At 43.9% G+C, this 72,089-nt stretch overlaps 1 protein-coding gene across 1 annotated transcript; it reads right to left on the minus strand.

Moving 5' to 3' along the window:
• Positions 1–743: 743 nt before the first annotated feature.
• On the minus strand, positions 744–41,614 carry LOC136777822 (uncharacterized). The gene is made up of 7 exons (XM_066734412.1): positions 36,385–41,614; positions 36,244–36,303; positions 35,928–36,052; positions 1,261–1,320; positions 1,107–1,155; positions 864–960; positions 744–795 (listed from the first exon to the last, which is right to left on the minus strand). Exons 1-7 carry the CDS (start codon positions 41,612–41,614, stop codon positions 744–746), a joined length of 5,673 nt encoding a protein of 1,890 aa, XP_066590509.1.
• Positions 41,615–72,089: the final 30,475 nt, after the last annotated feature.

The following is a 72,089-nucleotide window of genomic DNA, read 5'->3' on the forward strand; positions in this document are numbered from 1 at the left end:
TGCTTCATAACCAAAAAGGATATTAAACCATGGTCATTCAATGAATACGTAGAAACCGTTTCTCTTTCTGGTATACATCATTTTCTGTAATAAACTTGCGTAGTGACTGTAAAGTACTAAACGATGGCACTGATAGTAAGCCTAAAACCAATTAATCATTTAATAATCAAAATTCTTCAATAATAATAAATATTTGATGGAACATAAATCATCTCATTTACTTACCTGCATTTGACTTTGTACCACCTTCATTTCCTTTATTTCTTAGTGGCCTAACGTCCTTGAGATTAAAGATCTTTAATACTTGGGTATGTATTTGTTTCGTTTGTGAACATCTACTATTGTAAAATCCAAGCACTGGTCAACTTGGTTTCTACGTAAAGAGGGTTATTTGGAATGTTTCACATCTTTCAATCAAGCATTACTATAATTTAATTTGATATATTTGTTTGTATATATATCATATAACCTATCGGACAATTGAAACCCACATCAGTGTAAAGAAAAGAAACAGTTAAATATGCATTTTGTTAATGATTTCAATACTGGGAAGTTTAACATATGATTTTCAAATACCTTAATAATTTCTTGCAATTAATATGCTCCTGATAATCACTGATGCATATAAATGTTGAAAGTATACTTCTCTTTGGCATAGAATTGAAAATATGTAAATATTAATCTTACTTCATCCAGTAAGCTCTATCCTCAGCAACGATACAATAGTCACATTATATTTCTCTCTACACAGCTCGATCCTTAGCAGTCACAATAAACACATCACTATAATTTAATCTGAAATAAAATCCCACAAAGTACCACAAAATATATTACAATTTATATTATAAAATTCATTGTTATACTTATCTAATGTGTTGATTCCTTTAAGTAATTTTAAAAATCCTTTTAATGAGTATGATGAGTACGAGTATAACCTCATCGGTTTCAAATAAGAATAGCCTAATCATTTTCTTTCATTTATTTATTATAAAATTGGGTTCATTTTAAGGTTAATACTGTCAATCAAACTTGCAGCTTAACCTGATTTACCATATTAAACGAAATAAATCATATATCGCTGAGACACACACACACACACTATTTACGATTGTGTGCAACTATGTTTACGTTTACGTCTACTGACGTCACTAGCATCTACGTTAAGCAACCAACTTCAGCCCGAGACATACATTCTGGCTGGAAAAGAAGAAGAAGAAGATTATGGAGAAAAATCTGATTTTCGATATATATATAGCTAACATAGTATGAGTTCTCTGGATTGCATGAACCGATTTTCATGTTTATGGTCTCAAATGAAAGCTTGTTCAAAACCAGTTTAGGAAAAGCTTTAGTAAAATCATGACAATGGATTATTCACGGAGATAAATCGGTTTGAAAATTGGGACGGCCAAACTTGCTGTATAAGTTAACGGTAGTGCTCGGCGGTATAGACATGTCATTATCTACTTTTAAATGTACTTGCCGTCGAGACACTACCGTGTCTCTTGATAGGACTAGGGTGGCTCACATGGGGTCATTGAGTACTTATATAGGACTAGCGTGGGTCACAAGGCGTCATTGTGTACTTATATAGGACTAGGGTGGTCACATGGTGTCATTGAGTACTTATATAAGACTAGCGTGGGTCACATGGGGTCATTGAGTACTTATATAGGACTAGGGTGGGTCACATGGAGTTATTGAGTACTTATATATGTCTAGGGTGGGTGACATTAGGTCATTGAGTACTTATATAGGACTAGGGTGGGTCACATGGGGTTATAGAGTACTTATATAGGACTAGGGTGGGTCACATGGGGTCATTGAGTACTTATATAGGACTAGCGTGTGTCACATGGGGTCATTGTGTACATATTTAGGACTAGGGTGGGTCACATGGGGTCATTGACTACATATATAGGACTAGGGTGTGTCACATGGGGTCATAGAGCACTAATATATGACTAGGGTGGGTCACCTGGGGTCATTGAGTTCTTATATAGAACTAGGGTGGGTCACATGGGGTCATTGAGTACTTATATAGGACTAGCGCGGGTCACATGGGGTCATTGAGCACTAATATAGGACTATGGTGGGTGACCTGGAGTCATTGAGTACTAATATAGAACTAGGATGAGTCACATGGGGTCATTGAGCACTAATATAGGACTATGGTGGGTCATCTGGGGTCATTGAGTACTTATATAGTACTAGGATGGGTCACATGGGGTCATTGAGTACTTATATAGGACTAGCGTGGGTCACATGGGGTCGTTGAGTACTTATATAGGACTAGCGTGGGTGACATAGAGTTATTGAGTACTTATATAGGACTAGGGTGGGTCACATTAGGTCATTGAGTACTTATATAGGACTAGGGTGGGTCACATAGGGACATTGAGTACTAATATACGACTAGGCTGGCTGACCTGGGGTCATGGAGTACTTATATAGGACTAGGGTGGGTCACATGGGGTCATTGAGTACTTATATCGGACAAGGGTGGGTCACATGGGGTCATTGAGTACTTATATAGAACTAGGGTGGGTCACATGGGGTCATTGAGTACTTATATAGGACTAGGGTGGGTCACATGGGTTCATTGACTACATATATAGGACTAGGATGGGTCACATGGGGTCATGGAGCACTAATATATGACTAGGGTGGGTCACCTGGGGTCATTGAGTACTTATATAGAACTAGGGTGGGTCACATGGGGTCATTGATTACTCATATAGGACTAGCGTGTGTCACATGGGGTCATTGAGTACTTATATAGGACTAGGGTGGGTCACATGGGGTCATTGAGTACTTATATAGAACTAGGGTGGGTCATATGGGGTCATTGAGTACTTATATAGGACTAGCGTGGGTCACATGGGGTCATTGAGTACTTATATAGGACTAGGGTGGGTCACATGGAGTTATTGAGTACTTATATAGGACTAGGGTGGGTCACATGGGGTCATTGAGTACTTATATAGGACTAGCGTGGGTCACATGGGGTCATTGTGTACATATATAGGACTAGGGTGGGTCACATGGGGTCATTGAGTACTTATATAGGACTAGGATGGGTCACATGGGGTCATTGAGTACTTATATAGGACTAGGGTGGGTCACATGGAGTTATTGAGTACTTATATAGGACTAGGGTGGGTCACATTAGGTCATTGAGTACTTATATAGGACTAGGGTGGGTCACATGGGGTTATTGAGTACTTATATAGGACTAGGGTGGGTCACATGGGGTCATTGAATACTTATATAGGACTAGGGTGGGTCACATGGGGTCATTGAGTACTTATATAGGACAAGGCTAGGTCACATGGGGTTATTGAGTACTTATATAGGACTAGGGTGGGTCACATGGGGTCATTGAGTACTTATATAGGAAAAGGGTGGGTCACATGGGGTCATTGAGTACTTATATAGGACTAGGGTGGGTCACATGTGGTCATTGAGTACTTATATAGGACTAGCGTGGGTCACATGGGGTCATTGTGTACTTATATAGGACTAGGGTGGGTCACATGGGGTCATTGAGTACTTATATAGGACTAGCGTGGGTCACAAGGCGTCATTGTGTACTTATATAGGACTAGGGTGGTCACATGGTGTCATTGAGTACTTATATAAGACTAGCGTGGGTCACGTGGGGTCATTGAGTACTTATATAGGACTAGGGTGGGTCACATGGAGTTATTGAGTACTTATATAGGACTAGGGTGGGTGACATTAGGTCATTGAGTACTTATATATGACTAGGGTGGGTCACCAGGGGTCATTGAGTTCTTATATAGAACTAGGGTGGGTCACATGGGGTCATTGAGTACTTATATAGGACTAGCGCGGGTCACATGGGGTCATTGAGCACTAATATAGGACTATGGTGGGTGACCTGGAGTCATTGAGTATTAATATAGAACTAGGATGAGTCACATGGGGTCATTGAGCACTAATATAGGACTATGGTGGGTCATCTGGGGTCATTGAGTACTTATATAGTACTAGGATGGGTCACATGGGGTCATTGAGTACTTATATAGGACTAGCGTGGGTCACATGGGGTCGTTGAGTACTTATATAGGACTAGGGTGGGTGACATGGAGTTATTGAGTACTTATATAGGACTAGGGTGGGTCACATTAGGTCATTGAGTACTTATATAGGACTAGGGTGGGTCACATAGGGACATTGAGTACTAATATAGGACTAGGCTGGCTGACCTGGGGTCATTGAGTACTTATATAGGACTAGGGTGGGTCACATGGGGTCATTGAGTACTTATATCGGACAAGGGTGGGTCACATGGGGTCATTGTGTACATATATAGGACTAGGGTGGGTCACATGGGTTCATTGACTACATATATAGGACTAGGATGGGTCACATGGGGTCATGGAGCACTAATATATGACTAGGGTGGGTCACCTGGGGTCATTGAGTACTTATATAGAACTAGGGTGGGTCACATGGGGTCATTGATTACTCATATAGGACTAGCGTGTGTCACATGGGGTCATTGAGTACTTATATAGGACTAGGGTGGGTCACATGGGGTCATTGAGTACTTATATAGAACTAGGGTGGGTCACATGGGGTCATTGAGTACTTATATAGGACTAGGGTGGGTCACATGGAGTTATTGAGTACTTATATATGTCTAGGGTGGGTGACATTAGGTCATTGAGTACTTATATAGGACTAGGGTGGGTCACATGGGGTTATAGAGTACTTATATAGGACTAGGGTGGGTCACATGGGGTCATTGAGTACTTATATAGGACTAGCGTGTGTCACATGGGGTCATTGTGTACATATTTAGGACTAGGGTGGGTCACATGGGGTCATTGACTACATATATAGGACTAGGGTGTGTCACATGGGGTCATAGAGCACTAATATATGACTAGGGTGGGTCACCTGGGGTCATTGAGTTCTTATATAGAACTAGGGTGGGTCACATGGGGTCATTGAGTACTTATATAGGACTAGCGCGGGTCACATGGGTCATTGAGCACTAATATAGGACTATGGTGGGTGACCTGGAGTCATTGAGTACTAATATAGAACTAGGATGAGTCACATGGGGTCATTGAGCACTAATATAGGACTATGGTGGGTCATCTGGGGTCATTGAGTACTTATATAGTACTAGGATGGGTCACATGGGGTCATTGAGTACTTATATAGGACTAGCGTGGGTCACATGGGGTCGTTGAGTACTTATATAGGACTAGCGTGGGTGACATAGAGTTATTGAGTACTTATATAGGACTAGGGTGGGTCACATTAGGTCATTGAGTACTTATATAGGACTAGGGTGGGTCACATAGGGACATTGAGTACTAATATAGGACTAGGCTGGCTGACCTGGGGTCATGGAGTACTTATATAGGACTAGGGTGGGTCACATGGGGTCATTGAGTACTTATATCGGACAAGGGTGGGTCACATGGGGTCATTGAGTACTTATATAGAACTAGGGTGGGTCACATGGGGTCATTGAGTACTTATATAGGACTAGGGTGGGTCACATGGGTTCATTGACTACATATATAGGACTAGGATGGGTCACATGGGGTCATGGAGCACTAATATATGACTAGGGTGGGTCACCTGGGGTCATTGAGTACTTATATAGAACTAGGGTGGGTCACATGGGGTCATTGATTACTCATATAGGACTAGCGTGTGTCACATGGGGTCATTGAGTACTTATATAGGACTAGGGTGGGTCACATGGGGTCATTGAGTACTTATATAGAACTAGGGTGGGTCATATGGGGTCATTGAGTACTTATATAGGACTAGCGTGGGTCACATGGGGTCATTGAGTACTTATATAGGACTAGGGTGGGTCACATGGAGTTATTGAGTACTTATATAGGACTAGGGTGGGTCACATGGGGTCATTGAGTACTTATATAGGACTAGCGTGGGTCACATGGGGTCATTGTGTACATATATAGGACTAGGGTGGGTCACATGGGGTCATTGAGTACTTATATAGGACTAGGATGGGTCACATGGGGTCATTGAGTACTTATATAGGACTAGGGTGGGTCACATGGAGTTATTGAGTACTTATATAGGACTAGGGTGGGTCAAATTAGGTCATTGAGTACTTATATAGGACTAGGGTGGGTCACATGGGGTTATTGAGTACTTATATAGGACTAGGGTGGGTCACATGGGGTCATTGAATACTTATATAGGACTAGGGTGGGTCACATGGGGTCATTGAGTACTTATATAGGACAAGGCTAGGTCACATGGGGTTATTGAGTACTTATATAGGACTAGGGTGGGTCACATGGGGTCATTGAGTACTTATATAGGAAAAGGGTGGGTCACATGGGGTCATTGAGTACTTATATAGGACTAGGGTGGGTCACATGTGGTCATTGAGTACTTATATAGGACTAGCGTGGGTCACATGGGGTCATTGTGTACTTATATAGGACTAGGGTGGGTCACATGGGGTCATTGAGTACTTATATAGGACTAGCGTGGGTCACAAGGCGTCATTGTGTACTTATATAGGACTAGGGTGGTCACATGGTGTCATTGAGTACTTATATAAGACTAGCGTGGGTCACGTGGGGTCATTGAGTACTTATATAGGACTAGGGTGGGTCACATGGAGTTATTGAGTACTTATATAGGACTAGGGTGGGTGACATTAGGTCATTGAGTACTTATATATGACTAGGGTGGGTCACCAGGGGTCATTGAGTTCTTATATAGAACTAGGGTGGGTCACATGGGGTCATTGAGTACTTATATAGGACTAGCGCGGGTCACATGGGGTCATTGAGCACTAATATAGGACTATGGTGGGTGACCTGGAGTCATTGAGTATTAATATAGAACTAGGATGAGTCACATGGGGTCATTGAGCACTAATATAGGACTATGGTGGGTCATCTGGGGTCATTGAGTACTTATATAGTACTAGGATGGGTCACATGGGGTCATTGAGTACTTATATAGGACTAGCGTGGGTCACATGGGGTCGTTGAGTACTTATATAGGACTAGGGTGGGTGACATGGAGTTATTGAGTACTTATATAGGACTAGGGTGGGTCACATTAGGTCATTGAGTACTTATATAGGACTAGGGTGGGTCACATAGGGACATTGAGTACTAATATAGGACTAGGCTGGCTGACCTGGGGTCATTGAGTACTTATATAGGACTAGGGTGGGTCACATGGGGTCATTGAGTACTTATATCGGACAAGGGTGGGTCACATGGGGTCATTGTGTACATATATAGGACTAGGGTGGGTCACATGGGTTCATTGACTACATATATAGGACTAGGATGGGTCACATGGGGTCATGGAGCACTAATATATGACTAGGGTGGGTCACCTGGGGTCATTGAGTACTTATATAGAACTAGGGTGGGTCACATGGGGTCATTGATTACTCATATAGGACTAGCGTGTGTCACATGGGGTCATTGAGTACTTATATAGGACTAGGGTGGGTCACATGGGGTCATTGAGTACTTATATAGAACTAGGGTGGGTCACATGGGGTCATTGAGTACTTATATAGGACTAGCGTGGGTCACATGGGGTCATTGAGTACTTATATAGGACTAGGGTGGGTCACATGGAGTTATTGAGTACTTATATAGGACTAGGATGGGTCACATTAGGTCATTGAGAACTTATATAGGACTAGGGTGGGTCACATGGGGTTATTGAGTACTTATATAGGACTAGGGTTGGTCACATGGGGCCATTGAGTACTTATATAGGACTAGCGTGGGTCACAATGCGTCATTGTGTACTTATATAGGACTAGGGTGGTCACATAGTGTCATTGAGTACTTATATAAAACTAGCGTGGGTCACATGGGGTCATAGAGCACTAATATATGATTAGGGTGGGTCAGCTGGGGTCATTGAGTACTTATATAGAACTAGGGTGGGTCACATGGGGTCATTGAGTACTTATATAGGACTAGCGTGGGTCACATGGGGTCATTGAGTACTTATATAGAACTAGGGTGGGTCACATGGAGTTATTGAGTACTTATATAGGACTAGTGTGGGTCACATTAGGTCATTGAGTACTTATATAGGACTAGGGTGGGTCACATGGGGTTATTGAGTACTTATATAGGACTAGGGTGGGTCACATGGGGTCATTGAGCACTTATATAGGACTAGCGTGGGTCACATGGGGTCATTGTGTACATATATAGGACTAGGGTGGGTCACATGGGGTCATTGACTACATATATAGGACTAGGGTGGGTCACATGGGGTCATTGACTACATATATAGGACTAGGGTGGGTCGTATGGGGTCATAGAGCACTAATACATGACTAGGGTGGGTCACATTAGGTCATTGAGTACTTATATAGGACTAGCGTGGGTCACATGGGGTCATTGAGTACTTATATAGGACTAGGGTAGGTCACATGGGGTCATTGAGTACTTATATAGGACTAGGGTGGGTCACATGGAGTCATTGAGTACTTATATAGGACTAGCGTGGGTCACATGGGGTCATTGAGCACTAATATAGGACTATGGTGGGTCACCTGAGGTCATTGAGTACTTATATAGGACTAGTGTGGGTCACATGGGGTCATTGTGTACATATATAGGACTAGGGTGGGTCACATGGGTTCATTGACTACATATATAGGACTATGGTGGGTCACATGGGGTCATTGAGTACTTATATAGGACTAGGGTGGGTCACATGGAGTTATTGAGTACTTATATAGGACTAGGGTGGGTCACATTAGGTCATTGAGTACTTATATAGGACTAGGGTGGGTCACATGGTGTTATTGAGTACTTATATAGGACTAGGGTGGGTCACATGGGGTCATTGAGTACTTATATAGGACTAGCGTGGGTCACATGGGGTCATTGTGTACATATATAGGACTAGGGTGGGTCACATGGGGTCATTGACTACATATATAGGACTAGGGTGGGTCACATGGGGTCATAGAGCACTAATATATGACTAGGGTGGGTCACCTGCGGTCATTGAGTACTTATATAGAACTAGGATGGGTCACATGGGGTCATTGAGTACTCATATAGGACTAGCGTGGGTCACATGGGGTCATTGAGTACTTATATAGGACTAGGGTAGGTCACATGGGGTCATTGAGTACTTATATAGGACTAGGGTGGGTCACATGGGGTCATTGAGTACTTATATAGGACTAGCGTGGGTCACATGGGGTCACTGAGCACTAATATAGGACTATGGTGGGTCACCTGGGGTCATTGAGTACTTATATAGGACTAGCGTGGGTCACATGGGGTCATTGAGCACTAATATAGGACTATGGTGGGTCACCTGGGGTCATTGAGTACTTATATAGAACTAGGGTGGGTCACATGGGGTCATTGAGTACTTTTATAGGACTAGCGTGGGTCACATGGGGCCATTGAGCACTAATATAGGACTATGGTGGGTCATCTGGGGTCATTGAGTACTTATATAGTACTAGGATGGGTCACTTGGGGTCATTGAGTACTTATATAGGACTAGGGTGGGTCACATGGGGTCATTGAATACTTATATAGGACTAACGTGGGTCACATGGGGTCATTGAGTACTTATATAGGACTAGGGTGGGTCAAATGGAGTTATTGAGTACTTATATAGGACTAGGGTGGGTCACATGGGGTAATTGAGTACTTATATAGGACAAGGGTGGGTCACATGGGGTCGTTGAGTACTTATATAGGACTAGCGTGGGTCACATGGGGTCATTGTGTACTTAAATAGGACTAGGGTGGGTCACATGGTGTCATTGAGTACTTATATAGGACTAGGGTGGGTCACATGGAGTTATTGAGTACTTATATAGGACTAGGGTGGGTGACATTAGGTCATTGAGTACTTATATATGACTAGGGTGGGTCACCAGGGGTCATTGAGTTCTTATATAGAACTAGGGTGGGTCACATGGGGTCATTGAGTACTTATATAGGACTAGCGCGGGTCACATGGGGTCATTGAGCACTAATATAGGACTATGGTGGGTGACCTGGAGTCATTGAGTACTAATATAGAACTAGGATGAGTCACATGGGGTCATTGAGCACTAATATAGGACTATGGTGGGTCATCTGGGGTCATTGAGTACTTATATAGTACTAGGATGGGTCACATGGGGTCATTGTGTACTTAAATAGGACTAGGGTGGGTCACATGGTGTCATTGAGTACTTATATAGGACTAGGGTGGGTCACATGGGGTCATTGAGTACTTATATAGGACTAGCGTGGGTCACATGGGGTCGTTGAGTACTTATATAGGACTAGGGTGGGTGACATGGAGTTATTGAGTACTTATATAGGACTAGGGTGGGTCACATTAGGTCATTGAGTACTTATATAGGACTAGGGTGGGTCACATAGGGACATTGAGTACTAATATAGGACTAGGCTGGCTGACCTGGGGTCATTGAGTACTTATATAGGACTAGGGTGGGTCACATGGAGTTATTGAGTACTTATATAGGACTAGGATGGGTCACATTAGGTCATTGAGAACTTATATAGGACTAGGGTGGGTCACATGGGGTTATTGAGTACTTATATAGGACTAGGGTTGGTCACATGGGGCCATTGAGTACTTATATAGGACTAGCGTGGGTCACAATGCGTCATTGTGTACTTATATAGGACTAGGGTGGTCACATAGTGTCATTGAGTACTTATATAAAACTAGCGTGGGTCACATGGGGTCATAGAGCACTAATATATGATTAGGGTGGGTCAGTTGGGGTCATTGAGTACTTATATAGAACTAGGGTGGGTCACATGGGGTCATTGAGTACTTATATAGGACTAGCGTGGGTCACATGGGGTCATTGAGTACTTATATAGAACTAGGGTGGGTCACATGGAGTTATTGAGTACTTATATAGGACTAGGTTGGGTCACATTAGGTCATTGAGTACTTATATAGGACTAGGGTGGGTCACATGGGGTTATTGAGTACTTATATAGGACTAGGGTGGGTCACATGGGGTCATTGAGCACTTATATAGGACTAGCGTGGGTCACATGGGGTCATTGTGTACATATATAGGACTAGAGTGGGTCACATGGGGTCATTGACTACATATATAGGACTAGGGTGGGTCACATGGGGTCATTGACTACATATATAGGACTAGGGTGGGTCGCATGGGGTCATAGAGCACTAATACATGACTAGGGTGGGTCACATTAGGTCATTGAGTACTTATATAGGACTAGCGTGGGTCACATGGGGTCATTGAGTACTTATATAGGACTAGGGTAGGTCACATGGGGTCATTGAGTACTTATATAGGACTAGGGTGGGTCACATGGAGTCATTGAGTACTTATATAGGACTAGCGTGGGTCACATGGGGTCATTGAGCACTAATATAGGACTATGGTGGGTCACCTGAGGTCATTGAGTACTTATATAGGACTAGCGTGGGTCACATGGGGTCATTGTGTACATATATAGGACTAGGGTGGGTCACATGGGTTCATTGACTACATATATAGGACTATGGTGGGTCACATGGGGTCATTGAGTACTTATATAGGACTAGGGTGGGTCACATGGAGTTATTGAGTACTTATATAGGACTAGGGTGGGTCACATTAGGTCATTGAGTACTTATATAGGACTAGGGTGGGTCACATGGTGTTATTGAGTACTTATATAGGACTAGGGTGGGTCACATGGGGTCATTGAGTACTTATATAGGACTAGCGTGTGTCACATGGGGTCATTGTGTACATATATAGGACTAGGGTGGGTCACATGGGGTCATTGACTACATATATAGGACTAGGGTTGGTCACATGGGGTCATAGAGCACTAATATATGACTAGGGTGGGTCACCTGCGGTCATTGAGTACTTATATAGAACTAGGATGGGTCACATGGGGTCATTGAGTACTCATATAGGACTAGCGTGGGTCACATGGGGTCATTGAGTACTTATATAGGACTAGGGTAGGTCACATGGGGTCATTGAGTACTTATATAGGACTAGGGTGGGTCACATGGGGTCATTGAGTACTTATATAGGACTAGCGTGGGTCACATGGGGTCACTGAGCACTAATATAGGACTATGGTGGGTCACCTGGGGTCATTGAGTACTTATATAGGACTAGCGTGGGTCACATGGGGTCATTGAGCACTAATATAGGACTATGGTGGGTCACCTGGGGTCATTGAGTACTTATATAGAACTAGGGTGGGTCACATGGGGTCATTGAGTACTTTTATAGGACTAGCGTGGGTCACATGGGGCCATTGAGCACTAATATAGGACTATGGTGGGTCATCTGGGGTCATTGAGTACTTATATAGTACTAGGATGGGTCACTTGGGGTCATTGAGTACTTATATAGGACTAGGGTGGGTCACATGGGGTCATTGAATACTTATATAGGACTAACGTGGGTCACATGGGGTCATTGAGTACTTATATAGGACTAGGGTGGGTCAAATGGAGTTATTGAGTACTTATATAGGACTAGGGTGGGTCACATGGGGTAATTGAGTACTTATATAGGACAAGGGTGGGTCACATGGGGTCGTTGAGTACTTATATAGGACTAGCGTGGGTCACATGGGGTCATTGTGTACTTAAATAGGACTAGGGTGGGTCACATGGTGTCATTGAGTACTTATATAGGACTAGGGTGGGTCACATGTGGTCATTGAGTACTTATATAAGACTAGCGTGGGTCACATGGGGTCATTGTGTACATATATAGGATTAGGGTGGGTCACATGGGGTCATTGAGTACATATATAGGACTAGGGTTGGTCACATGGGGTCATTGAGCACTAATATAGGACTAGGGTGGGTCACCTGGGGTCATTGAGTACTTTTATAGGACTAGGGTGGCTGACCTGGGGTCATTGAGTACTTATATAGGACTAGGATGAGTCACATGGGGTCATTGAGTACTTATATAGGACTAGGGTGGGTCACATGGGGTCATTGGGTATTTATATAGGACTAGAGTGGGTCACATGGGGTCATTGAGTACTTATTTAGGACTAGCGTGGGTCACATGGGGTCATTGTGTACATATATAGGATTAGGGTGGGTCACATGGGGTCATTGAGTACATATATAGGACTAGGGTGGGACACATGGGGTCATTGAGCACTAATATAGGACTAGGGTGGGTCACCTGGGGTCATTGAGTACTTATATAGGACTAGGATGAGTCACATGGGGTCATTGAGTACTTATATAGGACTAGGGTGGGTCACATGGGGTGATTGAGTATTTATATAGGACTAGAGTGGGTCACATGGGGTCATTGAGTACTTATTTAGGACTAGCGTGGGTCACATGGGGTCATTGAGCACTAATATAGGACTAGGGTGGGTCACCTGGGGCCATCGAGTACTTATATAGGACTAGGATGGGTCACATGGGATCATTGAGTACTTATATAGGACTGGGGTGGGTCACATGGAATCATAGAGTACTTATATAGGACTAGGGTGGGTCACATGGGGTCATTGAGCACTAATATAGGACTAGGGTGGGTCACTTGGGGTCATTGAGTACTTATATAGGACTAGGGTGGGTCACATGGGGTCATTGAGCACTAATATAGGACTAGGGTGGGTCACTTGGGGTCATTGAGTACTTATATAGGACTAGGATGAGTCACATGGGGTCATTGATTACTTATATAGGACTAGGGTGGGTCACATGGGGTGATTGAGTAATTATATATTACTGGGGTGGGTCACATGGGGTCATTGTGTACATATATAGGACTAGGGTAGGTCACCTGGGGTCATTGAGTACTTATATAGGACTAAGATGAGTCACATGGAGTCATTGACTACATATATAGGACTAGGGTGGGTCACATGGGGTCATTGAATACTTATATAGGACTAGCGTGGGTCACATAGGGTCATTGAGTACTTATATAGGACTAGGGTGGGTCACAATAGGTCATTGAGTACTTATATAGGACTAGGGTCGGTCACATAAGGTCATTGAGTACTTATATAGGACTAGCGTGGGTCACATGGGGTCATTGTGTACATATATAGGATTAGGGTGGGTCACATGGGGTCATTGAGTACATATATAGGACTAGGGTGGGACACATGGGGTCATTGAGCACTAATATAGGACTAGGGTGGGTCACCTGGGGTCATTGAGTACTTATATAGGATTAGGATGAGTCACATGGGGTCATTGAGTACTTATATAGGACTAGGGTGGGTCACATGGGGTGATTGAGTATTTATATAGGACTAGAGTGGGTCACATGGGGTCATTGAGTACTTATTTAGGACTAGCGTGGGTCACATGGGGTCATTGAGCACTAATATAGGACTAGGGTGGGTCACCTGGGGCCATCGAGTACTTATATAGGACTAGGATGGGTCACATGGGATCATTGAGTACTTATATAGGACTGGGGTGGGTCACATGGAATCATAGAGTACTTATATAGGACTAGGGTGGGTCACATGGGGTCATTGAGCACTAATATAGGACTAGGGTGGGTCACTTGGGGTCATTGAGTACTTATATAGGACTAGGGTGGGTCACATGGGGTCATTGAGCACTAATATAGGACTAGGGTGGGTCACTTGGGGTCATTGAGTACTTATATAGGACTAGGATGAGTCACATGGGGTCATTGATTACTTATATAGGACTAGGGTGGGTCACATGGGGTGATTGAGTAATTATATATTACTGGGGTGGGTCACATGGGGTCATTGTGTACATATATAGGACTAGGGTGGGTCACCTGGGGTCATTGAGTACTTATATAGGACTAAGATGAGTCACATGGAGTCATTGACTACATATATAGGACTAGGGTGGGTCACATGGGGTCATTGAATACTTATATAGGACTAGCGTGGGTCACATAGGGTCATTGAGTACTTATATAGGACTAGGGTGGGTCACAATAGGTCATTGAGTACTTATATAGGACTAGGGTCGGTCACATAAGGTCATTGAGTACTTATATAGGACTAGGGTGGGTCACATGTGGTCATTGAGTACTTATATAGGACAAGGGTGGGTCACATGCGGTCATTGAGTACTTATATAGGACTAGGGTGGGTCACATGGGGTAATTGAGTACTTATATAGGACAAGGGTGGTTCACATGGGGTCATTGAGTACTTATATAGGACTAGGGTGGCTGACCTGGGGTCATTGAGTACTTAAATAGGACTAGGGTGGGTCACATGGTGTCATTGAGTACTTATATAGGACTAGGGTGGGTCACATGTGGTCATTGAGTACTTATATAAGACTAGCGTGGGTCACATGGGGTCATTGTGTACATATATAGGATTAGGGTGGGTCACATGGGGTCATTGAGTACATATATAGGACTAGGGTTGGTCACATGGGGTCATTGAGCACTAATATAGGACTAGGGTGGGTCACCTGGGGTTATTGAGTACTTTTATAGGACTAGGGTGGCTGACCTGGGGTCATTGAGTACTTATATAGGACTAGGATGAGTCACATGGGGTCATTGAGTACTTATATAGGACTAGGGTGGGTCACATGGGGTCATTGGGTATATATATAGTACTAGAGTGGGTCACATGGGGTCATTGAGTACTTATTTAGGACTAGCGTGGGTCACATGGGGTCATTGTGTACATATATAGGATTAGGGTGGGTCACATGGGGTCATTGAGTACATATATAGGACTAGGGTGGGACACATGGGGTCATTGAGCACTAATATAGGACTAGGGTGGGTCACCTGGGGTCATTGAGTACTTATATAGGACTAGGATGAGTCACATGGGGTCATTGAGTACTTATATAGGACTAGGGTGGGTCACATGGGGTGATTGAGTATTTATTTGGACAAGAGTGGGTCACATGGGGTCATTGAGTACTTATTTAGGACTAGCGTGGGTCACATGGGGTCATTGAGCACTAATATAGGACTAGGGTGGGTCACCTGGGGCCATTGAGTACTTATATAGGACTAGGATGGGTTACATGGGATCATTGAGTACTTATATAGGACTGGGGTGGGTCACATGGAATCATAGAGTACTTATATAGGACTAGGGTGGGTCACATGGGGTCATTGAGTACTTATATAGGACTAGCGTGGGTCACATGGGGTCATTGTGTACATATATAGGATTAGGGTGGGTCACATGGGGTCATTGAGTACATATATAGGACTAGGGTGAGTCACATGGGGTCATTGAGCACTAATATAGGACTAGGGTGGGTCACTTGGGGTCATTGAGTACTTATATAGGACTAGGATGAGTCACATGGGGTCATTGAGTACTTATATAGGACTAGGGTGGGTCACATGGGGTGATTGTGTATTTATATAGGACTAGAGTGGGTAACATGGGGTCGTTGAGTACTTATTTAGGACTAGCGTGGGTCACATGGGGTCATTGAGCACTAATATAGGACTAGGGTGGGTCACCTGGGGCCATTGAGTACTTATATAGGACTAGGATGGGTCACATGGGATCATTGAGTACTTATATAGGACTAGGATGGGTCACATGGGATCATTGAGTACTTATATAGGACTAGGGTGGGTCACATGGGGTCATTGAATACTTATATAGGACTAGGGTGGGTCACATGTGGTCATTGAGTACTTATATAGGACAAGGGTGGGTCACATGCGCTCATTGAGTACTTATATAGGACTAGGGTGGGTCACATGGGGTAATTGAGTACTTATATAGGACAAGGGTGGGTCACATGGGTACATTGAGTACTTATATAGGACTAGGGTGGGTCACATGTGGTCATTGAGTACTTATATAGGACAAGGGTGGGTCACATGTGGTCATTGAGTACTTATATAAGACTAGCGTGGGTCACATGGGGTCATTGTGTACATATATAGGATTAGGGTGGGTCACATGGGGTCATTGAGTACATATATAGGACTAGGGTTGGTCACATGGGGTCACTGAGCACTAATATAGGACTAGGGTGGGTCACCTGGGGTCATTGAGTACTTTTATAAGACTAGGGTGGCTGACCTGGGGTCATTGAGTACTTATATAGGACTTGGATGAGTCACATGGGGTCATTGAGTACTTATATAGGACTAGGGTGGGTCACATGTGGTCATTGAGTACTTATATAAGACTAGCGTGGGTCACATGGGGTCATTGTGTACATATATAGGATTAGGGTGGGTCACATGGGGTCATTGAGTACATATATAGGGCTAGGGTTGGTCACATGGGGTCACTGAGCACTAATATAGGACTAGGGTGGGTCACCTGGGGTCATTGAGTACTTTTATAAGGCTATGGTGGCTGACCTGGGGTCATTGAGTACTTATATAGGACTAGGATGAGTCACATGGGGTCATTGAGTACTTATATAGGACTAGGGTGGGTCACATGGGGTCATTGAGTATTTATATAGGACTAGAGTGGGTCACATGGGGTCATTGAGTACTTATTTAGGTCTAGCGTGGGTCACATGGGGTCATTGTGTACATATATAGGATTAGGGTGGGTCACATGGGGTCATTGAGTACATATATAGGACTAGGGTGGGACACATGGGGTCATTGAGCACTAATATAGGACTAGGGTGGGTCACCTGGGGTCATTGAGTACTTATATAGGACTAGGATGAGTCACATGGGGTCATTGAGTACTTATATAGGACTAGGGTGGGTCACATGGGGTGATTGAGTATTTATATAGGACTAGAGTGGGTCACATGGGGTCATTGAGTACTTATTTAGTACTAGCGTGGGTCACATGGGGTCATTGAGCACTAATATAGGACTAGGGTGGGTCACCTGGGGCCATTGAGTACTTATATAGGACTAGGATGGGTCACATGGGATCATTGAGTACTTATATAGGACTAGGGTGGGTCACATGGGGTCATTGACAACATATATAGGACTAGGGTGGGTCACATGGGGCGATAGTGCACTAATATATGACTAGGGTGGGTCAGCTGGGGTCATTGAGTACTTATATAGAACTAGGGTGTTTCACATGGGGTCATTGAGTACTTATATAGGACTAGCGTGGGTCACATGGGGTTATTGAGTACTTATATAGGACTAGGGTGGGTCACATGGAGTTATTGAGTACTTATATAGGACTAGGGTGGGTCACAATAGGTCATTGAGTACTTATATAGGACTAGGGTGGGTCACATGGAATTATTGAGTACTTATATAGGACTAGGGTCGGTCACATGCGGTCATTGAGTACTTATATAGGACTAGGGTGGGTCACATGGGGTCATTGAGTACTTATATAGGACTAGGGTGGCTGACCTTGGGTCATTGAGTACTTATATAGGACTAGGGTGGGTCACATGGTGTCATTGAGTACTTATATAGGACTAGGGTGGGTCACATGTGGTCATTGAGTACTTATATAAGACTAGCGTGGGTCACATGGGGTCAATGTGTACATATATAGGATTAGGGTGGGTCACAAGGGGTCATTGAGTACATATATAGGACTAGGGTTGGTCACATGTGGTCATTGAGCACTAATATAGGACTAGGGTGGGTCACCTGGGGTCATTGAGTACTTTTATAGGACTAGGATGAGTCACATGGGGTCATGGAGTACTTATATAGGACTAGGGTGGGTCACATGGGGTCATTGAGTACTTATATAGGACTAGGGTGGGTCACATTAGGTCATTGAGTACTTATTTGGACTAGGGTGGGTCACATGGGGTCATTGTGTACATATATAGGACTAGGGTGGGTCACATGGGTTCATTGACTACATATATAGGACTAGGGTGGGTCACATGGGGTCATAGAGCACTAATATATGACTAGGGTGGGTCACCTGCGGTCATTGAGTACATATATAGGACTAGGATGAGTCGCATGGGGTCATTGAGTACTTATATAGGACTAGGGTGGGTCACATGGGGTCATTGAGTACTTATATAGGACTAGCGTGGGTCACATGGGGTTATTGAGTACTTATATAGGACTAGGGTGGGTCACATGGAGTTATTGAGTACTTATATAGGACTAGGGTGGGTCACAATAGGTCATTGAGTACTTATATAGGACTAGGGTGGGTCACATGGAGTTATTGAGTACTTATATAGGACTAGGGTCGGTCACATGCGGTCATTGAGTACTTATATAGGACTAGGGTGGGTCACATGTGGTCATTGAGTACTTATATAAGACTAGCGTGGGTCACATGGGGTCAATGTGTACATATATAGGATTAGGGTGGGTCACATGGGGTCATTGAGTACATATATAGGACTATGGTTGGTCACATGGGGTCATTGAGCACTAATATAGGACTAGGGTGGGTCACATGGGGTAATTGAGTACTTATAAAGGACAAGGGTGGGTCACATGGGGTCATTGAGTACTTATATAGGACTAGGGTGGCTGACCTGGGGTCATTGAGTACTTATATAGGACTAGGGTGGGTCACATGGTGTCATTGAGTACTTATATAGGACTAGGGTGGGTCACATGTGGTCATTGAGTACTTATATAAGACTAGCGTGGGTCACATGGGGTCAATGTGTACATATATAGGATTAGGGTGGGTCACATGGGGTCATTGAGTACATATATAGGACTAGGGTTGGTCACATGGGGTCATTGAGCACTAATATAGGACTAGGGTGGGTCACCTGGGGTCATTGAGTACTTTTATAGGACTAGGATGAGTCACATGGGGTCATGGAGTACTTATATAGGACTAGGGTGGGTCACATGGGGTCATTGAGTACTTATATAGGACTAGGGTGGGTCACATTAGGTCATTGAGTACTTATTTGGACTAGGGTGGGTCACATAGGGTCATTGTGTACATATATAGGACTAGGGTGGGTCACATGGGTTCATTGACTACATATATAGGACTAGGGTGGGTCACATGGGGTCATAGAGCACTAATGTATGACTAGGGTGGGTCACATGGGGTCATTGAGTACTTATATAGGACTAGGGTGGGTCACATTAGGTCATTGAGTACTTATTTGGACTAGGGTGGGTCACATGGGGTCATTGAGTACATATATAGGACTAGGGTTGGTCACATGGGGTCAGTGAGCACTAATATAGGACTAGGGTGGGTCACCTGGGGTCATTGAGTACTTATATAATACTAGGATGGGTCACATGGGGTCATTGAGTACTTATATAGGACTAGGGTGGGTCACATGGGGTCATTGAATACTTATATAGGACTAGCGTGGGTCACATGGGGTCATTGAGTACTTATATAGGACTAGGGTGGGTCAAATGGAGTTGTTGAGTACTTATATAGGACTAGGGTGGGTCACATGGGGTTATTGAGTACTTTTATATGACTAGAGTGGGTCACATGGGGTCATTGAGTACATATATAGGACTAGCGTGGGTCACATGGGGTCATTGTGTACATATATAGGACTAGGGTGGGTCACATGGGTTCATTGACTACTTATATAGGACTAGGATGGGTCACATGGGATCATTGAGTACTTATATAGGACTAGGGTGGGTCACATGGAATCATAGAGTACTTATATAGGACTAGGGTGGGTCACATGGGGTCATTGAGTACTTATATAGGACTAGCGTGGGTCACATGGGGTCATTGTGTACATATATAGGATTAGGGTGGGTCACATGGGGTCATTGAGTACATATATAGGACTAGGGTGGGACACATGGGGTCATTGAGCCCTAATATAGGACTAGGGTGGGTCACCTGGGGTCATTGAGTACTTATATAGGACTAGGATGAGTCACATGGGGTCATTGAGTACTTATATAGGACTAGGGTGGGTCACATGGGGTGATTGAGTATTTATATAGGATTAGAGTGGGTCACATGGGGCCATTGAGTACTTATATAGGACTAGGATGGGTCACATGGGATCATTGAGTACTTATATAGGACTAGGGTGGGTCACATGGAATCATAGAGTACTTATATAGGACTAGGGTGGGTCACATGGGGTCATTGAGTACTTATATAGGACTAGCGTGGGTCACATGGGGTCATTGTGTACATATATAGGATTAGGGTGGGTCACATGGGGTCATTGAGTACATATATAGGACTAGGGTGGGTCACATGTGGTCATTGAGTACTTATATAAGACTAGCGTGGGTCACATGGGGTCAATGTGTACATATATAGGATTAGGGTGGGTCACATGGGGTCATTGAGTACATATATAGGACTAGGGTTGGTCACATGGGGTCATTGTGCACTAATATAGGACTAGGGTGGGTCACCTGGGGTCATTGAGTACTTTTATAGGACTAGGATGAGTCACATGGGGTCATGGAGTACTTATATAGGACTAGGGTGGGTCACATGGGGTCATTGAGTACTTATATAGGACTAGGGTGGGTCACATTAGGTCATTGAGTACTTATTTGGACTAGGGTGGGTCACATGGGGTCATTGTGTACATATATAGGACTAGGGTGGGTCACATGGGTTCATTGACTACATATATAGGACTAGGGTGGGTCACATGGGGTCATAGAGCACTAATATATGACTAGGGTGGGTCACCTGCGGTCATTGAGTACTTATATAGGACTAGGGTGGGTCACATGGGGTCATTGAGTATTTATATAGGACTAGAGTGGGTTACATGGGGCCATTGAGTACTTATATAGGACTAGGATGGGTCACATGGGATCATTGAGTACTTATATAGGACTAGGGTGGGTCACATGGAATCATAGAGTACTTATATAGGACTAGGGTGGGTCACATGGGGTCATTGAGTACTTATATAGGACTAGCGTGGGTCACATGGGGTCATTGTGTACATATATAGGACTAGGGTGGGTCACATGGGTTCATTGACTACATATATAGGACTAGGGTGGGTCACATGGGGTCATAGAGCACTAATATATGACTAGGGTGGGTCACCTGCGGTCATTGAGTACTTATATAGGACTAGGGTGGGTCACATGGGGTCATTGAGTATTTATATAGGACTAGAGTGGGTTACATGGGGCCATTGAGTACTTATATAGGACTAGGATGGGTCACATGGGATCATTGAGTACTTATATAGGACTAGGGTGGGTCACATGGAATCATAGAGTACTTATATAGGACTAGGGTGGGTCACATGGGGTCATTGAGTACTTATATAGGACTAGCGTGGGTCACATGGGGTCATTGTGTACATATATAGGATTAGGGTGGGTCACATGGGGTCATTGAGTACATATATAGGACTAGGGTGGGACACATGGGGTCATTGAGCCCTAATATAGGACTAGGGTGGGTCACCTGGGGTCATTGAGTACTTATATAGGACTAGGATGAGTCACATGGGGTCATTGAGTACTTATATAGGACTAGGGTGGGTCACATGGGGTGATTGAGTATTTATATAGGACTAGAGTGGGTCACATGGGGCCATTGAGTACTTATATAGGACTAGGATGGGTCACATGGGATCATTGAGTACTTATATAGGACTAGGGTGGGTCACATGGAATCATAGAGTACTTATATAGGACTAGGGTGGGTCACATGGGGTCATTGAGTACTTATATAGGACTAGCGTGGGTCACATGGGGTCATTGTGTACATATATAGGATTAGGGTGGGTCACATGGGGTCATTGAGTACATATATAGGACTAGGGTGGGTCACATGTGGTCATTGAGTACTTATATAAGACTAGCGTGGGTCACATGGGGTCAATGTGTACATATATAGGATTAGGGTGGGTCACATGGGGTCATTGAGTACATATATAGGACTAGGGTTGGTCACATGGGGTCATTGTGCACTAATATAGGACTAGGGTGGGTCACCTGGGGTCATTGAGTACTTTTATAGGACTAGGATGAGTCACATGGGGTCATGGAGTACTTATATAGGACTAGGGTGGGTCACATGGGGTCATTGAGTACTTATATAGGACTAGGGTGGGTCACATTAGGTCATTGAGTACTTATTTGGACTAGGGTGGGTCACATGGGGTCATTGTGTACATATATAGGACTAGGGTGGGTCACATGGGTTCATTGACTACATATATAGGACTAGGGTGGGTCACATGGGGTCATAGAGCACTAATATATGACTAGGGTGGGTCACATGGGGTCATTGAGTACATATATAGGACTAGGGTGGGTCACATGGGGTCATTGAGCACTAATATAGGACTAGGGTGGGTCACTTGGGGTCATTGAGTACTTATATAGGACTAGGATGGGTCACATGGGATCATAGAGTACTTATATAGGACTAGGGTGGGTCACATGGGGTGATTGAGTATTTATATAGGACTAGAGTGGGTCACATGGGGCCATTGAGTACTTATATAGGACTAGGATGGGTCACATGGGATCATAGAGTACTTATATAGGACTAGGGTGGGTCACATGGGGTCATTGAGTACTTATATAGGACTAGGGTGGGTCACATGGGGTGATTGAGTAATTATATAGTACTAGGGTGGGTCACATGGGGTCATTGTGCACTAATATAGGACTAGGGTGGGTCACCTGGGGTCATTGAGTACTTTTATAGGACTAGGATGAGTCACATGGGGTCATGGAGTACTTATATAGGACTAGGGTGGGTCACATGGGGTCATTGAGTACTTATATAGGACTAGGGTGGGTCACATTAGGTCATTGAGTACTTATTTGGACTAGGGTGGGTCACATGGGGTCATTGAGTACATATATAGGACTAGGATGAGTCACATGGGGTCATTGAGTACTTATATAGGACTAGGGTGGGTCACATGGGGTCATTGAGAATTTATATAGGACTAGAGTGGGTCACATGGGGACATTGAGTACTTATTTAGGTCTAGCGTGGGTCACATGGGGTCATTGTGTACATATATAGGATTAGGGTGGGTCACATGGGGTCATTGAGTACATATATAGGACTAGGGTGGGACACATGGGGTCATTGAGCACTAATATAGGACTAGGGTGGGTCACCTGGGGTCATTGAGTACTTATATAGGACTAGGATGAGTCACATGGGGTCATTGAGTACTTATATAGGACTAGGGTGGGTCACATGGGGTGATTGAGTATTTATATAGGACTAGAGTGGGTCACATGGGGCCATTGAGTACTTATATAGGACTAGGATGGGTCACATGGGATCATAGAGTACTTATATAGGACTAGGGTGGGTCACATGGAATCATAGAGTACTTATATAGGACTAGGGTGGGTCACATGGGGTCATTGAGTACTTATATAGGACTAGCGTGGGTCACATGGGGTCATTGTGTACATATATAGGATTAGGGTGGGTCACATGGGGTCATTGGGTACATATATAGGACTAGGGTGGGTCACATGGGGTCATTGAGCACTAATATAGGACTAGGGTGGGTCACTTGGGGTCATTGAGTACTTATTTAGGACTAGGATGAGTCACATGGGGTCATTGAGTACTTATATAGGACTAGGGTGGGTCACATGGGGTGATTGAGTAATTATATAGTACTAGGGTGGGTCACATGGGGTCATTGTGTACATATATAGGATTAGGGTGGGTCACATGGGGTCATTGAGTACATATATATGACTAGGGTGGGACAGATGGGGTCATTGAGCACTAATATAGGACTAGGGTGGGTCACCTGGGGTCATTGAGTACTTATATAGGACTAGGATGAGTCACATGGGGTCATTGAGTACTTATATAGGACTAGGGTGGGTCACATTAGGTCATTGAGTACTTATATAGGACTAGGGTGGTCACATGGGGTTATTGAGTACTTATATAGGACTAGGGTGGGTCACATGTTGTCATTGAGTACCTTTATAGGACTAGCGTGGGTCACATGGGGTCATTGTGTGCATATATAGGACTAGGGTGGGTCACATGGGGCCATTGACAACATATATAGGACTAGGGTGGGTCACATGGGGCGATAGTGCACTAATATATGACTAGGGTGGGTCAGCTGGGGTCATTGAGTACTTATATAGAACTAGGGTGGGTCACATGGGGTCATTGAGTACTTATATAGGACTAGCGTGGGTCACATGGGGTTATTGAGTACTTATATAGGACTAGGGTGGGTCACATGGAGTTATTGAGTACTTATATAGGACTAGGGTGGGTCACAATAGGTCATTGAGTACTTATATAGGACTAGGGTGGGTCACATGGAGTTATTGAGTACTTATATAGGACTAGGGTCGGTCACATGCGGTCATTGAGTACTTATATAGGACTAGGGTGGGTCACATGTGGTCATTGAGTACTTATATAAGACTAGCGTGGGTCACATGGGGTCAATGTGTACATATATAGGATTAGGGTGGGTCACATGGGGTCATTGAGTACATATATAGGACTATGGTTGGTCACATGGGGTCATTGAGCACTAATATAGGACTAGGGTGGGTCACATGGGGTAATTGAGTACTTATAAAGGACAAGGGTGGGTCACATGGGGTCATTGAGTACTTATATAGGACTAGGGTGGCTGACCTGGGGTCATTGAGTACTTATATAGGACTAGGGTGGGTCACATGGTGTCATTGAGTACTTATATAGGACTAGGGTGGGTCACATGTGGTCATTGAGTACTTATATAAGACTAGCGTGGGTCACATGGGGTCAATGTGTACATATATAGGATTAGGGTGGGTCACATGGGGTCATTGAGTACATATATAGGACTAGGGTTGGTCACATGGGGTCATTGAGCACTAATATAGGACTAGGGTGGGTCACCTGGGGTCATTGAGTACTTTTATAGGACTAGGATGAGTCACATGGGGTCATGGAGTACTTATATAGGACTAGGGTGGGTCACATGGGGTCATTGAGTACTTATATAGGACTAGGGTGGGTCACATTAGGTCATTGAGTACTTATTTGGACTAGGGTGGGTCACATAGGGTCATTGTGTACATATATAGGACTAGGGTGGGACACATGGGTTCATTGACTACATATATAGGACTAGGGTGGGTCACATGGGGTCATAGAGCACTAATGTATGACTAGGGTGGGTCACCTGCGGTCATTGAGTACATATATAGGACTAGGGTTGGTCACATGGGGTCAGTGAGCACTAATATAGGACTAGGGTGGGTCACCTGGGGTCATTGAGTACTTATATAATACTAGGATGGGTCACATGGGGTCATTGAGTACTTATATAGGACTAGGGTGGGTCACATGGGGTCATTGAATACTTATATAGGACTAGCGTGGGTCACATGGGGTCATTGAGTACTTATATAGGACTAGGGTGGGTCAAATGGAGTTGTTGAGTACTTATATAGGACTAGGGTGGGTCACATGGGGTTATTGAGTACTTTTATATGACTAGAGTGGGTCACATGGGGTCATTGAGTACATATATAGGACTAGCGTGGGTCACATGGGGTCATTGTGTACATATATAGGACTAGGGTGGGTCACATGGGTTCATTGACTACATATATAGGACTAGGGTGGGTCACATGGGGTCATAGAGCACTAATATATGACTAGGGTGGGTCACCTGCGGTCATTGAGTACATATATAGGACTAGGATGAGTCGCATGGGGTCATTGAGTACTTATATAGGACTAGGGTGGGTCACATGGGGTCATTGAGTATTTATATAGGACTAGAGTGGGTCACATGGGGTCATTGAGTACTTATTTAGGTCTAGCGTTGGTCACATGGGGTCATTGTGTACATATATAGGATTAGGGTGGGTCACATGGGGTCATTGAGTACATATATAGGACTAGGGTGGGACACATGGGGTCATTGAGCCCTAATATAGGACTAGGGTGGGTCACCTGGGGTCATTGAGTACTTATATAGGACTAGGATGAGTCACATGGGGTCATTGAGTACTTATATAGGACTAGGGTGGGTCACATGGGGTGATTGAGTATTTATATAGGACTAGAGTGGGTCACATGGGGCCATTGAGTACTTATATAGGACTAGGATGGGTCACATGGGATCATTGAGTACTTATATAGGACTAGGGTGGGTCACATGGAATCATAGAGTACTTATATAGGACTAGGGTGGGTCACATGGGGTGATTGAGTACTTATATAGGACTAGCGTGGGTCACATGGGGTCATTGTGTACATATATAGGATTAGGGTGGGTCACATGGGGTCATTGAGTACATATATAGGACTAGGGTGGGTCACATGTGGTCATTGAGTACTTATATAAGACTAGCGTGGGTCACATGGGGTCAATGTGTACATATATAGGATTAGGGTGGGTCACATGGGGTCATTGAGTACATATATAGGACTAGGGTTGGTCACATGGGGTCATTGTGCACTAATATAGGACTAGGGTGGGTCACCTGGGGTCATTGAGTACTTTTATAGGACTAGGATGAGTCACATGGGGTCATGGAGTACTTATATAGGACTAGGGTGGGTCACATGGGGTCATTGAGTACTTATATAGGACTAGGGTGGGTCACATTAGGTCATTGAGTACTTATTTGGACTAGGGTGGGTCACATAGGGTCATTGTGTACATATATAGGACTAGGGTGGGTCACATGGGTTCATTGACTACATATATAGGACTAGGGTGGGTCACATGGGGTCATAGAGCACTAATGTATGACTAGGGTGGGTCACCTGCGGTCATTGAGTACATATATAGGACTAGGGTTGGTCACATGGGGTCAGTGAGCACTAATATAGGACTAGGGTGGGTCACCTGGGGTCATTGAGTACTTATATAATACTAGGATGGGTCACATGGGGTCATTGAGTACTTATATAGGACTAGGGTGGGTCACATGGGGTCATTGAATACTTATATAGGACTAGCGTGGGTCACATGGGGTCATTGAGTACTTATATAGGACTAGGGTGGGTCAAATGGAGTTGTTGAGTACTTATATAGGACTAGGGTGGGTCACATGGGGTTATTGAGTACTTTTATATGACTAGAGTGGGTCACATGGGGTTATTGAGTACATATATAGGACTAGCGTGGGTCACATGGGGTCATTGTGTACATATATAGGACTAGGGTGGGTCACATGGGTTCATTGACTACATATATAGGACTAGGGTGGGTCACATGGGGTCATAGAGCACTAATATATGACTAGGGTGGGTCACCTGCGGTCATTGAGTACATATATAGGACTAGGATGAGTCGCATGGGGTCATTGAGTACTTATATAGGACTAGGGTGGGTCACATGGGGTCATTGAGTATTTATATAGGACTAGAGTGGGTCACATGGGGTCATTGAGTACTTATTTAGGTCTAGCGTTGGTCACATGGGGTCATTGTGTACATATATAGGATTAGGGTGGGTCACATGGGGTCATTGAGTACATATATAGGACTAGGGTGGGACACATGGGGTCATTGAGCCCTAATATAGGACTAGGGTGGGTCACCTGGGGTCATTGAGTACTTATATAGGACTAGGATGAGTCACATGGGGTCATTGAGTACTTATATAGGACTAGGGTGGGTCACATGGGGTGATTGAGTATTTATATAGGACTAGAGTGGGTCACATGGGGCCATTGAGTACTTATATAGGACTAGGATGGGTCACATGGGATCATTGAGTACTTATATAGGACTAGGGTGGGTCACATGGAATCATAGAGTACTTATATAGGACTAGGGTGGGTCACATGGGGTGATTGAGTACTTATATAGGACTAGCGTGGGTCACATGGGGTCATTGTGTACATATATAGGATTAGGGTGGGTCACATGGGGTCATTGAGTACATATATAGGACTAGGGTGGGTCACATGTGGTCATTGAGTACTTATATAAGACTAGCATGGGTCACATGGGGTCAATGTGTACATATATAGGATTAGGGTGGGTCACATGGGGTCATTGAGTACATATATAGGACTAGGGTTGGTCACATGGGGTCATTGTGCACTAATATAGGACTAGGGTGGGTCACCTGGGGTCATTGAGTACTTTTATAGGACTAGGATGAGTCACATGGGGTCATGGAGTACTTATATAGGACTAGGGTGGGTCACATGGGGTCATTGAGTACTTATATAGGACTAGGGTGGGTCACATTAGGTCATTGAGTACTTATTTGGACTAGGGTGGGTCACATGGGGTCATTGTGTACATATATAGGACTAGGGTGGGTCACATGGGTTCATTGACTACATATATAGGACTAGGGTGGGTCACATGGGGTCATAGAGCACTAATATATGACTAGGGTGGGTCACCTGCGGTCATTGAGTACATATATAGGACTAGGATGAGTCACATGGGGTCATTGAGTACTTATATAGGACTAGGGTGGGTCACATGGGGTCATTGAGTATTTATATAGGACTAGAGTGGGTCACATGGGGTCATTGAGTACTTATTTAGGACTAGCGTGGGTCACATGGGGTCATTGTGTACATATATAGGATTAGGGTGGGTCACATGGGGTCATTGAGTACATATATAGGACTAGGGTGGGACACATGGGGTCATTGAGCACTAATATAGGACTAGGGTGGGTCACCTGGGGTCATTGAGTATTTATATAGGACTAGGATGAGTCACATGGGGTCATTGAGTACTTATATAGGACTAGGGTGGGTCACATGGGGTGATTGAGTATTTATATAGGACTAGAGTGGGTCACATGGGGCCATTGAGTACTTATATAGGACTAGGATGGGTCACATGGGATCATTGAGTACTTATATAGGACTAGGGTGGGTCACATGGAATCATAGAGTACTTATATAGGACTAGGGTGGGTCACATGGGGTCATTGAGTACTTATATAGGACTAGCGTGGGTCACATGGGGTCATTGGGTACATATATAGGATTAGGGTTGGTCACATGGGGTCATTGAGTACATATATAGGACTAGGGTGGGTCACATGGGGTCATTGAGCACTAATATAGGACTAGGGTGGGTCACTTGGGGTCATTGAGTACTTATTTAGGACTAGGATGAGTCACATGGGGTCATTGAGTACTTATATAGGACTAGGGTGGGTCACATGGGGTGATTGAGTAATTATATAGTACTGGGGTGGGTCACATGGGGTCATTGTGTACATATATAGGATTAGGGTGGGTCACATGGGGTCATTGAGTACATATATATGACTAGGGTGGGACAGATGGGGTCATTGAGCACTAATATAGGACTAGGGTGGGTCACCTGGGGTCATTGAGTACTTATATAGGACTAGGATGAGTCACATGGGGTCATTGAGTACTTATATAGGACTAGGGTGGGTCACATTAGGTCATTGAGTACTTATATAGGACTAGGGTGGTCACATGGGGTTATTGAGTACTTATATAGGACTAGGGTGGGTCACATGTTGTCATTGAGTACCTTTATAGGACTAGCGTGGGTCACATGGGGTCATTGTGTACATATATAGGACTAGGGTGGGTCACATGTGGTCATTGACAACATATATAGGACTAGGGTGGGTCACATGGGGCGATAGTGCACTAATATATGACTAGGGTGGGTCAGCTGGGGTCATTGGGTACTTATATAGAACTAGGGTGGGTCACATGGGGTCATTGAGTACTTATATAGGACTAGCGTGGGTCACATGGGGTTATTGAGTACTTATATAGGACTAGGGTGGGTCACATGGAGTTATTGAGTACTTATATAGGACTAGGGTGGGTCACAATAGGTCATTGAGTACTTATATAGGACTAGGGTGGGTCACATGGAGTTATTGAGTACTTATATAGGACTAGGGTCGGTCACATGCGGTCATTGAGTACTTATATAGGACTAGGGTGGGTCACATGTGGTCATTGAGTACTTATATAAGACTAGCGTGGGTCACATGGGGTCAATGTGTACATATATAGGATTAGGGTGGGTCACATGGGGTCATTGAGTACATATATAGGACTATGGTTGGTCACATGGGGTCATTGAGCACTAATATAGGACTAGGGTGGGTCACATGGGGTAATTGAGTACTTATAAAGGACAAGGGTGGGTCACATGGGGTCATTGAGTACTTATATAGGACTAGGGTGGCTGACCTGGGGTCATTGAGTACTTATATAGGACTAGGGTGGGTCACATGGTGTCATTGAGTACTTATATAGGACTAGGGTGGGTCACATGTGGTCATTGAGTACTTATATAAGACTAGCGTGGGTCACATGGGGTCAATGTGTACATATATAGGATTAGGGTGGGTCACATGGGGTCATTGAGTACATATATAGGACTAGGGTTGGTCACATGGGGTCATTGAGCACTAATATAGGACTAGGGTGGGTCACCTGGGGTCATTGAGTACTTTTATAGGACTAGGATGAGTCACATGGGGTCATGGAGTACTTATATAGGACTAGGGTGGGTCACATGGGGTCATTGAGTACTTATATAGGACTAGGGTGGGTCACATTAGGTCATTGAGTACTTATTTGGACTAGGGTGGGTCACATAGGGTCATTGTGTACATATATAGGACTAGGGTGGGTCACATGGGTTCATTGACTACATATATAGGACTAGGGTGGGTCACATGGGGTCATAGAGCACTAATATATGACTAGGGTGGGTCACCTGCGGTCATTGAGTACATATATAGGACTAGGGTTGGTCACATGGGGTCAGTGAGCACTAATATAGGACTAGGGTGGGTCACCTGGGGTCATTGAGTACTTATATAATACTAGGATGGGTCACATGGGGTCATTGAGTACTTATATAGGACTAGGGTGGGTCACATGGGGTCATTGAATACTTATATAGAACTAGCGTGGGTCACATGGGGTCATTGAGTACTTATATAGGACTAGGGTGGGTCAAATGGAGTTGTTGAGTACTTATATAGGACTAGGGTGGGTCACATGGGGTTATTGAGTACTTTTATATGACTAGAGTGGGTCACATGGGGTCATTGAGTACATATATAGGACTAGCGTGGGTCACATGGGGTCATTGTGTACATATATAGGACTAGGGTGGGTCACATGGAGTCATTGACTACATATATAGGACTGGGTGGGTCACATGGGGTCATAGAGCACTGATATATGACTAGGGTGGGTCACCTGGGGTCATTGAGTACGTATATAGAACTAGGGTGGGTCACATGGGGTCATTGAGTACTCATATAGGACTAGCGTGTGTCACATGGGGTCATTGAGTACTTATATAGGACTAGGGTAGGTCACATGGGGTCATTGAGTACTTATATAGGACTAGGGTGGGTCACATGGGGTCATTGAATACTTATATAGGACTAGCGTGGGTCACATAGGGTCATTGAGTACTTATATAGGACTAGGGTGGGTCACATGGAGTTATTGAGTACTTATATAGGACTAGGGTGGGTCACAATAGGTCATTGAGTACTTATATAGGACTAGGGTGGGTCACATGGGGTCATTGAGCACTAATATAGGACTAGGGTGGGTCACCTGGGGTCATTGAGTACTTATATAGGACTAGGATGAGTCACATGGGGTCATTGAGTACTTATATAGAACTAGGGTGGGTCACATGGGGTCATTGAATACTTATATAGGACTAGCGTGGGTCACATGGGATCATTGAGTACTTATATAGGACTAGGTTGGGTCACGTGGAGATATTGAGTACTTATATAGGACTAGGGTGGGTCAAATTAGGTCATTGAGTACTTATATAGGACTAGGGTGGGTCACATGGGGTTATTGAGTACTTATATATGACTAGGGTTGGTCACATGGGGTCATTGAGTACATATATAGGACTAGGGTGGGTCACATGTGGTCATTGAGAACTTATATAAGACTAGCGTGGGTCACATGGGGTCAATGTGTACATATATAGGATTAGGGTGGGTCACATGGGGTCATTGAGTACATATATAGGACTAGGGTTGGTCACATGGGGTCATTGTGCACTAATATAGGACTAGGGTGGGTCACCTGGGGTCATTGAGTACTTTTATAGGACTAGGATGAGTCACATGGGGTCATGGAGTACTTATATAGGACTAGGGTGGGTCACATGGGGTCATTGAGTACTTATATAGGACTAGGGTGGGTCACATTAGGTCATTGAGTACTTATTTGGACTAGGGTGGGTCACATGGGGTCATTGAGTATTTATATAGGACTAGAGTGGGTCACATGGGGTCATTGAGTACTTATTTAGGTCTAGCGTGGGTCACATGGGGTCATTGTGTACATATATAGGATTAGGGTGGGTCACATGGGGTCATTGAGTACATATATAGGACTAGGGTGGGACACATGGGGTCATTGAGCACTAATATAGGACTAGGGTGGGTCACCTGGGGTCATTGAGTACTTATATAGGACTAGGATGAGTCACATGGGGTCATTGAGTACTTATATAGGACTAGGGTGGGTCACATGGGGTGATTGAGTATTTATATAGGACTAGAGTGGGTCACATGGGGCCATTGATTACTTATATAGGACTAGGATGGGTCACATGGGACCATTGAGTACTTTTATAGGACTAGGGTGGGTCACATGGAATCATAGAGTTCTTATATAGGACTAGGGTGGGTCACATGGGGTCATTGAGTACTTATATAGGACTAGCGTGGGTCACATGGGGTCATTGTGTACATATATAGGATTAGGGTGGGTCACATGGGGTCATTGAGTACATATATAGGACTAGGGTGGGTCACATGGGGTCATTGAGCACTAATATAGGACTAGGGTGGGTCACTTGGGGTCATTGAGTACTTATTTAGGACTAGGATGTGTCACATGGGGTCATTGAGTACCTTTATAGGACTAGCGTGGGTCACATGGGGTCATTGTGTACATATATAGGACTAGGGTGGGTCACATGGGGTCATTGACAACATATATAGGACTAGGGTGGGTCACATGGGGTGATTGAGTAATTATATAGTACTGGGGTGGGACAGATGGGGTCATTGAGCACTAATATAGGACTAGGGTGGGTCACCTGGGGTCATTGAGTACTTATATAGGACTAGCGTGGGTCACATGGGGTTATTGAGTACTTATATAGGACTAGGGTGGGTCACATTAGGTCATTGAGTACTTATATAGGACTAGGGTGGTCACATGGGGTTATTGAGTACTTATATAGGACTAGGGTGGGTCACATGTTGTCATTGAGTACCTTTATAGGACTAGCGTGGGTCACATGGGGTCATTGTGTACATATATAGGACTAGGGTGGGTCACATGGGGTCATTGACAACATATATAGGACTAGGGTGGGTCACATGGGGCGATAGTGCACTAATATATGACTAGGGTGGGTCAGCTGGGGTCATTGAGTACTTATATAGAACTAGGGTGGGTCACATGGGGTCATTGAGTACTTATATAGGACTAGCGTGGGTCACATGGGGTTATTGAGTACTTATATAGGACTAGGGTGGGTCACATGGAGTTATTGAGTACTTATATAGGACTAGGGTCGGTCACATGCGGTCATTGAGTACTTATATAGGACTAGGGTGGGTCACATGTGGTCATTGAGTACTTATATAAGACTAGCGTGGGTCACATGGGGTCAATGTGTACATATATAGGATTAGGGTGGGTCACATGGGGTCATTGAGTACATATATAGGACTAGGGTTGGTCACATGGGGTCATTGAGCACTAATATAGGACTAGGGTGGGTCACATGGGGTAATTGAGTACTTATATATGACAAGGGTGGGTCACATGGGGTCATTGAGTACTTATATAGGACTAGGGTGGCTGACCTGGGGTCATTGAGTACTTATATAGGACTAGGGTGGGTCACATGGTGTCATTGAGTACTTATATAGGACTAGGGTGGGTCACATGTGGTCATTGAGTACTTATATAAGACTAGCGTGGGTCACATGGGGTCAATGTGTACATATATAGGATTAGGGTGGGTCCAATGGGGTCATTGAGTACATATATAGGACTAGGGTTGGTCACATGGGGTCATTGAGCACTAATATAGGACTAGGGTGGGTCACCTGGGGTCATTGAGTACTTTTATAGGACTAGGATGAGTCACATGGGGTCATGGAGTACTTATATAGGACTAGGGTGGGTCACATGGGGTCATTGAGTACTTATATAGGACTAGGGTGGGTCACATTAGGTCATTGAGTACTTAATTGGACTAGGGTGGGTCACATGGGGTTATTGTGTACATATATAGGACTAGGGTGGGTCACATGGGTTCATTGACTACATATATAGGACTAGGGTGGGTCACATGGGGTCATAGAGCACTAATATATGACTAGGGTGTGTCACCTGCGGTCATTGAGTACATATATAGGACTAGGGTTGGTCACATGGGGTCAGTGAGCACTAATATAGGACTAGGGTGGGTCACCTGGGGTCATTGAGTACTTATATAGTACTAGGATGGGACACATGGGGTCATTGAGTACTTATATAGGACTAGGGTGGGTCACATGGGGTCATTGAATACTTATATAGGACTAGCGTGGGTCACATGGGGTCATTGAGTACTTATATAGGACTAGGGTGGGTCAAATGGAGTTGTTGAGTACTTATATAGGACTAGGATGGGTCACATGGGGTTATTGAGTACTTTTATATGACTAGGGTGGGTCACATGGGGTCATTGAGTACATATATAGGATTAGCGTGGGTCACATGGGGTCATTGTGTACATATATAGGACTAGGGTGGGTCACATGGAGTCATTGACTACATATATAGGACTAGGGTGGGTCACATGGGGTCATAGAGCACTAATATATGACTAGGGTGGGTCACCTGGGGTCATTGAGTACGTATATAGAACTAGGGTGGATCACATGGGGTCATTGAGTACTCATGTAGGACTAGCGTGTGTCACACGGGGTCATTGAGTACTTATATAGGACTAGGGTAGGTCACATGGGGTCATTGAGTACTTATATAGGACTAGTGTTATTTAATCGAGCAAATTTTTATTACTTACTCCACTCACAGCCAATAATTCGTTGATTCCGGTTTGAGCACTACCTTCTATCACTTTCCGGATAGTCACAAATAAATTAGCTGGTTTTATTTTGTTAATGATTTTATTTTTTTTATATATTTTTTCTGTTAATACAAAACAAATTAACTCGCGTTACAATACAACGAACCTGAGACAAAGGACTAATTAATCAGTCAATCCTCGCATCTCGGTAACTGACCCAAGCCCCCACTCACAGTAATCAATGCGCATGCGCTCAGAAAACGCTCCCAAACCAATCAGGCAGAATTTTTCCGCCACGATTTATAGCGCATACTGATTGGTTCAACCATCGCGAAAATAATTCCTAACACATTGCCCCCCTTGAAGCGATAAGCTTCAATTATATAATTCGCTTTACATTTTATGATATACTTAAAACAATAACAGTGGTTTATCGTTATTTAAATTTAATTACGATCAATCGGAAGAATGGCTAATTTGGTTAATGATCTAACCATACTCCCATTTTGATGACGGATGGTTGCGGTGCGAACTACGCCATCTGGACCAGGGTGAATTTGTTCTATTCTTCCTAGTTGCCAGTGAAGAGGATGTACACCAGGCTGACGGATAAGAAACATATCGTTGATTTTAGGCGGAATTCCTTTGCTTATTTGCCATTTCCACCTTTGCTGCAGTTGACAGAGATATTCAGAGCTCCATCGTCGCCAGAAGTGTTGACGCATTCTTTCCACTCGTTGCCAGCGTATCAGACGACCTTCTTTTTCCTCGGTTATGTCCACATTAGGGAAATCATCAAGACGCGAACCAATCAGAAAATGCCCAGGAGTTATACACGACAGGTCATTTGGATCATCGCTTAATGGCGTTATCGGTCGGGAATTTAGGATTGCTTCTATCTCGCATAAGATCGTTTGAACCTCTTCATAGGTTAAATGGGCATTTCCCATGATTCTATACATATGGTATTTACATGATTTTACCGCCGCCTCCCATAAACCGCCAACATGCGGGGCATACGGAGGTATGAATTTCCATTCAATTTCTAAATCACTTAAATACTGTTTCACTTCATCTTGAACATTTTGTTCCTTTATGAAACGATAAACATTCTTGAGCTGATTGTAAGCTCCGACAAAGGTTGTCCCGTTATCAGAACAAATCTGACTCGGTCTTCCTCTTCGTGATATGAAGCGTTTTAAAGCTGCTAAAAAACACTGTGATGTCAAATCGCTTACCACTTCAATATGGCAAGCCTTTGTGACAAAACATACAAAAATCGCTACGTAAGCCTTATGCAACTTGGCGTTTCGTCTTTTGCCTTCACGAATGTTAATTGGTCCAGCATAGTCTACACCGGTAATTAAAAATGGCCTGGAAACTCTTACCCTGGTAGAAGGTAAGTCCCCCATAATTGCTTCCGATGTCGAAGGTTTGCACTTAAAGCAAACTATGCAAGAGCGTAACACCTTCTTTACGCTCGTACGTAGTCCGATGGGCCAGTATCTACGGCGCACTGCAGCCATCGTACCTTGAACCCCCGCGTGGAGGTGTGATATATGCTCCTTTTTTATAATTAACTCTGTAAATTTATTATTTCGAGGCAAGACTAGTGGATGCCTTGCGTCATAATCTAACAACGAGTTTCTTAAACGGCCTCCTACTCGAATAAGATTCTCACTATCAAGAAATGGGTTCAAGGATATCAATTTACTTGACCCCTTGATCGTCAAACCTTGTTTTAAATTCCGATACTCGATTGCAAAATGCTGCCCCTGAATTAATTTAACAAAAATTCGAAGAGTCCTTCTTATCTCTTTAATGGATATAGTTATCGTACTTGGCTTATCCTTGTTAGGTAAAGCAACTCGGGCACAATACGACACAACTCTCAAAAGTTTGTCAACATTAGAGTATGCCATAATTAACGAGTCTATCAAGGATGACACAGTTGTTGCTAACAGATTTCTTTCAATCCTTCGTTCTGGCACGCTTATAGAGTCCTTAGTAAAGTTAGAACTCGGCCATTCTTTCTCATTTTGAGTTAGAAATGTCGGTCCATGCCACCACAAACTTGACAGTTTCAATAATGCAGGCTCTATCCCGCGTGATACAAGATCGGCCGGGTTATCAGTTGTGGGAACATGTCTCCACTTATAACTACTTGTCAATTCTTGAATTTCTCCTACTCGGTTAGCCACAAAGGTTGACCATGTTCGAGATTCGGAATGTATCCAATTCAGAGTAATTGTAGAGTCACACCAAAGAATCACTGATTCTTCGTTAATATCTAAGGATTGAGTTATCTTTTCCACCAATTTGGCAAGCATCACGGCAGCACACAGCTCTAATCGTGGTAGTGAAATAGCCCGTAATGGCGCGACTCTCGACTTGGAACATAGCAATTCAGTTCCAACGGTGCCATCGTAAGCGCGACATCGAATATACACGCAAGCTCCGTAAGCTCGTTCACTTGCATCAGCAAATCCATGAATTTGCAACCCTGTTGCATGTTTATATTTTACACACCGTGGTATGGATAGCTGCTGTATGCTTCCGATTTGTGACCGCCACGCATTCCAACGAGTGTCTATATAAAGAGGTACTGATTCGTCCCAAGCTAAGTTATCCCTCCAAAGTTCCTGCATTATGAGTTTGACAGTTATGAAAACTGGTCCCAACAGCCCTAGCGGATCGAACAATTTTGATATTTCAGATAAAATCCCGCGCTTAGTGGAGCGAGCTTCTATTGAGAAACCGCTATGCTTAAAATGAAGTGTATCCTGCTTTGGGTTCCAGTAAATTCCTAATATTCGCGAGTCACATTGTCCGTTTAATTCTATTAAGTCGGCCTTCTCATTGCTACATATGTCTGCTACATTGGATGACCATTTACTTAATTCGAAGTGCCCCTTTTTTAATATATCAACAATTTCCTTTCGGATAATCTTGATTTCGTTTATGGAGTCAGCTCCCGTTAGGAGGTCGTCCATATAAAAGTCACGACTTAAACATTTAGAGCCAATAGGAAATGCATTTGAATTCTCAATTGCCAATTGTTTTAGGCATCTTGTTGCTAGGAATGAAGCAGGGGAGGTGCCGTATGTTACTGTTGCCAACTCGTAGGTCCTTACGGAGCTACTGGGAGTTTCTCTCCACAATATTCGTTGTAGGGATGTTTGTTTCGGATCTACCATTATTTGCCGGTACATTTTTATTATGTCAGCCGTGATAACATAGAAAGGTAATCGAAATCTAAGTAATATCGACAATAAATCTTGTTGAATCACTGGTCCTGTGACCAATATATCATTCAATGATACTCCTGAAGCGCTAGGACATGATGCGTCGAACACTACTCTAAATCCTTGCCCATTTGATTTGGTAATGCAATGGTGAGGCATATAGTAGCCCTGGTCATTCTTCTCAGAGATCATATTTATTAATTTCATATGACCTAGGGTAATATATTCATGCATAAACTCGTTATATTTATAACGTAATTCCGGAATTCTATCTAACCTTCTTTCTAAATTAGTTAATCTTTTGTGAGCTATTACTCTTGAATCTCCCAATTTCTTTAATCCGTCTTTAATTATGGGCAATTTGACTACAAACCGACCTTCAGCATCGCGGTAAGTGTTTTCAACAAAATGGATTTCGCACATTTTTTCTTCGCTAGTAACCTTCGGCTTAGCCGATGTCGATTCTAACTCTTCAATGTGCCAAAATTTTTTTATAGCACTATTAAGTTCCTTATAGGAAGTACTGACATGGCAAGCTTGTAATTTTCCTTTCGTAGGAATGCTTCCTATCGAACGTCCGGCAAGTATCCAACTGAGCCTCGTTTTCTGGAGCATTGGATGATTTGGTGTTGCGTGAATTTGTCCAACGCAAAGTAGCGTCCAAAACACTTCTGCTCCTATGAGCATATCAACCTCACCGGAAACATTGAAAGTCGGATCTGCTAAACGTATATTACGCGGCAATTTATAAGTTTCTGTAGCTATTGTACAACAAGGAATTTTTTCTGTAATTCTTTCTGTTATGAAACATTCGATGATCGTATCATATGAATTTAATCGCGACCTTAATTCCACTTTGGTCATTTCAGTTACGGGACAACAAAATCCATTTACTCCACGTATGGATATGTTAACGCCCTTTGATTCAATCCCCAATTTCCTTGCAAAGCTCTTGGTTATCAGGTTAATTTGGGAACCGGAATCAAGGAGCACTCTGGCCCTTTGAATCTTGCCCCGTTTATCCAGCACATTGATTAACGCCGTAGACAACATGATCTGGTTTACACCCTTAGCTATTTGAGTTTGACAAATTGGAGCGGATGTATTAGAAAAATCCGCTACCGTAACTCTTTCCTCCTCCGATCTAAGAGGTATCTGTTTAACTGAATCCCCAGGGCCTCGATGCAACAATGTATTATGTTTGGCCTTACAATTCCTACAACTCCCTGACTTACAATCTCTACTAACGTGATCGGTAGACTTTAGACAATTGAAGCATATTTTACGTTTTCGAATCTCATTTATGCGTTGAATAATCGGTAAGGCCTTAAATTTGTCGCAAAAATAAATAACGTGTTTGCCTTGACAAAAATAACATTTCGAATTTCTCATTTGAGCCTTATTTATTTGATTTCCAATCTTATTATCATGCTGATTTTGATCGTTCGTGGTCAATGATATAACCGTTTTCCTTCTACGTTTGGGATCTATAGAAGCGTTGATTTCAATGTCACCTACTCTTTTGCTCACAACTGGGTTTTTAGATACCCCTTCAAGAATCTCACAGCGCAATCGCAAAAAGGATATAAATTGCCTAAATTCTGGTAATTCTGTAGTGGTTAAAGCTACCCCCCATTCTCTAGATGTTATTGGGTCCAATTTTGACGATAAAATGTATATTAGTAACTGATCCCAATGCTCGGTAGGACATTCTAACGCCTTTAATGCATTTATGTGTCTAGCGGCCCCATCTGTTATTTGTCTTAATTGGCGCGCATTTTCCTCCAGCATTACCGGTAATTCAAATATTGAATGAATGTGATTTCTTACAATAATACGTTTGTTGTCATACCGTGTCCTCAAAAGGTCCCAAGCTATCGCGTAATTACCTTCCGATAATTCCAACGATTCTATCAATTCAGCGGCCTCGCCAGATAACGAGGAACGTAAATATTGTAATTTTTGAAGGTCGCTCAATGTCATGTTTACGTGTATTAATGATTTGAAAGCGTTTGCGAACGGAAACCAATCCTCATAACCCCCAGCAAACGTAACCAAATTAATTTTTGGCAATCTTACAGAGGCAGATCCATTTCCGATTTCAACCGGAGCTTCTCTTGCTATCGTGCTCGTTGTACTGGTACTACCCTTCATTGATCCCAGCTTTTCCCTTATTTTCGCAGATATTTCAAAATAACTTTCTTCAAATTTTACTCTATCACCTATTTCATTTTCCTCATCTAATTGCTCTAAAGAAGTTTGTACATTTTGATATTCACTAAAATATTTCTCTAGCATAATCCTTCTTTCTTCAATATTAGCAACTACCGCAGCGGTTAACTCCCCGCATCCATCTATATAGTTAGCTATTCGGGTGCATGCCCCTTTTAAGGCGGCTCTTTGCCTTCTTAATGTTGGGAGGTCACTCATGACCGACATTTTAACTGATAACTTCAAATTCAACTCTTCTCTATCTTGATTAGTTTAACGCAAACAACAAGTACTAAGACTAACCTTAATGTTCCAAAAAAAAAGAAAGAAATGCAGCATCCATAGGTCGCCGGTTCGGATCCGGCTCGAAGGACCAACAAAATGTTATTTAATCGAGCAAATTTTTATTACTTACTCCACTCACAGCCAATAATTCGTTGATTCCGGTTTGAGCACTACCTTCTATCACTTTCCGGATAGTCACAAATAAATTAGCTGGTTTTATTTTGTTAATGATTTTATTTTTTTTATATATTTTTTCTGTTAATACAAAACAAATTAACTCGCGTTACAATACAACGAACCTGAGACAAAGGACTAATTAATCAGTCAATCCTCGCATCTCGGTAACTGACCCAAGCCCCCACTCACAGTAATCAATGCGCATGCGCTCAGAAAACGCTCCCAAACCAATCAGGCAGAATTTTTCCGCCACAATTTATAGCGCATACTGATTGGTTCAACCATCGCGAAAATAATTCCTAACAACTAGGGTGGGTCACATGGGGTCATTGAATACTTATATAGGACTAGCGTGGGTCACATAGGGTCATTGAGTACTTATATAGGACTAGGGTGGGTCACATGGAGTTATTGAGTACTTATATAGGACTAGGGTGGGTCACAATAGGTCATTGAGTACTTATATAGGACTAGGGTTGGTCACATAGGGTCATTGAGTACTTATATAGGACTAGGGTGGGTCACATGTGGTCATTGAGTACTTATATAGGACAAGGGTGGGTCACATGCGGTCATTGAGTACTTATATAGGACTAGGGTGGGTCACATGGGGTAATTGAGTACTTATATAGGACAAGGGTGGGTCACATGGGGTCATTGAGTACTTATATAGGACTAGGGTGGCTGACCTGGGGCCATTGAGTACTTATATAGGACTAGGGTGGGTCACATGGTGTCATTGAGTACTTATATAGTACTAGGGTGGGTCACATGTGGTCATTGAGTACTTATATAAGACTAGCGTTGGTCACATGGGGTCATTGTGTACATATATAGAATTAGGGTGGGTCACATGGGGTCATTGAGTACATATATAGGACTAGGGTTGGTCACATGGGGTCATTGAGCACTAATATAGGACTAGGGTGGGTCACCTGGGGTCATTGAGTACTTTTATAGGACTAGGGTGGCTGACCTGGGGTCATTGAGTACTTATATAGGACTAGGATGAGTCACATGGGGTCATTAAGTACTTATATAGGACTAGGGTGGGTCACATGGGGTTATTGAGCACTTATATAGGACTAGGGTGGGTCACATGGGGTCATTGTGTACATATATAGGACTAGGGTGGGTCACATGGGGTCATAGAGCAATAATATATGACTAGGGTGGGTCACCTGCGGTCATTGAGTACATATATAGGACTAGGGTTGGTCACATGGGGTCATTGAGCACTAATATAGGACTAGGGTGGGTCACCTGGGGTCATTGAGTACTTATATAATACTAGGATGGGTCACATGGGGTCATTGAGTACTTATATAGGACTAGGGTGGGTCACATGGGGTCATTGAATACTTATATAGGACTAGCGTGGGTCACATGGGGTCATTGAGTACTTATATAGGACTAGGGTGGGTCAAATGGAGTTGTTGAGTACTTATATAGGACTAGGGTGGGTCACATGGGGTTATTGAGTACTTTTATATGACTAGAGTGGGTCACATGGGGTCATTGAGTACATATATAGGACTAGCGTGGGTCACATGGGGTCATTGTGTACATATATAGGACTAGGGTGGGTCACATGGAGTCATTGACTACATATATAGGACTAGGGTGGGTCACATGGGGTCATAGAGCACTAATATATGACTAGGGTGGGTCACCTGGGGTCATTGAGTACGTATATAGAACTAGGGTGGGTCACATGGGGTCATTGAGTACTCATATAGGACTAGCGTGTGTCACATGGGGTCATTGAGTACTTATATAGGACTAGGGTAGGTCACATGGGGTCATTGAGTACTTATATAGGACTAGGGTGGGTCACATGGGGTCATTGAATACTTATATAGGACTAGCGTGGGTCACATAGGGTCATTGAGTACTTATATAAGACTAGGGTGGGTCACATGGAGTTATTGAGTACTTATATAGGACTAGGGTGGGTCACAATAGGTCATTGAGTACTTATATAGGACTAGGGTTGGTCACATAGGGTCATTGAGTACTTATATAGGATTAGGGTGGGTCACATGTGGTCATTGAGTACTTATATAGGACAAGGGTGGGTCAAATTAGGTCATTGAGTACTTATATAGGACTAGGGTAGGTCACATGGGGTCATTGAGTACTTATATAGGACTAGGGTGGGTCACATAGGGTCATTGAATACTTATATAGGACTAGCGTGGGTCACATGGGGTCATTGAGTACTTATATAGGACTAGGGTGGGTCACATGGGGTGATTGAGTAATTATATAGAACTAGGGTGGGTCACATGGGGTCATTGAGTACTTATATAGAACTAGGTTGGGTCACATGGGGTCATTCAGTACTCATATAGGACTAGCGTGGGTCACATGGGGTCATTGAGTACTTATATAGGACTAGGGTAGCTCACATGGGGTCATTGAGTACTTATATAGGACTATGGTGGGTCACATTAGGTCATTGAGTACTTATATAGGACTAGGGTGTGTCACATAGGGTCATTGAATACTTATATAGGACTAGCGTGGGTCACATGGGGTCATTGAGTACTTATATAGGACTAGGGTAGGTCACATGGGGTCATTGAGTACTTATATAGGACTAGGGTGGGTCACATAGGGTCATTGAATACTTATATAGGACTAGCGTGGGTCACATGGGGTCATTGATTACTTATATAGGTCTAGGGTGGGTCACATGGAGTTATTGAGTACTTATATAGGACTAGGGTGGGTCACATAGGGTCATTGAGTACTTATATAGGACTAGGGTGGGTCACATGGAGTTATTGAGTACTTATATAGGACTAGGGTGGGTCACAATAGGTCATTGAGTACTTATATAGGACTAGGGTTGGTCAGATAGGGTCATTGAGTACTTATATAGGACTAGGGTGGGTCACATGTGGTCATTGGGTACTTATATTGGACAAGGGTGGGTCAAATTAGGTCATTGAGTACTTATATAGGACTAGGTTGGGTCACATGGGGTCATTGAGCACTAATATAGGACTAGGGTGGGTCACCTGGGGTCATTGAGTACTTATATAGGACTAGGATGAGTCACATGGGGTCATTGAGTACTTATATAGGACTAGGGTGGGTCACATGGGGTGATTGAGTAATTATATAGGACTAGCGTGGGTCACATGGGGTCATTGTGTACTTATATAGGACTAGGGTGGGTCACATGGGGTCATTGAGTACTTATATAGGACTAGGGTGGGTCACATGGGGTGATTGAGTAATTATATAGTACTGGGGTGGGTCACATGGGGTCATTGTGTACATATATAGGATTAGGGTGGGTCACATGGGGTCATTGAGTACATATATAGGACTAGGGTGGGACAGATGAGGTCATTGAGTACTTATATAGGACTAGGGTGGGTCACATGGGGTCATTGAGCACTAATATAGGACTAAGGTGGGTCACATGGGGTCATTGAGCACTAATATAGGACTAGGGTGGGTCACCTGGGGTCATTGAGTACTTCTATTGGACTAGGATGAGTCACATGGGGTCATTGAGTACTTATATAGGACTAGGGTAGGTCACATGGGGTCATTGAGTACTTATATAGGACTAGGGTGGGTCACATAGGGTCATTGAATACTTATATAGGACTAGCGTGGGTCACATGGGGTCATTGAGTACTTATATAGGACTAGGGTGGGTCACATGGGGTGATTGAGTAATTATATAGTACTGGGGTGGGTCACATGGGGTCATTGTGTACATATATAGGATTAGGGTGGGTCACATGGGGTCATTGAGTACATATATAGGACTAGGGTGGGACAGATGTGGCCATTGAGCACTAATATAGGACTAGGGTGGGTCATCTGGGGTCATTGAGTACTTATATAAGACTAGGATGAGTCACATGGGGTCATTGAGTACTTATATAGGACTAGGGTGGGTCACATTAGGTCATTGAGTACTTATATAGGACTAGGGTGGTCACATGGATTTATTGAGTACTTATATAGGACTAGGGTGGGTCACATGTTGTCATTGAGTCCCTTTATAGGACTAGCGTGGGTCACATGGGGTCATTGTGTACATATATAGGACTAGGGTGAGTCACATGGGGTCATTGACTACATATATAGGACTAGGGTGGGTCACATGGGGTGATAGTGCACTAATATATGACTAGGGTGGGTCAGCTGGGGTCATTGAGTACTTATATAGAACTAGGGTGGGTCACATGGGGTCATTGAGTCCTTATATAGGACTAGCGTGGGTCACATGGGGTCATTGAGCACTAATATAGGACTATAGTGGGTCACCTGGGGACATTGAGTACTTATATAGTTCTAGGATGGGTCACATGGGGTCATTGAGTACTTATATAGAACTAGGGTGGGTCACATGGGGTCATTGAATACTTATATAGGACTAGCGTGGGTCACATGGGATCATTGAGTAGTTATATAGGACTAGGTTGGGTCACATGGAGTTATTGAGTACTTATATACGACTAGGGTGGGTCAAATTAGGTCATTGAGTACTTATATAGGACTAGGGTGGGTCACATGGGGTTATTGAGTACTTATATATGACTAGGGTTGGTCACATGGGGTCATTGAGTACTTATATAGGACTAGCGTGGGTCACATGGGGTCATAGAGCACTAATATATGACTAGGGTGTGTCACCTGGGGTCATTGAGTACTTATATAGAACTAGGGTGGGTCACATGGGGTCATTCAGTACTCATATAGGACTAGCGTGGGTCACATGGGGTCATTGAGTACTTATATAGGACTAGGGTAGCTCACATGGGGTCATTGAGTACTTATATAGGACTAGGGTGGGTCACATAGGGTCATCGAATACTTATATAGGACTAGGGTGGGTCACATTAAGTCATTGAGTACTTATATAGGACTAGGGTGGGTCACATGGGGTCATTGAGTACTTATATAGGACTAGTGTGGGTCACAAGGCGTCATTGTGTACTTATATAGGACTAGGGTGGTCACATGGTGTCATTGAGTACTTATATAAGACTAGCGTGGGTCGCATGTGGTCATTGAGTACTTATATAGGACCAGGGTGGGTCACAATAGGTCATTGAGTACTTATATAGGACAAGGGTGGGTCAAATTAGGTCATTGAGTACTTATATAGGACTAGGGTGGGTCACATGGGGTCATTGAGCACTAATATAGGACTAGGGTGGGTCACCTGGGGTCATTGAGTACTTATATAGAACTAGGGTGGGTCACATGGGGTCATTGAGTACTCATATAGGACTAACGTGGGTCACATGGGATCATTGAGTACTTATATAGGACTAGGTTAGGTCACATGGGGTCATTGAGTACTTATATAGGACTAGGGTGGGTCACATAGGGTCATTGAATACTTATATAGGACTAGCGTGGGTCACATGTGGTCATTGATTACTTATATAGGACTAGGGTGGGCCACATTAGGTCATTGAGTACTTATATAGGACTAGGGTGGGTCACATGGGGTTATTGAGTACTTATATAGGACTAGGGTGGGTCACATGGGGTCATTGACTACATATATAGGAATAGGGTGGGTCACATGGGGTCATTGAGCACTAATATAGGACTATGGTGGGTCACCTGGGGTCATTGAGTACTTATATAGGACTAGGATGGGCCACATGGGTTCATTGAGTACTTATATAGGACTAGGGTGGCTGACCTGGGGTCATTGAGTACTTATATAAGACTAGGATGGGTCACATGGGGTCATTGAGTACTTATATAGGATTAGGGTGGGTCACATGGGGTCATTGAATACTTATATAGCAGTAGGGTAGGTCACATGGGGTCATTGAGTACTTATATAGAACTAGGGTGGGTCACATGGGGTCATTGAGTACTCATATAGGACTAGCGTGGGTCACATGGGGTCATTGAGTACTTATATAGGACTAGGGTAGGTCACATGGGGTCATTGAGTACTTATATAGGACTAGGGTGGGTCACATAGGGTCATTGAATACTTATATAGGACTAGCGTGGGTCACATGGAGTTATTGAGTACTTATATAGGACTAGGGTGGGTCACAATAGGTCATTGAGTACTTATATAGGACAAGGGTGGGTCAAATTAGGTCATTGAGTACTTATATAGGACTAGGGTGGGTCACATGGGGTCATTGAGCACTAATATAGGACTAGGGTGGGTCACCTGGGGTCATTGAGTACTTATATAGAACTAGGGTGGGTCACATGGGGTCATTGAGTACTCATATAGGACTAGCGTGGGTCACATGGGGTCATTGAGTACTTATATAGGACTAGGGTAGGTCACATGGGGTCATTGAGTACTTATATAGGACTAGGGTGGGTCACATAGGGTCATTGAATACTTATATAGGACTAGCGTGGGTCACATGGAGTTATTGAGTACTTATATAGGACTAGGGTGGGTCACAATAGGTCATTGAGTACTTATATAGGACAAGGGTGGGTCAAATTAGGTCATTGAGTACTTATATAGGACTAGGGTGGGTCACATGGGGTCATTGAGCACTAATATAGGACTAGGGTGGGTCACCTGGGGTCATTGAGTACTTATATAGGACTAGGATGAGTCACATGGTGTCATTGACTACATATATAGGACTAGGGTGGGTCACATGGGGTCATAGAGCACTAATATATGACTAGGGTGTGTCACCTGGGGTCATTGAGTACTTATATAGAACTAGGGTGGGTCACATGGGGTCATTCAGTACTCATATAGGACTAGCGTGGGTCACATGGGGTCATTGAGTACTTATATAGGACTAGGGTAGCTCACATGGGGTCATTGAGTACTTATATAGGACTAGGGTGGGTCACATAGGGTCATTGAATACTTATATAGGACTAGGGTGGGTCACATTAGGTCATTGAGTACTTATATAGGACTAGGGTGGGTCACATGGGGTCATTGAGTACTTATATAGGACTAGTGTGGGTCACAAGGCGTCATTGTGTACTTATATAGGACTAGGGTGGTCACATGGTGTCATTGAGTACTTATATAAGACTAGCGTGGGTCGCATGTGGTCATTGAGTACTTATATAGGACCAGGGTGGGTCACATGGAGTTATTGAGTACTTATATAGGACTAGGGTGGGCCACATTAGGTCATTGAGTACTTATATAGGACTAGGGTGGGTCACATGGGGTTATTGAGTACTTATATAGGACTAGGGTGGGTCACATGGGGTCATTGAGTACTTATATAGGACTAGCGTGGGTTACATGGGGTCATTGTGTACATATATATGACTAGGGTGGGTCACATGGGGTCATTGAGTACTTATATAGGACTAGGGTGGGTCACATGGAGTCATTGACTACATATATAGGACTAGGGTGGGTCACATGGGGACATAGAGCACTAATATATGACTAGGGTGGGTCACCTGGGGTCATTGAGTACGTATATAGAACTAGGGTGGGTCACATGGGGTCATTGAGTACTCATATAGGACTAGCGTGTGTCACATGGGGTCATTGAGTACTTATATAGGACTAGGGTAGGTCACATGGGGTCATTGAGTACTTATATAGGACTAGGGTGGGTCACATGGGGTCATTGAATACTTATATAGGACTAGCGTGGGTCACATAGGGTCATTGAGTACATATATAGGACTAGCGTGGGTCACATGTGGTCATTGTGTACATATATAGGACTAGGGTGGGTCACATGGAGTCATTGACTACATATATAGGACTAGGGTGGGTCACATGGGGTCATAGAGCACTAATATATGACTAGGGTGGGTCACCTGGGGTCATTGAGTACGTATATAGAACTAGGGTGGGTCACATGGGTTCATTGAGTACTCATATAGGACTAGCGTGTGTCACATGGGGTCATTGAGTACTTATATAGGACTAGGGTAGGTCACATGGGGTCATTGAGTACTTATATATTACTAGGGTGGGTCACATGGGGTCATTGAATACTTATATAGGACTAGCGTGGGTCACATAGGGTCATTGAGTACTTATATAAGACTAGGGTGGGTCACATGGAGTTATTGAGTACTTATATAGGACTAGGGTGGGTCACAATAGGTCATTGAGTACTTATATAGGACTAGGGTTGGTCACATAGGGTCATTGAGTACTTATATAGGACTAGGGTGGGTCACATGTGGTCATTGAGTACTTATATAGGACAAGGGTGGGTCAAATTAGGTCATTGAGTACTTATATAGGACTAGGGTAGGTCACATGGGGTCATTGAGTACTTATATAGGACTAGGGTGGGTCACATAGGGTCATTGAATACTTATATAGGACTAGCGTGGGTCACATGGGGTCATTGAGTACTTATATAGGACTAGGGTGGGTCACATGGGGTGATTGAGTAATTATATAGTACTGGGGTGGGTCACATGGGGTCATTGTGTACATATATAGGATTAGGGTGGGTCACATGGGGTCATTGAGTACATATATAGGACTAGGGTGGGACAGATGTGGCCATTGAGCACTAATATAGGACTAGGGTGGGTCATCTGGGGTCATTGAGTACTTATATAAGACTAGGATGAGTCACATGGGGTCATTGAGTACTTATATAGGACTAGGGTGGGTCACATTAGGTCATTGTATACTTATATAGGACTAGGGTGGTCACATGGATTTATTGAGTACTTATATAGGACTAGGGTGGGTCACATGTTGTCATTGAGTCCCTTTATAGGACTAGCGTGGGTCACATGGGGTCATTGTGTACATATATAGGACTAGGGTGAGTCACATGGGGTCATTGACTACATATATAGGACTAGGGTGGGTCACATGGGGTGATAGTGCACTAATATATGACTAGGGTGGGTCAGCTGGGGTCATTGAGTACTTATATAGAACTAGGGTGGGTCACATGGGGTCATTGAGTACTTATATAGGACTAGCGTGGGTCACATGGGGTCATTGAGCACTAATATAGGACTATAGTGGGTCACCTGGGGACATTGAGTACTTATATAGTTCTAGGATGGGTCACATGGGGTCATTGAGTACTTATATAGAACTAGGGTGGGTCACATGGGGTCATTGAATACTTATATAGGACTAGCGTGGGTCACATGGGATTATTGAGTACTTATATAGGACTAGGTTGGGTCACATGGAGTTATTGAGTACTTATATACGACTAGGGTGGGTCAAATTAGGTCATTGAGTACTTATATAGGACTAGGGTGGGTCACATGGGGTTATTGAGTACTTATATATGACTAGGGTTGGTCACATGGGGTCATTGAGTACTTATATAGGACTAGCGTGGGTCACATGGGGTCATAGAGCACTAATATATGACTAGGGTGTGTCACCTGGGGTCATTGAGTACTTATATAGAACTAGGGTGGGTCACATGGGGTCATTCAGTACTCATATAGGACTAGCGTGGGTCACATGGGGTCATTGAGTACTTATATAGGACTAGGGTAGCTCACATGGGGTCATTGAGTACTTATATAGGACTAGGGTGGGTCACATGGGGTCATTGACTACATATATAGGACTAGGGTGGGTCACATGGGGTCATTGAGCACTAATATAGGACTATGGTGGGTCACCTGGGGTCATTGAGTACTTATATAGGACTAGGATGGGCCACATGGGTTCATTGAGTACTTATATAGGACTAGGGTGGCTGACCTGGGGTCATTGAGTACTTATATAAGACTAGGATGGGTCACATGGGGTCATTGAGTACTTATATAGGATTAGGGTGGGTCACATGGGGTCATTGAATACTTATATAGCAGTAGGGTAGGTCACATGGGGTCATTGAGTACTTATATAGAACTAGGGTGGGTCACATGGGGTCATTGAGTACTCATATAGGACTAGCGTGGGTCACATGGGGTCATTGAGTACTTATATAGGACTAGGGTGGCTGACCTGGGGTCATTGAGTACTTATATAAGACTAGGATGGGTCACATGGGGTCATTGAGTACTTATATAGGATTAGGGTGGGTCACATGGGGTCATTGAATACTTATATAGCAGTAGGGTAGGTCACATGGGGTCATTGAGTACTTATATAGAACTAGGGTGGGTCACATGGGGTCATTGAGTACTCATATAGGACTAGCGTGGGTCACATGGGGTCATTGAGTACTTATATAGGACTAGGGTAGGTCACATGGGGTCATTGAGTACTTATATAGGACTAGGGTGGGTCACATAGGGTCATTGAATACTTATATAGGACTAGCGTGGGTCACATGGAGTTATTGAGTACTTATATAGGACTAGGGTGGGTCACAATAGGTCATTGAGTACTTATATAGGACAAGGGTGGGTCAAATTAGGTCATTGAGTACTTATATAGGACTAGGGTGGGTCACATGGGGTCATTGAGCACTAATATAGGACTAGGGTGGGTCACCTGGGGTCATTGAGTACTTATATAGGACTAGGATGAGTCACATGGTGTCATTGACTACATATATAGGACTAGGGTGGGTCACATGGGGTCATAGAGCACTAATATATGACTAGGGTGTGTCACCTGGGGTCATTGAGTACTTATATAGAACTAGGGTGGGTCACATGGGGTCATTCAGTACTCATATAGGACTAGCGTGGGTCACATGGGGTCATTGAGTACTTATATAGGACTAGGGTAGCTCACATGGGGTCATTGAGTACTTATATAGGACTAGGGTGGGTCACATAGGGTCATTGAATACTTATATAGGACTAGGGTGGGTCACATTAGGTCATTGAGTACTTATATAGGACTAGGGTGGGTCACATGGGGTCATTGAGTACTTATATAGGACTAGTGTGGGTCACAAGGCGTCATTGTGTACTTATATAGGACTAGGGTGGTCACATGGTCTCATTGAGTACTTATATAAGACTAGCGTGGCTCGCATGTGGTCATTGAGTACTTATATAGGACCAGGGTGGATCACATGGAGTTATTGAGTACTTATATAGGACTAGGGTGGGCCACATTAGGTCATTGAGTACTTATATAGGACTAGGGTGGGTCACATGGGGTTATTGAGTACTTATATAGGACTAGGGTGGGTCACATGGGGTCATTGAGTACTTATATAGGACTAGCGTGGGTTACATGGGGTCATTGTGTACATATATATGACTAGGGTGGGTCACATGGGGTCATTGACTGCATATATAGGACTAGGGTGGGTCACATGGGGTCATTGAGCACTAATATAGGACTATGGTGGGTCACCTGGGGTCATTGAGTACTTATATAGGACTAGGATGGGCCACATGGGTTCATTGAGTACTTATATAGGACTAGGGTGGCTGACCTGGGGTCATTGAGTACTTATATAGGACTAGGATGGGTCACATGGGGTCATTGAGTACTTATATAGGATTAGGGTGGGTCACATGGGGTCATTGAATACTTATATAGCAGTAGGGTAGGTCACATGGGGTCATTGAGTACTTATATAGAACTAGGGTGGGTCACATGGGGTCATTGAGTACTCATATAGGACTAGCGTGGGTCACATGCGGTCATTGAGTACTTATATAGGACTAGGGTAGGTCACATGGGGTCATTGAGTACTTATATAGGACTAGGGTGGGTCACATAGGGTCATTGAATACTTATATAGGACTAGCGTGGGTCACATGGGGTCATTGATTACTTATATAGGTCTAGGGTGGGTCACATGGAGTTATTGAGTACTTATATAGGACTAGGGTGGGTCACATAGGGTCATTGAGTACTTATATAGGACTAGCGTGGGTTACATGGGGTCATTGTGTACATATATAGGACTAGGGTGGGTCACATGGGGTCATTGACTACATATATAGGACTAGGGTGGGTCACATGGGGTCATTGAGCACTAATATAGGACTATGGTGGGTCACCTGGGGTCATTGAGTACTTATATAGGACTAGCGTGGGTCACATGGGTTCATTGAGTACTTATATAGGACTAGGGTAGGTCACATGGGGTCATTGAGTACTTATATAGGACTAGGGTGGGTCACATAGGGTCATTGAATACTTATATAGGACTAGCGTGGGTCACATGGGGTCATTGAGTACTTATATAGGACTAGGGTAGGTCACATGGGGTCATTGAGTACTTATATAGGACTAGGGTGGGTCACATAGGGTCATTGAATACTTATATAGGACTAGCGTGGGTCACATGGGGTCATTGATTACTTATATAGGTCTAGGGTGGGTCACATGGAGTTATTGAGTACTTATATAGGACTAGGGTGCGTCACATAGGGTCATTGAGTACTTATATAGGACTAGGGTGGGTCACATGGAGTTATTGAGTACTTATATAGGACTAGGGTGGGTCACAATAGGTCATTGAGTACTTATATAGGACTAGGGTTGGTCAGATAGGGTCATTGAGTACTTATATAGGACTAGGGTAGGTCACATGTGGTCATTGGGTACTTATATTGGACAAGGGTGGGTCAAATTAGGTCATTGGGTACTTATATAGGACTAGGTTGGGTCACATGGGGACATTGAGCACTAATATAGGACTAGGGTGGGTCACCTGGGGTCATTGAGTACTTATATAGGACTAGGATGAGTCACATGGGGTCATTGAGTACTTATATAGGACTAGGGTGGGTCACATGGGGTGATTGAGTAATTATATAGGACTAGCGTGGGTCACATGGGGTCATTGTGTACTTATATAGGACTAGGGTGGGTCACATGGGGTCATTGAGTACTTATATAGGACTAGGGTGGGTCACATGGGGTGATTGAGTAATTATATAGTACTGGGGTGGGTCACATGGGGTCATTGTGTTCATATATAGGATTAGGGTGGGTCACATGGGGTCATTGAGTACATATATAGGACTAGGGTGGGACAGATGAGGTCATTGAGTACTTATATAGGACTAGGGTGGGTCACATGGGGTCATTGAGCACTAATATAGGACTAAGGTGGGTCACATGGGGTCATTGAGCACTAATATAGGACTAGGGTGGGTCACCTGGGGTCATTGAGTACTTCTATTGGACTAGGATGAGTCACATGGGGTCATTGAGTACTTATATAGGACTAGGGTAGGTCACATGGGGTCATTGAGTACTTATATAGGACTAGGGTGGGTCACATAGGGTCATTGAATACTTATATAGGACTAGCGTGGGTCACATGGGGTCATTGAGTACTTATATAGGACTAGGGTGGGTCACATGGGGTGATTGAGTAATTATATAGTACTGGGGTGGGTCACATGGGGTCATTGTGTACATATATAGGATTAGGGTGGGTCACATGGGGTCATTGAGTACATATATAGGACTAGGGTGGGACAGATGTGGCCATTGAGCACTAATATAGGACTAGGGTGGGTCATCTGGGGTCATTGAGTACTTATATAAGACTAGGATGAGTCACATGGGGTCATTGAGTACTTATATAGGACTAGGGTGGGTCACATTAGGTCATTGAGTACTTATATAGGACTAGGGTGGTCACATGGATTTATTGAGTACTTATATAGGACTAGGGTGGGTCACATGTTGTCATTGAGTCCCTTTATAGGACTAGCGTGGGTCACATGGGGTCATTGTGTACATATATAGGACTAGGGTGAGTCACATGGGGTCATTGACTACATATATAGGACTAGGGTGGGTCACATGGGGTGATAGTGCACTAATATATGACTAGGGTGGGTCAGCTGGGGTCATTGAGTACTTATATAGAACTAGGGTGGGTCACATGGGGTCATTGAGTACTTATATAGGACTAGCGTGGGTCACATGGGGTCATTGAGCACTAATATAGGACTATAGTGGGTCACCTGGGGACATTGAGTACTTATATAGTTCTAGGATGGGTCACATGGGGTCATTGAGTACTTATATAGAACTAGGGTGGGTCACATGGGGTCATTGAATACTTATATAGGACTAGCGTGGGTCACATGGGATCATTGAGTACTTATATAGGACTAGGTTGGGTCACATGGAGTTATTGAGTACTTATATACGACTAGGGTGGGTCAAATTAGGTCATTGAGTACTTATATAGGACTAGGGTGGGTCACATGGGGTTATTGAGTACTTATATATGACTAGGGTTGGTCACATGGGGTCATTGAGTACTTATATAGGACTAGCGTGGGTCACATGGGGTCATAGAGCACTAATATATGACTAGGGTGTGTCACCTGGGGTCATTGAGTACTTATATAGAACTAGGGTGGGTCACATGGGGTCATTCAGTACTCATATAGGACTAGCGTGGGTCACATGGGGTCATTGAGTACTTATATAGGACTAGGGTAGCTCACATGGGGTCATTGAGTACTTATATAGGACTAGGGTGGGTCACATAGGGTCATCGAATACTTATATAGGACTAGGGTGGGTCACATTAAGTCATTGAGTACTTATATAGGACTAGGGTGGGTCACATGGGGTCATTGAGTACTTATATAGGACTAGTGTGGGTCACAAGGCGTCATTGTGTACTTATATAGGACTAGGGTGGTCACATGGTGTCATTGAGTACTTATATAAGACTAGCGTGGGTCGCATGTGGTCATTGAGTACTTATATAGGACCAGGGTGGGTCACATGGAGTTATTGAGTACTTATATAGGACTAGGGTGGGCCACATTAGGTCATTGAGTACTTATATAGGACTAGGGTGGGTCACATGGGGTTATTGAGTACTTATATAGGACTAGGGTGGGTCACATGGGCTCATTGAGTACTTATATAGGACTAGCGTGGGTTACATGGGGTCATTGTGTACATATATAGGACTAGGGTGGGTCACATGGGGTCATTGACTACATATATAGGAATAGGGTGGGTCACATGGGGTCATTGAGCACTAATATAGGACTATGGTGGGTCACCTGGGGTCATTGAGTACTTATATAGGACTAGGATGGGCCACATGGGTTCATTGAGTACTTATATAGGACTAGGGTGGCTGACCTGGGGTCATTGAGTACTTATATAAGACTAGGATGGGTCACATGGGGTCATTGAGTACTTATATAGGATTAGGGTGGGTCACATGGGGTCATTGAATACTTATATAGCAGTAGGGTAGGTCACATGGGGTCATTGAGTACTTATATAGAACTAGGGTGGGTCACATGGGGTCATTGAGTACTCATATAGGACTAGCGTGGGTCACATGGGGTCATTGAGTACTTATATAGGACTAGGGTAGGTCACATGGGGTCATTGAGTACTTATATAGGACTAGGGTGGGTCACATAGGGTCATTGAATACTTATATAGGACTAGCGTGGGTCACATGGAGTTATTGAGTACTTATATAGGACTAGGGTGGGTCACAATAGGTCATTGAGTACTTATATAGGACAAGGGTGGGTCAAATTAGGTCATTGAGTACTTATATAGGACTAGGGTGGGTCACATGGGGTCATTGAGCACTAATATAGGACTAGGGTGGGTCACCTGGGGTCATTGAGTACTTATATAGAACTAGGGTGGGTCACATGGGGTCATTGAGTACTCATATAGGACTAGCGTGGGTCACATGGGGTCATTGAGTACTTATATAGGACTAGGTTAGGTCACATGGGGTCATTGAGTACTTATATAGGACTAGGGTGGGTCACATGGGGTCATTGAATACTTATATAGGACTAGCGTGGGTCACATGTGGTCATTGATTACTTATATAGGACTAGGGTGGGTCACATGGAGTTATTGAGTACTTATATAGGACTAGGGTGGGTCACATAGGGTCATTGAGTACTTATATAGGACTAGGGTGGGTCACATGGAGTTATTAAGTACTTATATAGGACTAGGGTGGGTCACAATAGGTCATTGAGTACTTATATAGGACAAGGGTGGGTCAAATTAGGTCATTGAGTACTTATGTAGGACTAGGGTGGGTCACATGGGGTCATTGAGCACTAATATAGGACTAGGGTGGGTCACCTGGGGTCATTGAGTACTTATATAGGACTAGGATGAGTCACATGGTGTCATTGACTACATATATAGGACTAGGGTGTGTCACATGGGGTCATAGAGCACTAATATATGACTAGGGTGTGTCACCTGGGGTCATTGAGTACTTATATAGAACTAGGGTGGGTCACATGGGGTCATTCAGTACTCATATAGGACTAGCGTGGGTCACATGGGGTCATTGAGTACTTATATAGGACTAGGGTAGCTCACATGGGGTCATTGAGTACTTATATAGGACTAGGGTGGGTCACATAGGGTCATTGAATACTTATATAGGACTAGGGTGGGTCACATTAGGTCATTGAGTACTTATATAGGACTAGGGTGGGTCACATGGGGTCATTGAGTACTTATATAGGACTAGTGTGGGTCACAAGGCGTCATTGTGTACTTATATAGGACTAGGGTGGTCACATGGTGTCATTGAGTACTTATATAAGACTAGCGTGGGTCGCATGTGGTCATTGAGTACTTATATAGGACCAGGGTGGGTCACATGGAGTTATTGAGTACTTATATAGGACTAGGGTGGGCCACATTAGGTCATTGAGTACTTATATAGGACTAGGGTGGGTCACATGGGGTTATTGAGTACTTATATAGGACTAGGGTGGGTCACATGGGGTCATTGAGTACTTATATAGGACTAGCGTGGGTTACATGGGGTCATTGTGTACATATATATGACTAGGGTGGGTCACATGGGGTCATTGACTACATATATAGGACTAGGGTGGGTCACATGGGGTCATTGAGCACTAATATAGGACTATGGTGGGTCACCTGGGGTCATTGAGTACTTATATAGGACTAGGATGGGCCACATGGGTTCATTGAGTACTTATATAGGACTAGGGTGGCTGACCTGGGGTCATTGAGTACTTATATAGGACTAGGATGGGTCACATGGGGTCATTGAGTACTTATATAGGATTAGGATGGGTCACATGGGGTCATTGAATACTTATATAGCAGTAGGGTAGGTCACATGGGGTCATTGAGTACTTATATAGAACTAGGGTGGGTCACATGGGGTCATTGAGTACTCATATAGGACTAGCGTGGGTCACATGGGGTCATTGAGTACTTATATAGGACTAGGGTAGGTCACATGGGGTCATTGAGTACTTATATAGGACTAGGGTGGGTCACATAGGGTCATTGAATACTTATATAGGACTAGCGTGGGTCACATGGGGTCATTGATTACTTATATAGGTCTAGGGTGGGTCACATGGAGTTATTGAGTACTTATATAGGACTAGGGTGGGTCACATAGGGTCATTGAGTACTTATATAGGACTAGCGTGGGTTACATGGAGTCATTGTGTACATATATAGGACTAGGGTGGGTCACATGGGGTCATTGACTACATATATAGGACTAGGGTGGGTCACATGGGGTCATTGAGCACTAATATAGGACTATGGTGGGTCACCTGGGGTCATTGAGTACTTATATAGGACTAGCGTGGGTCACATGGGGTCATTGATTACTTATATAGGTCTAGGGTGGGTCACATGGAGTTATTGAGTACTTATATAGGACTAGGGTGGGTCACATAGGGTCATTGAGTACTTATATAGGACTAGGGTGGGTCACATGGAGTTATTGAGTACTTAGATAGGACTAGGGTGGGTCACAATAGGTCATTGAGTACTTATATAGGACTAGGGTTGGTCAGATAGGGTCATTGAGTACTTATATAGGACTAGGGTGGGTCACATGTGGTCATTGGGTACTTATATAGGACAAGGGTGGGTCAAATTAGGTCATTGAGTACTTATATAGGACTAGGTTGGGTCACATGGGGTCATTGAGCACTAATATAGGACTAGGGTGGGTGACCTGGGGTCATTGAGTACTTATATAGGACTAGGATGAGTCACATGGGGTCATTGAGTACTTATATAGGACTAGGGTGGGTCACATGGGGTGATTGAGTAATTATATAGTACTGGGGTGGGTCACATGGGGTCATTGTGTACAAATATAGGATTAGGGTGGGTCACATGGGGTCATTGAGTACATATATAGGACTAGGGTGGGACAGATGGGGTCATTGAGTACTTATATAAGACTAGGATGAGTCACATGGGGTCATTGAGTACTTATATAGGACTAGGGTGGGTCACATTAGGTCATTGAGTACTTATATAGGACTAGGGTGGTCACATGGATTTATTGAGTACTTATATAGGACTAGGGTGGGTCACATGTTGTCATTGAGTCCCTTTATAGGACTAGCGTGGGTCACATGGGGTCATTGTGTACATATATAGGACTAGGGTGAGTCACATGGGGTCATTGACTACTTATATAGGACTAGGGTGGGTCACATGGGGTGAGAGTGCACTAATATATGACTAGGGTGGGTCAGCTGGGGTCATTGAGTACTTATATAGAACTAGGGTGGGTCACATGGGGTCATTGAGTACTTATATAGGACTAGCGTGGGTCACATGGGGTCATTGAGCACTAATATAGGACTATGGTGGGTCACCTGGGGACATTGAGTACTTATATAGTTCTAGGATGGGTCACATGGGGTCATTGAGTACTTATATAGAACTAGGGTGGGTCACATGGGGTCATTGAATACTTATATAGGACTAGCGTGGGTCACATGGGATCATTGAGTACTTATATAGGACTAGGTTGGGTCACATGGAGTTATTGAGTACTTATATAGGACTAGGGTGGGTCAAAGTAGGTCATTGAGTACTTATATAGGACTAGGGTGGGTCAAATGGGGTTATTGAGTACTTATATATGACTAGGGTTGGTCACATGGGGTCATTGAGTACTTATATAGGACTAGCGTGGGTCACATGGGGTCATTGTGTACATATATAGGACTAGGGTGGGTCACATGGGGTCATTGACTACATATATAGGACTAGGGTGGGTCACATGGGGTCATAGAGCACTAATATATGACTAGGGTGGGTCACCTGAGGTCATTGAGTACTTATATAGAACTAGGGTGGGTCACATGGGGTCATTCAGTACTCATATAGGACTAGCGTGGGTCACATGGGGTCATAGAGTACTTATATAGGACTAGGGTAGCTCACATGGGGTCATTGAGTACTTATATAGGACTAGGGTGGGTCACATAGGGTCATTGAGCACTAATATAGGACTAGGGTGGGTCACTTGGGGTCATTGAGTACTTATATAGGACTAGGATGAGTCACATGGGGTCATTGAGTACTTATATAGGACTAGGGTGGGTCACATGGGGTGATTGAGTACTTATTTAGGACTAGCGTGGGTCACATGGGGTCATTGTGTACATATATAGGATTAGGGTGGGTCACATGGGGTCATTGAGTACATATATAGGACTAGGGTGGGACACATGGGGTCATTGAGCACTAATATAGGACTAGGGTGGGTCACCTGGGGTCATTGAGTACTTATATAGGACTAGGGTGGGTCACATGGGGTCATTGAGCACTAATATAGGACTAGGGTGGGTCACTTGGGGTCATTGAGTACTTATATAGGACTAGGATGAGTCACATGGGGTCATTGAGTACTTTTATAGGACTAGGGTGGGTCACATGGGGTGATTGAGTACTTATCTAGGACTTGCGTGGGTCACATGGGGTCATTGTTTACATATATAGGATTAGGGTGGGTCACATGGGGTCATTGAGTACATATATAAGACTAGGGTGGGACACATGGGGTCTTTGAGCACTAATATAGGACTAGGGTGGGTCACCTGGGGTCATTGAGTACTTATATAGGACTAGGATGAGTCACATGGGGTCATTGAGTACTTATATAGGACTAGGGTGGGTCACATGGGGTGATTGAGTATTTATATAGGACTAGAGTGGGTCACATGGGGTCATTGAGTACTTATTTAGGACTAGCGTGGGTCACATGGGGTCATTGAGCACTAATATAGGACTAGGGTGGGTCACCTGGGGCCATTGAATACTTATATAGGACTGGGGTGGGTCACATGGGTTCATTGAGCACTAATATAGGACTAGGGTGGGTCACTTGGGGTCATTGAGTACTTATATAGGACTAGGATGAGTCACATGGGGTCATTGTGTACTTATATAGGACTAGGGTGGGTCACATGGGGTGATTGAGTACTTATAAAGGACTAGCGTGGGTCACATGGGGTCATTGTTTACATATATAGGATTAGGGTGGGTCACATGGGGTCATTGAGTACATATATAGGACTAGGGTGGGTCACATGGGGTCATTGAGCACTAATATAGGACTAGGGTGGGTCACTTGGGGTCATTGAGTACTTATATAGAACTAGGATGAGTCACATGGGGTCATTGAGTACTTATATAGGACTAGGGTGGGTCACATGGGGTGATTGAGTAATTATATAGTACTGGGGTGGGTCACATGGGGTCATTGTGTACATATATAGGACTAGGTTGGGTCACCTGGGGTCATTGAGTACTGATATAGGACTAGGATGAGTCACATGGGGTCATTGAGTACTTATATAGGACTAGGGTGGGTCACATTAGGTCATTGAGTACTTATATAGGACTAGGGTGGGTCACATGCGGTCATTGAGTACTTATATAGGACTAGGGTGGGTCACATGGGGTAATTGAGTACCTTTATAGGACTAGCGTGGGTCACATGGGGTCATTGTGTACATATATAGGACTAGGGTGGGTCACATGGGGTCATTGACTACATATATAGGACTAGGGTGGGTCACATGGGGTGATAGTGCACTAACATATGACTAGGATGGGTCAGCTGGGGTCATTGAGTACTTATATAGAACTAGGGTGGGTCACATGGGGTCATTGATTACTTATATAGGACTAGCGTGGGTCACATGGGGTTATTGAGTACTTATATAGGACTAGGGTGGGTCACATGGAGTTATTGAGTACTTATATAGGACTAGGGTGGGTCACAATAGGTCATTGAGTACTTATATAGGACTAGGGTGGGTCACATGGGGTCATTGAATACTTATATAGGACTACGGTGGGTCACATGTGGTCATTGAGTACTTATATAGGACAAGGGTGGGTCATATGCGGTCATTGAGTACTTATATAGGACTAGGGTGGGTCACATGGGGTAATTGAGTACTTATATAGGACAAGGGTGGGTCACATGGGGTCATTGAGTACTTATATAGGACTAGGGTGGGTCACATGTGGTCATTGAGTACTTATATAGGACAAGGGTGGGTCACATGCGGTCATTGAGTACTTATATAGGACTAGGGTGGGTCACATGGTGTAATTGAGTACTTATATAGGACTAGGGTGGCTGACCTGGGGTCATTGAGTACTTAAATAGGACTAGGGTGGGTCACATGGTGTCATTGAGTACTTATATAGGACTAGGGTGGGTCACATGTGGTCATTGAGTACATATATAGGACTAGGGTGGGACAGATGGGGTCATTGAGTACTTATATAAGACTAGGATGAGTCACATGGGGTCATTGAGTACTTATATAGGACTAGGGTGGGTCACATTAGGTCATTGAGTACTTATATAGGACTAGGGTGGTCACATGGATTTATTGAGTACTTATATAGGACTAGGGTGGGTCACATGTTGTCATTGAGTCCCTTTATAGGACTAGCGTGGGTCACATGGGGTCATTGTGTACATATATAGGACTAGGGTGAGTCACATGGGGTCATTGACTACTTATATAGGACTAGGTTGGGTCACATGGGGTGAGAGTGCACTAATATATGACTAGGGTGGGTCAGCTGGGGTCATTGAGTACTTATATAGAACTAGGGTGGGTCACATGGGGTCATTGAGTACTTATATAGTACTAGCGTGGGTCACATGGGGTCATTGAGCACTAATATAGGACTATGGTGGGTCACCTGGGGACATTGAGTACTTATATAGTTCTAGGATGGGTCACATGGGGTCATTGAGTACTTATATAGAACTAGGGTGGGTCACATGGGGTCATTGAATACTTATATAGGACTAGCGTGGGTCACATGGGATCATTGAGTACTTATATAGGACTAGGTTAGGTCACATGGAGTTATTGAGTACTTATATAGGACTAGGGTGGGTCAAAGTAGGTCATTGAGTACTTATATAGGACTAGGGTGGGTCACATGGGGTTATTGAGTACTTATATATGACTAGGGTTGGTCACATGGGGTCATTGAGTACTTATATAGGACTAGCGTGGGTCACATGGGGTCATTGTGTACATATATAGGACTAGGGTGGGTCACATGGGGTCATTGACTACATATATAGGACTAGGGTGGGTCACATGGGGTCATAGAGCACTAATATATGACTAGGGTGGGTCACCTGGGGTCATTGAGTACTTATATAGAACTAGGGTGGGTCACATGGGGTCATTCAGTACTCATATAGGACTAGCGTGGGTCACATGGGGTCATTGAGTACTTATATAGGACTAGGGTAGCTCACATGGGGTCATTGAGCACTAATATAGGACTAGGGTGGGTCACTTGGGGTCATTGAGTACTTATATAGGACTAGGATGAGTCACATGGGGTCATTGAGTACTTATATAGGACTAGGGTGGGTCACATGGGGTGATTGAGTACTTATCTAGGACTTGCGTGGGTCACATGGGGTCATTGTTTACATATATAGGATTAGGGTGGGTCACATGGGGTCATTGAGTACATATATAAGACTAGGGTGGGACACATGGGGTCATTGAGCACTAATATAGGACTAGGGTGGGTCACCTGGGGTCATTGAGTACTTATATAGGACTAGGATGAGTCACATGGGGCCATTGAGTACTTATATAGGACTAGGGTGGGTCACATGGGGTGATTGAGTATTTATATAGGACTAGAGTGGGTCACATGGGGTCATTGAGTACTTATTTAGGACTAGCGTGGGTCACATGGGGTCATTGAGCACTAATATAGGACTAGGGTGGGTCACCTGGGGCCATTGAGTACTTATATATTACTAGGATGGGTCACATGGGATCATTGATTACTTATATAGGACTGGGGTGGGTAACATGGGGTCATTGAGCACTAATATAGGACTAGGGTGGGTCACCTGGGGTCATTGAGTACTTATATAGGACTAGGATGAGTCACATGGGGTCATTGAGTACTTATATAGGACTAGGGTGGGTCACATGGGGTGATTGAGTATTTATATAGGACTAGAGTGGGTCACATGGGGTCATTGAGTACTTATTTAGGACTAGCGTGGGTCACATGGGGTCATTGAGCACTAATATAGGACTAGGGTGGGTCACCTGGGGCCATTGAGCACTAATATAGGACTAGGGTGGGTCACTTTGGGTCATTGAGTACTTATATAGGACTAGGATGAGTCACATGGGGTCATTGTGTACTTATATAGGACTAGGGTGGGTCACATGGGGTGATTGAGTACTTATATAGGACTAGCGTGGGTCACATGGGGTCATTGTTTACATATATAGGATTAGGGTGGGTCACATGGGGTCATTGAGTACATATATAGGACTAGGGTGGGTCACATGGGGTCATTGAGCACTAATATAGGACTAGGGTGGGTCACTTGGGGTCATTGAGTACTTATATAGAACTAGGATGAGTCACATGGGGTCATTGAGTACTTATATAGGACTAGGGTGGGTCACATGGGGTGATTGAGTAATTATATAGTACTGGGGTGGGTCACATGGGGTCATTGTGTACATATATAGGACTAGGTTGGGTCACCTGGGGTCATTGAGTACTTATATAGGACTAGGATGAGTCACATGGGGTCATTGAGTACTTATATAGGACTAGGGTGGGTCACATTAGGTCATTGAGTACTTATATAGGACTAGGGTTGTCACATGGGGTTATTGAGTACTTATATAGGACTAGGGTAGGTCACATGTTGTCATTGAGTACCTTTATAGGACTATCGTGGGTCACATGGGGTCATTGTGTACATATATAGGACTAGGGTGGGTCACATGGGGTCATTGAGCACTAATATAGGACTAGGGTGGGTCACTTGGGGTCATTGAGTACTTATATAGAACTAGGATGAGTCACATGGGGTCATTGAGTACTTATATAGGACTAGGGTGGGTCACATTAGGTCATTGAGTACTTATATAGGACTAGGGTTGTCACATGGGGTTATTGAGTACTTATATAGGACTAGGGTGGGTCACATGTTGTCATTGAGTACCTTTATAGGACTAGCGTGGGTCACATGGGGTCATTGTGTACATATATAGGACTAGGGTGGGTCACATGGGGTCATTGACTACATATATAGGACTAGGGTGGGTCACATGGTGTGATAGTGCACTAACATATGACTAGGATGGGTCAGCTGGGGTCATTGAGTACTTATATAGAACTAGGGTGGGTCACATGGGGTCATTGAGTACTTATATAGGACTAGCGTGGGTCACATGGGGTTATTGAGTACTTATATAGGACTAGGGTGGGTCACATGGAGTTATTGAGTACTTATATAGGACTAGGGTGGGTCACAATAGGTCATTGAGTACTTATATAGGACTAGGGTGGGTCACATGGGGTCATTGAATACTTATATAGGACTACGGTGGGTCACATGTGGTCATTGAGTACTTATATAGGACAAGGGTGGGTCACAAGCGGTCATTGAGTACTTATATAGGACTAGGGTGGGTCACATGGGGTAATTGAGTACTTATATAGGACAAGGGTGGGTCACATGGGGTCATTGAGTACTTATATAGGACTAGGGTGGGTCACATGTGGTCATTGAGTACTTATATAGGACAAGGGTGGGTCACATGCGGTCATTGAGTACTTATATAGGACTAGGGTGGGTCACATGGGGTAATTGAGTACTTATATAGGACAAGGGTGGGTCACATGGGGTCATTGAGTACTTATATAGGACTAGGATGGCTGACCTGGGGTCATTGAGTACTTAAATAGGACTAGGGTGGGTCACATGGTGTCATTGAGTACTTATATAGGACTAGGGTGGGTCACATGTGGTCATTGAGTACTTATATAAGACTAGCGTGGGTCACATGGGGTCATTGTGTACATATATAGGATTAGGGTGGGTCACATGGGGTCATTGAGTACATATATAGGACTAGGGTTGGTCACATGGGGTCATTGAGCACTAATATAGGACTAGGGTGGGTCACCTGGGGTCATTGAGTACTTTTATAAGACTAGGGTGGCTGACCTGGGGTCATTGAGTACTTATATAGGACTAGGATGAGTCACATGGGGTCATTGAGTACTTATATAGGACTAGGGTGGGTCACATGGGGTGATTGAGTAATTATATAGTACTGGGGTGGGTCACATGGGGTCATTGTGTACATATATAGGATTAGGGTGGGTCACATGGGGTCATTGAGTACATATATAGGACTAGGGTGGGACAGATGGGGTCATTGAGCACTAATATAGGACTAGGGTGGGTCACCTGGGGTCATTGAGTACTTATATAGGGCTAGAGTGGGTCACATGGGGTCATTGAGTACTTATTTAGTACTAGCGTGGGTCACATGGGGTCATTGAGCACTAATATAGGACTAGGGTGGGTCACCTGGGGCCATTGAGTACTTATATAGGGCTAGGATGGGTCACATGGGATCATTGAGTACTTATATAGGACTAGGGTGGGTCACATGGAATCATAGAGTACTTATATAGGACTAGGGTGGGTCACATGGGGTCATTGAGTACTTATATAGGACTAGCGTGGGTCACATGGGGTCATTGTGTACATATATAGGATTAGGGTGGGTCACATGGGGTCATTGAGTACATATATAGGACTAGGGTGGGTCACATGGGGTCATTGAGCACTAATATAGGACTAGGGTGGGTCACTTGGGGTCATTGAGTACTTATTTAGGACTAGGATGAGTCACATGGGGTCATTGAGTACTTATATAGGACTAGGGTGGGTCACATGGGGTGATTGAGTAATTATATAGTACTGGGGTGGGTCACATGGGGTCATTGTGTACATATATAGGATTAGGGTGGGTCACATGGTGTCATTGAGTACATATATAGGACTAGGGTGGGACAGATGGGGTCATTGAGCACTAATATAGGACTAGGGTGGGTCACCTGGGGTCATTGAGTACTTATATAGGACTAGGATGAGTCACATGGGGTCATTGAGTACTTATATAGGACTAGGGTGGGTCACATTAGGTCATTGAGTACTTATATAGGACTAGGGTGGTCACAAGGGGTTATTGAGTACTTATATAGGACTAGGGTGGGTCACATGTTGTCATTGAGTACCTTTATAGGACTAGCGTGGGTCACATGGGGTCATTGTGTACATATATAGGACTAGGGTGGGTCACATGGGGTCACTGACAACATATATAGGACTAGGGTGGGTCACATGGGGCGATAGTGCACTAATATATGACTAGGGTGGGTCAGCTGGGTTCATTGAGTACTTATATAGAACTAGGGTGGGTCACATGGGGTCATTGAGTACTTATATAGGACTAGCGTGGGTCACATGGGGTTATTGAGTACTTATATAGGACTAGGATGGGTCACATGGAGTTATTGAGTACTTATATAGGACTAGGGTGGGCCACATTAGGTCATTGAGTACTTATATAGGACTAGGGTGGGTCACATGGGGTTATTGAGTACTTATATAGGACTAGGGTGGGTCACATGGGGTCATTGAGTACTTATATAGGACTAGCGTGGGTCACATGGGGTCATTGTGTACATATATAGGACTAGGGTGGGTCACATGGGGTCATTGACTACATATATTGGACTAGGGTGGGTCACATGGGGTCATTGACTACATATATTGGACTAGGGTGGGTCACATGGGGTCATTGAGCACTAATATAGGACTATGGTGGGTCACCTGGGGTCATTGAGTACTTATATAGAACTAGGATGGGCCACATGGGTTCATTGAGTACTTATATAGGACTAGGGTGGCTGACCTGGGGTCATTGAGTACTCATATAGGACTAGGATGGGTCACATGGGGTCATTGAGTACTTATATAGGATTAGGGTGGGTCACATGTGGTCATTGAATACTTATATAGCAGTAGGGTAGGTCACATGGGGTCATTGAGTACTTATATAGAACTAGGGTGGGTCACATGGGGTCATTGAGTACTCATATAGGACTAGCGTGGGTCACATGGGGTCATTGAGTACTTATATAGGACTAGGGTAGGTCACATGGGGTCATTGAGTACTTATATAGGACTAGGGTGGGTCACATAGGGTCATTGAATACTTATATAGGACTAGCGTGGGTCACATGGGGTCATTGATTACTTATATAGGACTAGGGTGGGTCACATGGAGTTATTGAGTACTTATATAGGACTAGAGTGGGTCACATAGGGTCAATGAGTACTTATATAGGACTAGGGTGGGTCACATGGAGTTATTGATTACTTATATAGGACTAGGGTGGGTCACAATAGGTCATTGAGTACTTATATAGGACTAGGGTTGGTCAGATAGGGTCATTGAGTACTTATATAGGACTAGGGTGGGTCACATGTGGTCATTGAGTACTTATATAGGACAAGGGTGGGTCAAATTAGGTCATTGAGTACTTATATAGGACTAGGGTGGGTCACATGGGGTCATTGAGCACTAATATAGGACTAGGGTGGGTCACCTGGGGTCATTGAGTACTTATATAGGACTAGGATGAGTCTCATGGGGTCATTGAATACTTATATAGGACTAGGGTGGGTCACATGGGGTGATTGAGTAATTATATAGTACTGGGGTGGGTCACATGGGGTCATTGTGTACATATATAGGATTAGGGTGGGTCACATGGGGTCATTGAGTACATATATAGGATTAGGGTGGGTCACAAGCGGTCATTGAGTACTTATATAGGACTAGGGTGGGTCACATGGGGTAATTGAGTACTTATATAGGACAAGGGTGGGTCACATGGGGTCATTGAGTACTTATATAGGACTAGGGTGGGTCACATGTGGTCATTGAGTACTTATATAGGACAAGGGTGGGTCACATGCGGTCATTGAGTACTTATATAGGACTAGGATGAGTCTCATGGGGTCATTGAATACTTATATAGGACTAGGGTGGGTCACATGGGGTGATTGAGTAATTATATAGTACTGGGGTGGGTCACATGGGGTCATTGTGTACATATATAGGATTAGGGTGGGTCACCTGGGGTCATTGAGTACTTATATAGGACTCGGATGAGTCTCATGGGGTCATTGAATACTTATATAGGACTAGGGTGGGTCACATGGGGTGATTGAGTAATTATATAGTACTGGGGTGGGTCACATGGGGTCATTGTGTACATATATAGGATTAGGGTGGGTCACATGGGGTCATTGAGTACATATATAGGATTAGGGTGGGTCACAAGCGGTCATTGAGTACTTATATAGGACTAGGGTGGGTCACATGGGGTAATTGAGTACTTATATAGGACAAGGGTGGGTCACATGGGGTCATTGAGTACTTATATAGGACTAGGGTGGGTCACATGTGGTCATTGAGTACTTATATAGGACTAGGGTGGGTCACATGGGGTGATTGAGTAATTATATAGTACTGGGGTGGGTCACATGGGGTCATTGTGTACATATATAGGACTAGGTTGGGTCACATGGGGTCATTGTGTACATATATAGGATTAGGGTGGGTCACATGGGGTCATTGAGTACATATACAGGACTAGGGTGGGTCACATGGGGTCATTGAGCACTAATATAGGACTAGGGTGGGTCACTTGGGGTCATTGAGTACTTATATAGGACTAGGATGAGTCTCATGGGGTCATTGAATACTTATATAGGACTAGGGTGGGTCACATGGGGTGATTGAGTAATTATATAGTACTGGGGTGGGTCACATGGGGTCATTGTGTACATATATAGGATTAGGGTGGGTCACAAGCGGTCATTGAGTACTTATATAGGACTAGGGTGGGTCACATGGGGTAATTGAGTACTTATATAGGACAAGGGTGGGTCACATGGGGTCATTGAGTACTTATATAGGACTAGGGTGGGTCACATGTGGTCATTGAGTACTTATATAGGACAAGGGTGGGTCACATGCGGTCATTGAGTACTTATATAGGACTAGGGTGGGTCACATGGGGTAATTGAGTACTTATATAGGACAAGGGTGGGTCACATGGGGTCATTGAGTACTTATATAGGACTAGGATGGCTGACCTGGGGTCATTGAGTACTTAAATAGGACTAGGGTGGGTCACATGGTGTCATTGAGTACTTATATAGGACTAGGGTGGGTCACATGTGGTCATTGAGTACTTATATAAGACTAGCGTGGGTCACATGGGGTCATTGTGTACATATATAGGATTAGGGTGGGTCACATGGGGTCATTGAGTACATATATAGGACTAGGGTTGGTCACATGGGGTCATTGAGCACTAATATAGGACTAGGGTGGGTCACCTGGGGTCATTGAGTACTTTTATAAGACTAGGGTGGCTGACCTGGGGTCATTGAGTACTTATATAGGACTAGGGTGGGTCACATGGTGTCATTGAGTACTTATATAGGACTAGGGTGGGTCACATGTGGTCATTGAGTACTTATATAAGACTAGCGTGGGTCACATGGGGTCATTGTGTACATATATAGGATTAGGGTGGGTCACATGGGGTCATTGAGTACATATATAGGACTAGGGTTGGTCACATGGGGTCATTGAGCACTAATATAGGACTAGGGTGGGTCACCTGGGGTCATTGAGTACTTTTATAAGACTAGGGTGGCTGACCTGGGGTCATTGAGTACTTATATAGGACTAGGATGAGTCACATGGGGTCATTGAGTACTTATATAGGACTAGGGTGGGTCACATGGGGTGATTGAGTAATTATATAGTACTGGGGTGGGTCACATGGGGTCATTGTGTACATATATAGGATTAGGGTGGGTCACATGGGGTCATTGAGTACATATATAGGACTAGGGTGGGACAGATGGGGTCATTGAGCACTAATATAGGACTAGGGTGGGTCACCTGGGGTCATTGAGTACTTATATAGGGCTAGAGTGGGTCACATGGGGTCATTGAGTACTTATTTAGTACTAGCGTGGGTCACATGGGGTCATTGAGCACTAATATAGGACTAGGGTGGGTCACCTGGGGCCATTGAGTACTTATATAGGGCTAGGATGGGTCACATGGGATCATTGAGTACTTATATAGGACTAGGGTGGGTCACATGGAATCATAGAGTACTTATATAGGACTAGGGTGGGTCACATGG

The sequence above is a fragment of the Prorops nasuta genome, unplaced genomic scaffold (genome assembly GCF_024137725.1).
Source record: "Prorops nasuta isolate Cenicafe-Biocafe unplaced genomic scaffold, Cenicafe_Pnas_1.2 PNAS00012, whole genome shotgun sequence".
Lineage (NCBI taxonomy): Eukaryota > Metazoa > Arthropoda > Insecta > Hymenoptera > Bethylidae > Prorops > Prorops nasuta.

Coding starts and splice junctions, on each gene's coding strand:
- LOC136777822 (XM_066734412.1), bottom strand. CDS start 41,614: ATGTCGGTCATGAGTGACCTCCCAACATTAAGAAGGCAAAGAGCCGCC. Junction 1,321..35,927: donor AATTATTGGCTGTGAGTGGA/GTAAGTAATAAA, acceptor GTTTTGAACAAG/CTTTCATTTGAGACCATAAA. Junction 1,156..1,260: donor ATCCAGAGAACTCATACTAT/GTTAGCTATATA, acceptor TGCTTAACGTAG/ATGCTAGTGACGTCAGTAGA.